Source organism: Daktulosphaira vitifoliae, unplaced genomic scaffold (genome assembly GCF_025091365.1).
Source record: "Daktulosphaira vitifoliae isolate Bord-2020 unplaced genomic scaffold, ASM2509136v1 Scaffold_3, whole genome shotgun sequence".
Lineage (NCBI taxonomy): Eukaryota > Metazoa > Arthropoda > Insecta > Hemiptera > Phylloxeridae > Daktulosphaira > Daktulosphaira vitifoliae.
In genome coordinates, this window is record NW_026099574.1 from 44,370,625 (window position 1) to 44,442,713 (window position 72,089).

Here is a 72,089-nt window from a genome sequence, read left to right on the forward strand (position 1 = left end):
GGGAATCGCTGCATGGGCAGTAATTTTCCATTTTAATCACTAACTACCGCCTACCTAAAAACAAAATATACATATACCGACCGTCGCCGTGAAAAGGAACCGAACCGTCGATTTTCACCGTAGTTTTGTCAATTGATGTCTTATAAACTTTGTTTTGTTGTTTTTTTTCTTTTGTGTTTTAAACTGGTGTGTATTTAGTATATGGTCAGGACCGACTCCAAACTTGGAATTTCACGTCAAACAACTATCAGGCCAGTTTTATTTGATTTTTTTTATTATTGTTTATTAAGTTATGAATTTCATTTGATTCTTTTTTTTTTTTTGTATATTATTTTGTTGGATTTCACATCCATTTTTATTTATCCTATTAACTTAAGCACTGGCCAGCATATAAAATGTTTTATTTTTTTAAATTATATTATTTTCAATAGCGAATTAATTAAATCAGTCGATTATACAGTCTACCACACCGAAAGAACTAACATATTTGTATAAAAAATTATGTACACAAGAACATTGGTAGCAAAAAGGTCGTTTGTAATGTATACAATCAAACGAGCTTCCAATGATTATCGTCGATGGCGGATGTGTAACAATACTTACCAATATATGTGTCAATATAGCAATGTACTTAAACATTAGAATCGGTGCTAATCCGTAGAGTAAGCTTTTCGTATAGAGATGCAGCTCATAAAATTCGTAAACTTGACGCGTGACATAAAAGAGTTAGTCTGTACCTATCCTGGAATATTAGAGTATTCGAAACTTATTCCAAAGTTCACTTGTCACCCACGTTAGAACTCTCCTTCTTATCTTTATCCTCCGCCTTAATTCCAAATACTTGGGGTCGGTTAGCCTTATTCTTAATTTTCACTTGGCCTGATTTCCTACATAATCTACGCGCACATCAGCCGTCCTCATATCACATACAATAACATCCTCCATGCCTTTTTTGATCTACAACTACCTCTTGTTCCTTCAACATTCATTTTCATAACTGTTCTTACAGCTTCCATGATGGAACTGAATTGGTAATTTTATTAAAATTTTTATTTTTACTCCCAAAAACACAAAAAATGGTGATTTTTTATAACAAAATACCAATTTTTATTCATAAGTTGCTATTTTGAATTCCCCGTTAAAAGTTTGATTTAAAATGTTTATGGTAAATAAAAGAGAGTTACCTAAGTATTGGGTAATTAAATATTACCTAGTATTTATATATAAAAAAAAATAATTCGATTTGTTTATTTTTCAAAATTAAATTTTAAGTATAGAAATTTAAAAAATGTCTATTTCTCAACAATTTTAAAATTTATAATTTTATAAGGGGATTTTTTATTTTAAGGATAATATCTTCAATTCAATAAAATTAAAAATAAATAGAACTTGTAAAGTATATTTAGAATACTCACCGAGAACTTTTTGTTCTTCTTTTTGGAGAACTGATTTTAATTGTTCACTATTAAATTTGACAATAGTAGCCAGTACTTTAACTAACACCTTCAAGAGTTACAAGTAAATTTATTAATGAAAATGTATGTTTAATTAATTTTAATTTGTTAAAAATATTTATAAAAGGTTATTAGATTAAGATAATCAATCCAATCACACTCTGTTTATTTCAATTACAAAAATTACATTCCTGTACATACGGCAGGATTTTCTATATTTAATTAATTAAAAACCTTACTAAATTTCAATTAATTATACTTGCACAAAAATACTGATAAAAATTCTATAGTTAAGAAATTAATACATTTTAAATGATTAACTTTAAATAAAACGTCCTATCTAACATTATTATTTTTTATACTATAAATAAAACTAAATTTTTAGAACCAACAAAAATTAGTTTCATACAATAATAAATTACTTAACTTTTAGTAATAAAGCAAGACATCAAGATTTATGTTAAGGATAAAAAATTCAAATAGATTTCATTATACAGAATAAAATTTTCCTGAATTTTTAAAGAAATAAACCTTTTAGTCCTACCTATTTTTATACCTCTTATTAGATAATTAATTACCATTGGATGCTTTCCCATAATATAATCGTAAAGAACATTTCTTAAATAATTCATGGTGACATCCGTTTCTTTTAGATTATTGCTATAAAACAATAAAAAATTATGACGTAAGTGTTAAATAAATACAAATCTTATTAAAATTGTATTCAATGTATAAATGTTCATACCTATATAATTTCTTCACGATTAAAAGTTTTTTATTAAGATTATAAATTTGACGTTTTAACAGAAATTTAGATTTTGATGTTGTCTTTAAATGTTCAAGATACTGGAATAAATTTTTATTTATTAAATACAAATTCAAGTTGGGAAATATGTAGATGATATAATATATATCATAATATTGATTAGCATAACCTATCAATAAACGCTTCGATACGAATTTGTTGAAATTGTGCATTATAAAATCAAAAGAATTCGTTATAAATTTATTGATCAAAGAGTGGGGCAAAAAAATATTTTTGATGTAAAACATTTAATGCGATGAATTAGACCAAATATTTTAATATGGCGACTATAATCACGTGTGGTGGACTCTTTTTTCACTCGATGATCTCTCTTTCACACTGCACTGAAATCTTATTTCCATAATGACATATTGTTAACCCAAATTACGGTGTCGGTAAGACCAACTGTGCAAAGGATTATTTGCTAACGTAATTTATTAAAAGCATACAGTCATGGCTCGCTAAAGGAAGTAGTCACTTTTGTCGGTACTACACAAGTGCCACACTCAGTTTTTTTTAGTTTAATCCATAATTTTTCCAAGTCATTTTTAATTTTTAATTTTTTTTAGGAAAATTAAAAAAAAGAGTAAATTGTATTATAATTTTTAAGATAAGAATGTCATACCTAAAGGTTGTTATATGTAAAATATGGAAGCAATTTGCAAACCAAAACAATAACAAAAAGTATTATCATAAAAAAAGGTATCATGATATTTGAAAAAGTACAATGGCCCTTACAAAATGTTTTCCTTAATACTTATGAGTATTTTTAATATCTATGTTAATTACCGACTATGGTAAAACTAGATCAACTGTTTAAATAAATACCATTTTAAAAGTTAAACTTACCACTTTCCAACTTTCATACTTGCTTTTCAAATCACTAATTATTTTAATTTGAATATTTAATTTTTCTTGCAAATCTTGAATATTATCCATATAATTTTTTATTGAAAGTTCCTGATTTTTTTTGAATTCTAAAAAAAATTTAATACATTTTAATTGATTTAAAATGAACAATTAGGAATACAAGAATACAAAAAAAAAAAAATAAATAAATTATTAAGTATTTTGACTAATTATTGAATAACCGGTAGTGATACTAACCATCAAATTCTCGTTGTTTTTTAATCAATTTTATGATTTCATTTGATTTAAATTTTGACTCAATACTAATTTTTGAATTTAAGTTATTCAACTCTTCAATTTTTTTCGATAATTTGAGAATATTCAAGTTTTCTTCTGTATTTTTACATTTATAATTATTTTCTAATTTTGAAATGGCATCTTTGAGTTCTTTGTTTTCAATAATTACCTAAAATAAAAAACAAATTGGTATTTTTATTTTTATGTTTTATAAAATTAATTTATATCATTATGTTAATATAACAATAACACGTGTGTATATTGATGTACTTAAAAATTTTGTCTGTGATAGCTATAATTTTAAACTGTACAGGTTAAATGTTTATATTAAGCCACTCAATCACTCGCAGAATAAATGTTATGTATAATTTATACAAAAATAATAATAAAGTATTATTTATTAATTTCTTAGATTTTAAAAATTCTGTCAATAAAATAGATAATTAAATTTATTGTGCAGTGTCGAATATCTATAAATATACCGTACTAATCATAATATATGAATGCACTTGTTCACCACCCAACAACTGGGTGAGTCAGCGGTTAACCGAGTATCTTTATTGATACGCCATACAAGTCAATCAGTTGGTCTCGATAGTTGGCACTAGTGATGCGAAATATCGATAGTAACTATCGAACTATTCGATAGTTGTCCACTATTCAAACTATTCGAATAGTAAAAATATTCGATAGTTACACAATATATTTGAATTGTTTTTAAAACTATACGATAGTTTTTAAATTTTTGATAGTTTATGCTAAAACTATTCGGTTTCATAAAAAAATTCGAAAAACTTTTCAAATAGATTTAAAAAAACTATCGAGTACTATATAAAAGTTTGAAATATTCGAAAAAGCCCATCACTGGTTAACACGTGTGTGAAACGAATGTGTTTCGGTTGTGCGATAAGTCCAATTATTTATTTCATAATTATCGTATACGCAGTTGATCTACTACATTCGATATAGGTGTCCCGCTGTCAGTAAAATAGTAAACTCAATTCGGTGCTATAATTGATTTAATAATTAAGTGGTTTTAATATACATTGAGCGGGAGAAGTTTGCGGACGACTGTTGTGATGCGTGACTTTGTATATCCCGACAGGTATTATACAATACATCGAATATTATTTTAAATGATATAGTAATGCATTTGAATCAAGAAAAATAAAGTTGATCGGACACATCATCCGACACAATGACTTTATAATCAACATTTTCGAAGGAAAAATAATTGGGAAGAAACCAAAAGGACTCCCAAGGAAACAATATTTTGAAAATATACTAGAACTCATGAACTGTGCACCTTTTTTTCATTGAAGAATTTGGCGTCAAACAGAGAGACGTGGCTTCAATGACAAGGCATTGCCATTAATAGATGATGATTATAGTAATGATGTCATCACATTAGCTCGGGGATTTGCTAATTGTCAAAATATAATTGATATGTGGTAATGTGATAATATAATCAATCAATGTCTTCTTGTTATCATAATAGTGTAAATCACGTGATTATCGGTGTACGACTTAGGGATGGTTTACAGCGCAATGTCATTGAACATTAACAGCTACTGTCAGGTTGGATCTAGTTGTATCTTTTCTACCATATTTGACGTGTAAAGAGTGATCGGTTTAACATAAACCATTCTATTACTCGCAAAATAAATATAATATTAAAAAAAAAAATTTATTTATTTTAGACGCATATATTTCTTGATTTATCAATTGATAATTATTTTTTAGAATCATTCTTTATAACTTGGAAGAGTCTACTATATTCTTTTAAACAGCAACATACATATTAAACTAGCTTATTATGTAGGAAATTGTGTAATTAAATAAAATACTATCGATAGTAACTTGTCGACCAATATTTTGGAAGTTATTAGCATTTAAAAAAATAGTACTGAAGGTGAAACGCAGATGCTACTATTTTTATCATTAGTCATTATCCGGCCGCACTTCTCCTGGCGTTTAGGTACAAAAATTAGAATAACTTCCGAAGCGCCGGTCTAAGAGTTGTTATCGACCAGTTATTTTTTTAATTATATAATTATATATTATAGGCTAATTAAGTATGTATATTTAACTAGCTTATATTATTTAAATATGTAAAAAAAATATTATAAATGGTCTGTACAGTCAATATCTCTTAGTAAAATATAAAAATGATAATAAACGTAAAATTTTATTAAAATTGTCCGATTTATATTTCTGGCATAAATTTCAATTCTTACAATGAAATTTTATACAAAATAAATTATTATAATTTTTTTAGAAAACAAAAATTATAAATATCCAATTTCATACGAATTAGCCATTTTTATTAAATTAAGGGAAATTACTTTTTAAAACTTTTAAATATTATTTATCATAAGAATAATGATATAATAATAATTAAAGTCATTTATTAAAAAAATAAAGTTGACATCCTTATAAGATATGTAGTATATAGAAATAGATATGTAACTAACAAAATCCAAAAAAAAATTTAAAAAAAACTTATTATTTTAAAGGTAATACATTGATTAACTTTAAAAAACATCTTGCATTGTTATAATGTAATATATTTAATTATTAAAATGATTATTTATTATAGTCATGTTTAGATTATTTATTTTTAATTAATTTATCATTTATACAGTTATAGTAGGATAGAGTAGTGAAATTATTTTATATTTTATCTAATTTATTAAGTTTATTATGTTTGTGTTATTTTGTAGAACTAATGGTACTGAGAGTTGTATAACTTACTTGAACCGATTGATTGTACTTAAAAAAGTAGACGAATATTTGGTAAATAGACGAGTATTGGAGACGGCTTATGATTAATATGAGTTAGTATAGATTTAGTTATATAATAATTAATGGGTTATTAGTCAATTAGTTGAATTAAAAAAAAAAAATTTTATTCAGTTGTTAGTTGTAAGCTGTAATATTACTTTAATAGACTGATCGTTTAAATTTAAAAGTTTCAAATCACTGTATTGTTACCAAGTAATTATAGAATTTTTATTATATTACTTATTGTTATTTATATAATGCAAAAACCATGTTCGTGAAAATACAACATTTTAGTCGGATGGCCGAATGGTAATTTTTTTTTTCGTCAGAGATGTCCACCTTGATCACCTATTAACCAACTAGACCTTTGGTCGCTCTCGCTCAAACTAGACTATTATAGGTCATAACATTATTATAGTTGTTTAAATAAAAAATAAACTGTAATTTGTAACTTTCCTTGTGTCTGCTACAAATTTTAACATATACTATGCCATAAATTGAAAATTTATTATTTTAAATAAAATTTGATAATAGATTAAAAATTATATGAATGTGAAATGATTTTATTTTTAAAATATGTTTTTATTTTATTAAATTTAGATATTGTACGAGAAAAAATAATATTAATATATTTTTTCTATTAGTAATTAAGGTATAATTACACTAAAAATTGTGCAAACTTTATCTATTTTAATACTATTATATTCTTGATGGCAAAAAATTTAAAAAAACAAAGTAATTAAAAAATATTAATGCTAACGTATATTTCAGACAAAGCATTTAGGTTAAAATTATAATTATTAAAGAAATTAGAAAATAAAATAATAATAAACGTGTAGAAATTCCATCAGGTTCATTTAAATTCTTGTTTTTTAAGGAGTTAAGGGCACATTGCACATCATCAAGATTAAATTATCAATTTGAAGGAAGCTCAAAGATAAACAAAATTCTTAAGACAATAAAAATTTGAAAAAGTAGAGGTGTTAAACAATAAATAAAAGTACTTGGAAAACAGGTTAACAGAATCAAGAGAATTATAAGCCGTCTCAGTACCTAAACATAGATTAAAAGGAAAATTGTTACGCTGTCTAAAATTTTTGATAAATTTCCAAAATAAGGACGGATCGAGATTGATTGAGCTTTCAGTTTTTTAATATAGATATATAGGAATGAACAACTGTTGTAGTAGAAATAATAGTATCATTAAAAGAACTTATCTCATCAGACGACCAGGTAACATTTGGGAGATTGTAGTTTCCAAATAAGATAACTTTATGTGGTTTATAGTGCGAAATGATTTGCTCGACAAAAGGAGCATGGGATTCCACTATATAAAAAGGTGAATGAGGGGGTAAATATAGAAAAAGAACCTTTGCTGACTTACCAATTTGATTTTAAGGCCGTGTACATTTTAAAACAATATTTTTGAATTAGAACTAAGGACCTTTTCACTAGTACTATTATTATTAAAATTAAATTTATTAATAGTTTTAGAATAAAATTGCTTAACAATAGTAAAATATGTGAAGAAAGAATTTAAAGTTTGTTTAGCTAAGTGGCAGTATATACAGAAAGTGGTTTGTGGATTATTACTATTATATACAAAGCTGAAGCGTTGATCTAATAGATTGGCGCAGGAGTATGGGTTGATTTTACTAGAGACAGAGAGTACCTGCCTAGGCAGTGGTAAGTCCTTAGGTAGGACCATTTAGTCTCGAGAACGTTGACGACCGCGGGATATGTTTTTAGAACAGATACTAGGAATATCAATTAAGTAGGTGATAGTAAGGGTGGTCTCATCCACTAATTGACGATATTCTAATTTACGATAACATATTTAAAGTAGATGGCGTTCCAAAAAATTTTAGTCACGAGCTAGGCTCCTAAGAGGCTAAAGAATTAAAGCTTGCATTTTAGCATAACGGTAGTCTGTAATTATTGAAGTAGCAGATTCATGGGAGTTGAAAATAATTTTGATAGGACGAGGACCAGTAATGGAAGATTACTAAGACATCTTTTTTGGAAATCATTTGTAATTTCATGCGAGAGTTTAGTAAAAATATAGCTAGAACGTTAGACTTAAAAATATAAACATTACAACGTAGGTCTTTAATTTCAAGAAGAAAGGCATCAAGTCAGGACATAAAAGTACTGACACCGACTTTAAGATCTTTGAGCTTTATAACTCGCCAATAACTGAGAAAGTTGCAAATGAGAATAAGCTTTGAAAATGTATGACTAAAACACAATAAGTACTAAATAACATTAAGGATAAAAATAATAAAAAGTAATTAATATGATTTTATCACATAATGTTATATAATTATTTAAATCTAACTATCAGTTATAAAATTTTTAAGCAAAACTTCAAAATTCATTACAATAACTGAATTATATCCTGAACCTTCAATATTTTCTTTGAAATTATTTATGATTTTATAATAACTATTATAATGATTTTATAATTATTATATATAATTTTATAATGATTTTTTAATAAGGAAGATGTATTATATGTCTAATTGATACACATATAGTTTATTTATTTTTGTTATGATTTCTAAACATTGACTTGTTTATAGTTGGTTAAGTGTGGTATTGTTATTTAAGAAAGAATGATCTGAATTGTCAGGGAGTCTTTCGACAATGATCGAGGGAGACAATGTTCGCAAAGATTGTATTTTATTCAATTTTTGTATATAAATATTTTATAGAATTTATAACTATACATCCAACATAAATTTTAAATATTATCAAAAAAAAAGTTTAATAAATGTATATTTACCTGATCATTTAAGTTCTTCAATTCGTCCAACTTTCTTTGATAACTATCAATTATATTTTTATTTTCTTCTTTTTCAATATCTATTTCTTTAATACGTTCCTGTAGTTCTTCATTACATTGAACATAAGAACTTATTTGTAATTTTAACTCTACTATTTCATTTTCTAGATTTGAAGATAAATTTTTTTCTATACTTAAATAACTTTTTAAGTTTTGTACTTCCTCATTTAATTTTACTATTTCATTCGATTTAAGTTTCAACTCATAATCACTTTTTGAATTTAAGAAGTCTAACTCTTCAATAATTTTAGATAATTTGAGAATTATCTGATTCGAATTTGGTAATAAATCAATCGTATTATCTACAAAATATGACATGAAGTTAATTAATAAATTAAAATTTGAAGAATCGCACCTATATAAAGTACTAAAATTAAATCAAAACATTTCAGGACAGCTGCAATTTTATTTTTATGTTGGCAGTCTTATATTGTTGACTAACTTTTTTAGGTAATTTAGTGAAAATTATATTCTACCAAACAGAAAATTAACGCAAAAGTGGCATTAAGTAAGTCATTGTGCTACTCAATAATTAATTTAACATATATAATAACAGTACATATTATTTATAAGTAATATATACATGTATTATTATATATAATTTTTTTGAGAATATTCATACAACGTGTAACAGACTTAACTAACTCTTACAACTTTTAATACAATAACCATTTTGTTATAATTTTTTTTTTTAATTCATGCATTCTTAGACAATTTTAAACTCATATTTTACACAATCGTTCAACTGGTAATCAGATTTACGGATTAAGATCAATTATTTGTGAGGTTAAGTTTTGTAGTTATAGAATAAAGATAATACAGATGGGTAAACGTATAAACTGTATAGAGAGTTTGAGAATGGTTTATATTAGTAGGATAGCAAGATAATAAATAATACAACAAATAAAAATATGTATTATTTATAAGACAAATGAATATTATAATAATGGGGACAAGGAAGTTAGTTAATAACTAATCGCCTCAAAGCATAAATACAACAAAATAATTATTAAAGAAAATCAAAATATATAATACATATTTTAGTTTTAAATTGTTAACGTATCAAATAATCTTATGAAAAAAATTATAATTATTCTTTTTATAGAATATATATTTTAATTTTTTTATACTTATTTTAAGATTGGAAGTTTATTGGATAAGTGAAAAAAGTACAAAAACTATTCTTATTGATTGAATTTTAACTCCAATACGGTACGAGAAGAGGTTCAGTTTGAAGGTTCGAATTTTCAGACAATTATTTTTTCATGATACTTAAAAAAAAAAATTTCGGAGGTACTCTTTGAATTTTTGAACTACCTTAATTTACAGGTAAAACACATTTAACTGTTAATTCTAAAAAAATTTTTTTTTAGTTTTGTATTTTTTCAATATTTCAAAAGAACAGTTTTTATCTCTATATTTACAAAAATTATTAATGTGACGATAACCATTCAACGTGGTCACATCATGACTCCAGTTTTACTACTGGATAGCTGTAACAGAGCTACTCTTTCCCATACCAAAGGTTGCACTACGTCAGCTGATGAAAACTATCAGACCGGTTAGCCAGTTATTTATGGAAACTATTCCTATACTTATGTGGCCTTTATTATTATTATAATAATTAAAAATAGCCATATTTCATAACACTAATATATCTACTCATATATTTAACTGTCGTGTTATCACTTATTTTAAGCAATCACAAGCATTTAAATAGAGAAATTGGGCTTGTAACACGGTGGGTATAGTTAGTACCGTAGAATAAAATAATAGGGGCACTTCATATTATCAGTACCGAAATATCACCCAATAGTGATGTTGTGACATGTGTTGTTACAAATTACATAAAAATAAATTTTATTTTTAAGATAAAAAAATCTTCGTTTTCCTCAAATTTTCCTTTCAATGTTATAAAACTAAAAACTAATAATTTATTTAATTTAGCTTATGATAATATTATGAACTCGGAGAGTATATATTAAACATGCTTATTTTTTTATTCTCAGTTATTTTGTTGAAGTTATCAAAAAATTTTGAAACTTTGAGCATTGAAATAGTATAATGTCCTAATTTGACACAACATTTACAACTTTTTCAATTGACTGCAGAAGGTAAATCACTAATGGCGTATTTGGAAGTGCCAAAGAATAATAATACCCTCTTGCAGAAAATTTTAAGAGTCATGTATAAAGAACAAATGACATTTCTTTTATATAAAAAAAATTATTACATGGAGAGAATCAATTATCAGTATTCAAAAAATTCTAAAATATTATTTTCGCATCACTTTTAATTGACATAGCAATTATTGCTATAAAACACGAAAAAAATTATAAAATCCTCACTAGTGTATAGTTACTCAAAAAGGTATATGGATAAAAGATGAAATGCGAAAAGGGATAAATAAGGGAGTTTCGGCGATGTTGTATTTGGGTTATCTCTACTCAGTATAACATATCCGACTTTGGTGATTGAGTTGCTAATAAAGAAAACGGGATTTATTTTTTCTTATTAGAATGGGTGTTTGAAGGTTTTAATATTCAGGATATGCTTAGAGCTCTGAAGTATATGTATAATAAAAACCTGCGGTAATCTTTAGCATATAAATTTGAAGCGTGTGTAATTATACTTAGTCATTATAAGACATTTAAGATTGACTTACTTAGTGTCTTATTTGGTGATGCAAAAGTTATAAGGAAAGCGATTAAAAAAATTAATTCGAACATAAAAATGGTATTTTACAGTAACTTGTGGGTCTTAAGTAATGGAGGTCACATTGGTTGTTTATAGAGCACGCTATTCTATAATGAAGCCAACAAACTACTAGTGTCCTTTTTTTTTTGGTCTTTCTTTCTCAAAACTATTTATTACTTGATAATTTAGTTGGGATTAATGAAATGTGGCCTTTGTGATACTATATTAACAATTGTCACAGTTCAATGTTTATCATATATTAAAACTATTAAAAATTTTAATTTAAAAAAATGAAAGGTTTTTTCAATTTTTCATAGTGGATAAGTTCATCTATGTTTAAATCGGGTTCTTTTAACATATTGTTTATTAAAGTCGAACCAGCGAGAGGCGATAATTTCCACCAACAAACGTAAAAAACACATACTATCACAAATCCAATATCTTCTCAACTTCGCATCGAAGCTAAAATATTTGAAATACTCATTTGTTCTTCTCTGTGGCTACCACAACTCTTTGATAATAGTACCACAAATCAATGCAAGTAATTAAATAACCAAATCGTGTAAAAAGTGAACGAACATTTTTGTTTCCCTCAAAATATGCCACTGTTTCGCTATATTTACTATACTTAATTGCAAAAATTATTTTGTGTGAAATTAATATAAAATGAAAACATAATATAATTTAATGGTATTATTTGGGTCTTTAATATCATTTTTAGACATGTGTACTAAGTGGAATTACCGAGTTTAACTCCCTCCTAAGCAGAAAACACTAAAAAAATTCTTAATTTTTCATATAATATGGAGACGTTAAGAATGTTTTTTTATAATGAAATGTTATTGAAATGTTTTGTCACTTGGATTGCGCAACTGTTTACATTGATAACGCACTTATCGTGTTCAGCGAACAGTTTAAACGCGAATACCACGTGCGCACCGTGTTCGAACCATTAATAATGTACGCGACTTATTATGCAAAATTTTTTTCACTGTACCGTTGCATAACTTTCTCGGTGTGGATTAAAACGGTTGCCGCCCCAATCCAGACCGCATCACTGCAATCCGCAAAAAAATTCTGTCCGAGTACCAAAAAATATGATTTCTTGGTTCAGTCAACTTTTACCGCAGATTTATTCCGAACGCGGCGCCACTAGAAGATATGCTGTAAGATTTGTTGGTCACAAACGTGTCGAACTGCTACGATGAACGGAAGATAAAAAAATTACAGTACCTACGACAGGTAGTTACTCACTGCATATCTAAGCGCGCGTCAGTATATTAACTTGATCAAGGGCCGCCAAACAACTTTGTATATTAAAACATCGCCGTACTACCCCAAATACAACGGAATGGTCGAACACTTATGAAGACGTTAACGAGCAGAAGTACGTGTATTGGAACATAAAATTGCCTATGATCTTACTTGCTGTACGAAGCATAGTCAAAGAGATCATTGGCCATAACCCGAATAAAACGAAGTGTGGCACGATACTTCGGCTGTCCGGTGAACTTTTTCATCCTGTTCCGCTCACCACCAGATGTCGTAGAGTCACTAAGTACACTACGTTTTGTTTTAGTGACAGCGTCGTTAATAAATGTTAGTCATGTTTGACGCGTTGACGACGTATAGCTACTTCTCTCATTTTAATTAATTGTTAAAAACTTTATAATTATCATATTATAAAATAATGCTTCGACACGCTAAAATTAAAAGTAATTATAATTTTTCACTGAGGCAGCGAATACACTCATTCGCTGCCTTAGTATAGTTTTCTAATTGATTTTATAGCGTCTTAATACCAGTCGTATATTTAGATGTGGCTAATGTGCTCAAGCAAAAGACACAGTTTTTATTATTATAACGCCTGAAAACGCTTGTGAAGAATAAATAAATGGTTTTGAAAAGTGATTCTATCTTCTTTGAATTTAATCCGAATTGAGTAAACTGTGTCTCACTTTTGTTAACTAAAATTAGGTCTCGCAGTTCATAAATTAATACATTTTGTACAAGTAACTTTGACACTAATATCGAAATAAATTCAATTTGTAGTATAATTCACAGCTAAGAAATGCATTAAACTAAAAATGTATTTATATTATAAAGAGGGTCTAATGTTTTTCAGAAAATTTGTTTGCGCTGTTGTAATATCTAATAATAAAGTTGATCGCACTTAGTGCTTTAAAAAATAACAAAAAAAATGTATACATACATTAACTTATAAGCTGTGATTATAAGTCTAAAAATAAGTACAAACCGTTTTTCTTCTTGTCGATAATCATGTTTTTATTTGATCGTACAGCCAAATTCAATTTTGGTGTAAGTAGAGCTTGACTATTCTTTGAATCTTCACTTATATGTTTCATATCCTTATAACTTACTGGTGAGCTGATTTCATCATTAATATCATTTATAAGGATTTTTTTTGTGTATGTAACAAACCTTTCAAATATGTTTCTACTTTCTGTCATATTTAAAAAAAACTATATCTGTTAACAAAAATACTTCACTAAAGCTAATAGGTGTAATTATTATGTATAATATTCAATATTACTTAGAAAATATTATATTTTTAGATACAAATTACAAAAAATTATGAAGAATTTAACACTTTATAAATATATTGTATATTTATTTTTCATGCAAAACAATTAAGTTATAAGTAAAAACAATTAATGTTTACACTTTAAATACCATAGAAACTAATTTATTATTTTATCAAAATATTTGAAAATAATAATACATTATTTATTTACTTATTTTTTTATTTATTATAAAATAAATTATACAAATATTATCAAGTTCCACAAATATATATATATATATATATTTACAAGAAAACATTTTTTCATAAATATCTTTATTCACACAGCACCAGTTATTTGAGGTTTTCAGTAAGTAAGGAAACAGGTTTGTATTGTTATCATTGTATATAACAACTTACCTATTTTCTTAATTACTGAACACCTTGTATATTACACCATATATGATTTTGTAAATTTAAAATAAATTAATCATTAATGATTGACAATAACAATTAATTAATCATTTTAATAAAATGTATTAAGAATAACCATATTGAATTTTTTTTAAGGATTAAATCCTCCATTATTAATGGTAATTAATGTATTTCTGTAGCAGACATGTTCCCAAATTCTATTACACCATAATTATATCTTGTGTTTTCTATTATTTATTATTTCAAAACTAAAATGTCTCAAATGAATTAATTGACGTAAGATATGATTCATACTGTATATGCAAATCTCTTTAAAAATAATATACATTGTTATAGTTATTAGCATTTTTATCATAATTAGGTTTGTTACAAAGTAAATTAATATTTTCAATGACAAAAACTTGTGTACTTTTTTTTGTCAAAAATAAAAAAACTACAGCAAAAATTAACTGAAAAAGACCGAGAAAACTCTAAAAATTTTAAAACTAAAATTTATTTCAATACTTTATAACTTGTTAATATCATCAATTAATTGTATAATAAAAAAAACTTAATGTATCTAATGCTCCTGTTACGTTTGAAAATTTATAATAGGGGTTGAAAAAATACACATAAAAACTATTAATACCATTAAAACTAGTTTCAATAACACAGATGAATGGATGTATTTTTTCTTTTTTTTTGTGTTGTCAATTTTTAATTGATGTTTAACATTTAGATCATTCGTTGAGTCACTTATTTCATAGGACTTGGAAGTTGAAACTAATAAAGCAATCATTAAATCTATAACTAAAATAATTTTGGTTTATGTAAAAAAAAATTGTACATGTTATTTTTCATTAATTTATCAATCTTATTCATTTCTATTAAATGTTTAAGTAATAATTTGATGTTTTAATCCTTTATTTTACTAAATGATCTTGATAATAAATTGATCCCAATTCATAAACAATGAATATCATTTTAAATCATATATACATGTTCAAAATCAATATCAATCTGATATTAAATTAACAAAAGAAATAGTATTATGTAATCAGTATTATTTAAATATAAACCTAATTATATCTAAGGCACACACACAAGTATATTCCATTAAATTTCAAATAATAAGTGCAGAATAATAAAATTGTAATCTAGATTATAGAAACATAAATATACTTTTCAATTACTATATTATTTGAAATATACATACAAAACTAACTACTTTAAAAATACCTAAGAAATTTTAATGAAATAAAATACTACCAAGCTGTAAACAAATGACTTACTTTAATTAAATCTCCATTATCTACAAATAAAACTCTTACTTAACCAACTATTAGTAAAAATTATTATTATTAATTATATACATAAAGTTGCACTATATATTAAAGATATTTGCTCATAGTACTATCATTAGAACTTGTTTTAACTTCTCCTTACCACAATTTGAGTGCACGAAATTTTGGCAAAGTATTATAATATTTTTGGTACTATGTTCCCTTTGATATAATTATACTTCATTAATATATCTTTATTAATATATTTTTTATTAGACAGTTATACTCATATGTTTAAAATAGTACCAATTTTTACAAAAATTTTTGATTTAAAAATCTAAAGTTATAATTTCAAATTTAAATATATTAATGATATATTATAAATATTATTAATGATTAAAAAAAACATATTTTATGCGGCATCATGTATTCAGTTATTTTTTTGTCAAATTTCCTATATCAAATGAATTTAATACTACTTATTTATTATCTTAAATTAAATAAAAACAATATTTTTATAAAATAAGAACTTTATATGTATTATTAAAATACTGTTATAAATTAATATAGGTTTTAATTATAAATTACTTGATTCTTAAAAGAAATAAGACTACTTTTATCTCATGCGTTATTTTTACTAGCACTAGTGGTACTAGATTTTTCCTATAAAAATTATCAAAAATGATGGGATTTTTAAAAAAAATTCTTTAATAATGTAAAACACCGCAAATAAATTTCCTAGAGTGTGCAAAAATTATCGACAATAGTTAAAACCATGGAAGTAAATCCCTATACTTCATAGACCAGAGAAACCTCTTCAAAATTTGTACTATAACCTAATTTTTTTACTAAAAATGTTATTTTTAGAAGGATTTTGAGCAAAGAATAAAAGGTAAAAAAAGAAATGTATTACAAATTTTTATTCGAATTTAAAATAATTGTTCGATCCTTCCCCAAAAATTTTTTTATATACAGACTTACTATATTACTAATTACGGCCTAATATTAATCAAAATATCTATTACATAAAACCTCCGATAATAAAACATTAATAACTCAGAAAAGGATTTATAATCACATACAAATTTTGTTTTAGCCACTTTGATGTATTTGGAATAACTTAACAAAATTTATAAATGTTTATAAGTCCATTTTTTATTAATAACTTTATAAATAATATTATTAAGAATAAGTTTAGAAATAAACAGACTAAACATACTTCTTATCCGCGGATCGTATAAATCCAATCTGTCTCTTTCAAATAACACTTCTAGTTTTTAAAATTGTGTTAGTCACTTTTGTCGCAGAATCTGTTCTACATTGACAAATACTTAAACTCAAGTTAAAAATTTCATAGTTAATATTATATATTTTGTGTTGTTCGTGACACGAAAAATCTCAGAACATAAAATGACACATACGAACGAAATACATTGAAATATGTTTTAAACTAAGTATTTTTTAATAAACGTAATTGATAGATACTTCTATAATAATATTAGCTCGACTAACCCGGCAAATTGTAACTTTTCACTTTTCCCAACCAACTTCTTTTAAATTAAACATGTTGAACTTCATTTGTAGATGGTCAATTATACAAAGATCATTGAATATATAAAGCTGACAACTGTATAATTAATTTTATGTACTTGAAATAAATTTTATCGATTATTTTAGAAAAATTAGTATTTTCTTCATTGCGGACATTTTTTGAAACTGTTCAATTTTCGAAAATAGCACGTTTTATTTACACGTGGCCGCCAATTAAATGAGTTATTGTATTGTACTTTCAGTCTACGTTTACAATTTTCATAAATAACATTCGGATTTTGAGATATTAACATTATTAATTTTGCCCAAGGCATTCGCTTTGCAAGGAGTTTCACTATATGTAAATAATAACAGTTATACTTTTGCGATAAAAGCGCATTAACATGACAAAAAATATATATTTTTAATTTTTCATATTAGAAAGAAGAGAAAAGTCTTACATTTTGTGTGTTAATGTGCAGTTGCATGGTTCAATGAATAAATTAAAACGATTGGTTGTTGTTATTTGAATAATCATTTTAACTACCATTGATGACACACGAGACCGTTAAAATAAATAATATCATATGTCCTGTATGTATTTATACCACAGAATTATTATAATGATCGGGTCTCATAGTTCGGAGGCTTACACAAAGATTATATTTATATTATTATTGTTGTTGATTTAAAAAAGAAGGGGCACAAATGCTGGCGTCCCATATGAGAATACAGCAAGCGGTCTGCTGCGTATAATAGGCAAATATAAGCCCGAAGTGGTCCACTTCTGAAGGGATATCGTTCATTGTTGTGCCTTTATTATTGAGTGTTATTTTATTATAACAATATTACCGTGTTTTCTTTACTTTTAGGGAACGTGCTCCTTGCTCGCATAGGATCTATTCATTTTACTGTGTATTCTCAAACGGGCCAACTTTTTTTCGAGTATCTAAATTTTTGTTAAAAAAATAATGGTCATAATACGTACAACTACAACGGTACATAATCTATAAGCGAAACCGTTTTTATGATTTACATTTCAAACACAATCATTATAACGTAGCAAAAATTTACTATTTTTAAAACAAATGATGGTCGTATAATAATAAAACCGTATGACAGTTATTTGATTGTACTTTGTGTTTCCTTTTGACTACTAGGGTAAGTTTTCCAAAAAAATGGCTTTACTTATAATCATTCTCTCATCGCAACATGCATTTTTTAAATAATTAAAAGTATGCTCGACTAAAATTTAGTCGAGTGTACATTTAATGTAGTTCAAATTAATTCACAGTGTTATTAATATGATATTTTTATAAACATTGGTAGCTAATAATTTGTAAAACGTTTCATTGATGGACAATTTTTTTTATGATATAAACATACAAATAACATATTAACATATTTTTGTGAATTTAAATCACAGCAAGTTTTTTTTAAGCACAGTTTAAATTTATCTCCTAACAGTTTTGCCATTAAAGGTATTATAAGTGTCAAAATTATTATTTCCTGTGCAAGTTTATCTAACCACATGTACATATATAATTAGTTAATAATGAACGCATCTGTAGTTTTATGACTACTGATACTGTTAAAAAATATATGTCAAGTTATAAAGTGGGTAAAACCGAAGGGTAAACTTCTCCGAGATTTTACGTCAAAGGGGTTAATATTTCAAGGGTCGTTACTTAACACTTCAGTATAGTGTCCTTATGTGCTAAATTGTGGTTAATTCGCGTGCGGTTAATTGAACAATGAATATGATGAATTTCCGTTTGTGAAAATAAATATTAGGATTAAATAATACCAAAATGGAGAGTGGATTCATTACACAACAATCTTTTTATACGAAATAAATAATGTTATAAATGTACACACGAAAGGTTTTAAGCATTCAAATTTGATCTAGTAATCCACAAATCTTTTCTTATACTTCAGCGCTGCATTGAAAAATATGATATAATTTTAAATACAGTTATATAATAATAATTATTTCAATGCAGTGATTGCATAAAGCGTTTTCCTAGGAAGCTTAATTCGGACTAATCATATTTTTTTCTGGTTGATAATATCAACTTAAAAACCGTAATAACACACCATAACTTCAATTGTTGCACACATAAGTATGAATTGGAAAAACTAAGAACAGCCATCTCGTATAGAAGTCTGTCTCATATTTCTGTCAAGTCTGCATACAGTGTACACAATTTGATAAAAAAATATTTAGCTTACTTTATTTGTCCATTGGAACTACTAATAAAAGCGTTCGATAAAAGTTTAGCTATTGAAAAGGCAACTTTTTCAAAAATCAACTGTGATTATCAAATGGTTTTATTTAAAAAGTACAAGCGGACTGTCCGCCCCGTGAGTTGCGTTTGTGACACAGATCAATACATAAAACTACTAAAATGTGTACATTCGAGTGCAAAATTAATAGATGAAGAATATGTTTATAAATGTGTTGACTCGACAGCGCATGCAAACCACCGCCGTTACACTTTTTATCGTTTCTAACCCAATGCCTACTAAGAATTAGTCTCAGGGCGTGCCGGACGGTTCTCCGCGGGTCTCTTACTCTGCAAATTAACGTTTGTGCTGTGCCGTCCACAACAATGCTGTTAAATAATAAGTCCATTCCGCCCCTCCTGAAGGTTTTTTAAATAATTACACTCTTTACTGCACGTTCAGTCCCTACTCGCGGCCGGTCCACAGTCGTTACTTTATTGTTATTATTATTATTTTTATTGCACCGATTGTCCCGAGGTATTGATCTGAATTTGATCGCATTTGAAACCGCTCTAATGCTCTCGCGACGTGCCCTGTTTTTTATACGGTTCAACATTAGCGTAACGTGTCAATAACCGCCCGTCGTTTTGCACACATACATTTTTTTCCGACGTACAAAACTTCCTAAGGCTTTGCACTGTTTGATGGACTGAATTGAAATAACACGTAACAAACATTACAAAAGTCTACATAAAAAAAAAACAGTAACACTCATTAGATTAATAAAGAGAAAATGTAGTGGTTGAAATCACTTTCATAGTATAAAATAATTGGATACAATATCTAAGATTATGAAGATGAAACAAAATTTAGTCGTCCGGCCATAGTTACATTCGCCGTTTTTTCTTAATTTTTGTGTTACTTTATTTTTTACGTGCACTTTCTTTTTTATACCACACAATATTCGATTATATGGTATAAAATGTTAACAGATTTTTACAGAATATTTATAAACACATCACAATATCATCGAATACGATTTAGTTTCTCCATTCCAATTAAATACTACCCAAACCGTTCTGGAATATACCTGACAATAAAAATGTAATTCTATACATTAAAACCAATTAAAATCTAATGCAAACAACAAATACAACTCAACAAAATCCATAATAAGACTTGTATATAAACATTTATTAATGTGTTTTTTTAATTTTCCACTTACTTACAAATGTCAATGCTTAAATATTGATATTTAATATTAATTAATTTATATTACTTATTATTTGATTGGGATTACAAGAAATTAAAATTTAATGAAGTTTCATATCAATTAGGATATACAACTTCAATTTATTTTTTATTTTAATGTTGGTTTTAACTAAGATTATTTTAGTGCTTTGCAAATTAAAGTCCTAAAACAGTTTATTAGAATTTCAACACTCAGCAAGCAAATAAATCACTATATTTTTTTAATGATTTTTCATTGGGCTACTTTTTTGTTGTTACACACACCTCATAAATAGAATTAGTATATTATAAGTGTATTTTGTATAAAAACGAGGCGTGGAATTTATAGGATTATAGCGAAAAATTTACCTTCTTTTTAAATGTATAATTCAAAACTAACATCAATGTTAAATAATCCGAAAGAAATTTTGCGAGAGATTAATTTAATTTCTCCTCTATGTAAAAAAAAAAACATTAATATAACAATTTCCAGATTGCGCTTCTGAGAAGTTAAATTATTTTACTTGTGATCATAAAAATGTTCAAATCTGAAAATTCAGTTAACACATAAACTTTGCACACTTACGTTTTTTCATTTGAATTATTTTTGATAAATATATTTAGAGAAACAATAAACTCGAATTGATTGAGTAAATTATAAAAGTAATTGCGAATTCTTTAATACTGAGGTCCTAGTAAAGAAGAGCGTATACATTTTAAATTTAACTTCTCTAGTAATCAATTTTTTTTTTTTGTTATAACACTACTAAGAAGAGCCCATCATTTATATAGCATTAGTAGGATTCTCCTATTGTTTCTGCTAAGCAGAATATATGTATTGTAGTACAGCTTAAGCTGAAGACCGCACATACTATTTTATTCATTTCGTTTTAATTATGTACTTCTCGTGTGAAAATATTAATATAGATTGTTACTTTCACAGTAAATGTACGATAATTATATTAATTTATCTCAACTTGTTTTAAGTTTCATTAAAGAACGCACTTAAAATAAATTTATACCGCCATTTTAGTAACTATGATATCATGAACCTTACGGACAAAAGATGATATGCCAAAAGAATTTTCACACACTTTCACGCAAATATATTTTTATAAAGTATATTATATATAATGATTGTACGAATATTTGCAACAACAGCTAAACAATTAGATTTATATTACTTTTATTTTACACAATATTTACATAAAACAGAAATGTATAAAATGTATTGTTTCATTTCTTTAACAATTAAAATCTAAATATATTATTTAACATAGAATAATAAATAATAACATTGAGAATTATTATTACTTTAACTTTCAAGATTTTTCGCATGTAATACAAATTTATCGAATAAAAAAATGGAATAATAATTTTCCTTGCAATTGTTTGTCACTATTAAAATCATAATTATACATTTTCGTTTTATTAGTCCGATACAACCGAAAATAGTAGAACGTTCATATCTATTTCAGTTGTTCATTTTGAAAAGACATAGTTTTTTTTCAATTGTTATCATTATAATTAATGTAAATAGTACTTTAAATTGAAATATAATAAAAATTGGTTCTTTTGTTAAAAACTAATACTTTTGTAATTTTTGAAAATTCTCAGGGTATTATTTCAGAGACAAAAAAAAAAATGAAACGTTCAACTATCTAATTAATTAATAAATCTAAAAAGTAACTTTTATTAACAGCTTACATTTGATCAAAAGTAAGAGTAACCATTTCAGTCAACTATTTCAGTTTTGATAGGATCGCTAGGCGTAGTAAACTGTTGCGGCGGAGGAGTTGGTGTCCGATTCCGATCAACGATTACACCTGACCAAGGACCTATCATCCTTTGAAGACCCAAAGTCTGCCGAAAAGCTTGTAGCCGATGAGCGGCTTGTAACTGTTGCTCATAGTACCGCTGCAATAAACTTGGTTCCCAAGTCCTCGTTTCTTCATCTTCGTCACTACTGCCGGTGGTTGTTTTTTGTTTTTTAGGAGGATCCGGCGCGAGTAAAGAGGCCACATCAAATTGTCTCTTTTGCGACCTGGCCGTGGTAGGGGCTGATTGCATCGGTTGGGGTTGAAAAAAGAAAGGTGGCGGCACTACGGGCGGCGGTGACGGCCACATGGCCGGCGACAACGCGGCTACGGAAGGTGACGGCGGTGGAGGTGGACTGGGCGAGTCGTTACCATCATCGTCCACGGACAAACCCATGTGCCGACGGACTTTGCGTTGGGCTTTCCGTCGCCTGAAGTCTCCTTTCTTGAAGTCGTCTACGTTGGCTGGATGAATGGCCCAGTAGTGGCCCTTGCCGTTAGCGCTCCTACCAGCTTTGACGAAACAGTCGTTCAACGACAAATTGTGTCTTATGGAGTTTCTCCAACCCGGTCCTCTGGTGCGGAAGTACGGGTAATTGTCTAGTATGTACTGGTAGATATCAGACAGCACGAGTTTGCCTTCGGACGATTGTAATATGGCCATGGCGATGAGCCCGATGTAACTATGTTGTGGCTTAGGCTCGTCCGGATTCTGACCGCCCGGATGGAATAGAGTTACCGGAAACCTGGGAGGATATAGTCCGGTAGCCGCGGTCGGATACACGGGGCAGACGGCACCCCATCCACTAGCAGATAGGCGAAGCCGTTCGGCTTGCAACGCGTAGTTGTACAAATGTAAACGGTAACGGTTCAGGCTGGCCTGCGAGTTAGGCTCCGAGCCGTCGTCGGTGGGCCTGCTACACATGTCGGCGGTACGAGCGCGAATGAACCGTTGATGAAATGTCCGTAGAGTAGGTACAACGGTCCCCCGGTGTACGCCTACGAGTCGCGCCCCACCACCAGTGCGCGTCCGCGGTACAACAACAAATACACAAACATTGTAGCGGCGGTGTACGTGCGTAAATACAAATTTGTTTTATTTTTATTTTCTATGTGTACCGTTTACATTTTGTTTCGATTTCTCGTACGCCTCTTCCTCTCACCGTGTTTCAATCGGTTCCCTTCCATGACTTGTCCCGTCCGGCCGGACAGGCTACGAGTATGCGCGAACAATTGTGAATGTCTATACGTGTTTGTATGTATAGAGTGCCTACATGAATTGTATGTGTGCGTGTGCAAAAGAAAACACTGGTAAACGCATTATTTGCCGGGAGACTTTTGGGCGTGACGCTATACGAGCTCTGCGATTGGGTCGGCCGAGAACCGCCCCCGGTTCCGCTGCGCTGTTCGTGCTCCGTACACCAGTGAGTACCACGCGGGTTAGCCCATTTTTCGGTTCAACACCGTTGGACGCGACAGAACGCAAGCGGTGGTAGTAACCGGGCGAGGAATTGAGGGTAAGAGGTAGTTATAGAAGGTTTTCAGACAGATTTTACATAATATTATAAGGTAAATAAACGACACCGTAACTATGATGACATCGAAGTCTGGATGAAAATTGTGTAATTATTAGGTAGAGAGTTGAAAATATTTTTAAAAAAGGGTATGAAAATCGCTTAAAAATTTAAATCGTATATGTTTTAATTGTGTCATTTTTAATATACGAATAACGATCAACGGTTATTAAGCGTATAGATCAGAGATTTCTTAATGTTATGTTCGACGTTAATATAAATCTGACCTTTCGGTGAATCGATTTGTGCGACTGATTTTGGTTTTATTTTGCCATCGTAAATATTTAAATTTGTCATGGAGTTTTATAAAAATATATATTTGCAATAAAACTGTTGACCATTTGTCATTACAATAGTACTGTAATAATTGCGATATTACTAAAATCCAAAAAAATATAGTTAACACTTAAAGTAGAGATAATATAGAATAAAAGCTACAAATATATACTAAGTAAAAAACTGCTCATATGTATCTCGTCAAATATACAATCATCACCGACGCTAAAAAATACATATTTTGTAGTGGAAAAACATCAAATAGTGTTATAATTTACTTTTAATAAATGACTTACAGTAAAATCAACATATATATATATTTAAAAAATTCATGATCATGTATTTGTTATTTATATTATAATTATGATTATATATGATTTTGAATTAGAACGCAATCACGAGTAAAGATCAAACAAAATTAAAAAATAATCATGAATTCAACTTATTAGGATTTGGCCCTTTCTTAGTTTAAAAAATCAACGTTCTACATAATAGTTATATTATTTAGAATAAATATAATAATAGCAATAAATATTCAAATAATTAAGAGACTGTAAAAATTATTTTACTATAGGAGAAGATTATAGCAAATTTGAAATAATATAAAAAAATAACTAATTTTTAAATTATAAGCTTAAAATAATATATGTATATAAATTTTATCTACTAAATAAATGAGCATATAAAATAATGGTAATAATTTATTTATTAAAATTTATCAATTGTAAAGCTTGTTTTATCATAAATTAACTCGATTTTATATACTATTATTGAAGTTTATTTTAGCTTCGAAACGAAGCTGAGAAGATATTAATTTTACTATGATGTGTTTTTTTTTTTGAGCTCTCACCTGACCGATTTCTTTCACCGATACGTTAAAAGATCACAAATCGTATCTAATTGAAGTCATTGCCCTTAAAAATTGATAAAAATTTCCCCTGTTCCCTGTAAATCCCCCCCAAAAAATTACAATTTTTAAAATCGATAAATTTTGACATATATTTCATTTGATTTTCTTAAAACTACCATAAATTTTTAAAAACGAATAAATCAAAATAATTTTCTTCTAAGATACCTTAGATATTTCTCTATCATTTTATATAAATTGTTTGATAACTTGACACTTTGCCTGCCTACAAAGGTGGATTCAAAATAGCAAATTTTTCATAAAAGTCAATTTTTCAACTTAACTTTTGAAAATGTTCCGGAAACACTGCGCCCTTTAAACATATGTTAAATTAAAGCTTATGTTACACACTATTAATTAAAAAAAAAATTGTTATGATGAATTATCTTGTACATACCTCTATTGGCTGCCGTAGTTAAAAACATACTATTTTTGTGTTAAAATTTTCGATTTTATATTTTCTACTTAAAAATGGCTATAACTATTTGAAAAATGTATGGTTCAACACAAATTTTTGTTTCTAAATACTTTATATATTTCTGTTTTATTCGACATGCATTTTTTTAAATCAGGCAAATTCCCCTTGTACAACGGGCGTCAAACCTTAAATATACCTGTAAAAAGTAGAACTGTATCGATTTAACTTTTGAAAAAGTTCATCTAATACTGCGTCTTTTAAATATATGTTAAATTAAAGCTTACATTATGTATTGAAAAAAAAAATTTGTCCTGACTACCTATTTTTTATGTGGAAATAGCCGTCGAAGTCGAATAAATTTATTAAATATTTATTCATATATTACACTTAAATATCATAAAATATGTAATCAAGATATAAATAAGAAAATAGGAGTTCATTTGGCTTATGAAATAATTCATCAATATTTTAAAATTAAACACTATCTACAGATTTGCATCGAAGCGTTTCTTGTGATAGTGACTTTATTCATTGTCAAATATCATCTGTACTTGTGCCAAATGTACCACAAACCCATTTTGCTATGGGTCTTGGTGAATAGAATCCCTATGATAAAAATAATTATATAATAGAGATGTATTTTAGAAGAGGTTACAAAAAAAAATTCTTACACATATCCTCGACAAAACTCTATGGATATCAATGAACTTATGTTCTATTTTCTTGTTACATCACAAGATTTAAGTTTTAGTATGTCTTTAACCAATACCAGACTTAAAATTGAGGGTTACTTAAAAGGAAAATGAGGTAAAAATAATTGTGAACTTCCTTAATCACTTGCCCTTTATATACTCACTGCAAGATAATTTTTGTACTGGTGTTATAACAATAATCAGCAATAATTGTCTAAATAAATTGTTATTATGAAAATTAAACTACAAATATATTAAAACATATTATACAGGGTGATTGACTAACTATGCCTCACGAATTTTCTTTAAAAATATTAGTATTATCGTATATGTAATTATTTTATTTGTTATAAATCTTTGTTGAGCTACTTGACAAGAAAAATGAAGATTCAATCTTCATCCCTCAACCCTTAAATCAATATCAACTTTAGTTTTTTTTTTATTAATCTTGTTAATAATAAAAAAAAAAAATTTCTCAAAAAAAAAAAAATCAATTTTAATAAATTCTAAGCGAGATATTACTATTTAAAGTTTAGGGGATTTAACAAATAAAACAGTAGTCGGGTAAATATAGTATCGTTATAATTTAGTGTACCGATAAGAAGTGGTAGCGCTTATCGATTTACGATCCATAACGTTCTCGTCTGTAATGATTTTTTCTTAATAAACCCTAAACTTTAGAGAGCCGTGGAGCGCTTAATATTTAATAAAATAAAATATTTTTTTTACAAAACATTTTTTTTTTATTAAACTAAATCTAATGGTATAAAAAAAAAATAGTGTTGCCATTTGAAAATATGAAGTTGACACTATTTTTAAGCAAAAGGGATGGTGGTAAAAATTTAAATTTTCTCGTGAAACAGCTCATCAAAGATCCATAATGATAAAAATTGTTTATAACTCTTATATTTTCAGAGATAATTCGTGAAGCATAGTTAGTCAATCACCCTGTATAAAATACTAACAAATTTGTAGGAATAATTTAGTCATAACTGTATGTAAAAACAATTCAATGTAATATGTAATAATGACTAATTATGAATTTCCTTTTAGGTAACTACTGCCGTAACTTTTACGTAATAGTTGTATTGTTTGTTTCTGAATTAATTGTTCATGAGCACCTAAGTGCTTACTCGCAAAACAAATATTTTTCAAGTAATATAAAAATGGAAACTCGCTTTGAATAGTTTAATTTTATAATTACCGCAGAAATATTTTTTAATCAAACAAATAAAAAGAATAATCTATTGACTAATGACATTATGTGAATAAAATACATACTCAATAGAACTATGAATGATTGACATTTATTGTTCGATTAAAAATAAAGATAATTAACCCAACATAACAAAAAGCACTTGAAAAAATTAGCGGATACACAAAATTTAAAAAACTAAGTTTTTGTCAAACAGATAATATCTGTTTGGCACTGAAACCAATCGGAGAAAGAGTTCAAAATATTTCTATTCATAACTACATTCCTAATTAACATGTTTAGTGAAAGTTATCTTTATAGAAAAATCAACGCTATTATTCCACTATTGATAAATTAATTTTTTATATAGTGTGATAACATATTGTGTACTGTATTTGAAGTGTTTTTCAAAATATTTAAAAGTTGTTCACTAACCACACCCAATACAACAAATCAACGTCTATATGTGTGTGTGTACAAAATAACAACATGCGCATTTTACGGTACAGCCAAAACGACAGACCGACAACAATAATGGTGTTCAATGTGACAATATTGAATTTGAAAGCAGAGACCGCTTTTGAACCAGGCCATATGTGATGAAAAATACATAGAAGGTCACTTTTTACATTAGGAGCTGATGACGCGAGGGAGACGGTGTATAATTTGGTTATTTTTGTGTTAACACCCAATCCTGTACTTAAAAGTTAAACCCCTTTTTGTCCTGCGGTGAGCGAATAATAAAAGAACAAAAAAAAACAAATAGACTTTGAGTTGGGTAAAATTTCTAATGGTTACAGCAACTAAAGCTGTAAAGTAATTGACTAAATGTATTTAAAATACTTTAATGAATATTTAATACATATTTAAACTCTTTCAAAAATATTCTGTATACTTCTAATTATTATCTAATACTGTTTTGAATTAAATACTTTTTAAACTTTTCTGTTTTATAAAAAATCAATTAAAATATATTAAAATAAAATGGTTGACTAGAGTAAATTTTGACACTTGCATCGAGTTTTATCATGAAATTCGGTAACTCTAATGATAAAGGCCAGGAAATGAGGTTTTGTTTTATTTCGTATAGTTTTGAGATCGTTGAATTCCAATATTGTTACCATTTTTATGTACATTCCGATTTTATTAAAGAATAAAAGTCTTAATTTGTAATTAATTAAACTGCTAGTTTGTTTTTTTTAATATTTGGACGACCTGAGATTCGGCATAATTGAATATGACTTTCATTTTTTTTAGCATACTGAAGGGTATTATGTACCTTTACATTTATACCATTAATAAAGTGTGTATTTTAAGTTATTTAGTGCAACCAATAGTCTAAAAGAAAAAGAATTTTAAAGTGATTGAGAAAAATGTTTCAATAATTTTTCAGAAAAATATTTGAGTAGTATTTTTGGCAGCTTTAAAAAGACCAACTTTAAACAAATTAGTTCTATGTTACGACAATATCAAATCTGTATATTTATGTCATTTTTGCTTCTTGAGGCATTTTTAAGTTATATATCTCTGTACTCTTTTAATTTACATTTTTCATTCCTCTGCTAATTTTTTCCAAAATAATACATTCCCCATAACAGTGGTGGTATAACAGGGTAAAAAACTATTATGATAAAATAATTTTGGGGGCACAGCCCCAGAGCTATTTTATTTGTATAACTATATATCAACATGTGATTATGAATTATTAGATTTGCATAAATGGCTTCCTGCTTTATAAGCCATTTGGTTAATAAGCCCAAACGTTTTATTTATTTTAGAATAACAGCCCGTTGAATTTACCTACATATAATTCATAATTAAGGCTTAAAATCGAACCTCTCAAATTTATGAGATTAAAAATTTGTTCATATTATACTACGCTCAATAACTTATCGTGTATAAAATTTCCAAAATATAATATATATTAAATAAAATTGTACAAAGATGTTGAAAGGGGTCTATCCCCTTAATCCCCGCCTATTTGACTGCTAGTGCCCCTTAATATTGTACAGTTAAACATTAAGCTTATCGGTCTATATTGGTGTAATTAACAGTGAAGAAGGGTCATAGGAGACAACAAGAAAAGAGAGCATCTTTCCACTTATTTTGAGCCTCTTCGACTGGTTATGTAGTTAGCATTAAATTAAATTTTAGTTTATGTTTAGTTAAAATATTAATATGTTAATTTAAGCTACCTTTAAACACATTTCTAAAAAAATGATTTCCCTAAAATTAACTGGCCCGTTGCACAAGTTGTTAGCTTTATTGACTGAAAACGAGTTTATCATGACTTGGAAACATCAAAAGAATAATTTATTATACCCTTTCCCGTATAATTATCTTTACGAGAATGAGTGGTGCTAAGTTAGGATAAACTTTAGAATAAACAATGTACAACTGGAGCGAAAATTACCTCCAATAAAAATTGAGTATAACAGTGATGCTTCGCGTTTGGAATAATAAATAATCCGACAAAGATGCTCATGAATATGCATAGAATTAGTCGGAGACGATAGAAATCTCAAGTATAAGTATTGTGCAAACCACAACTACAATCATCCCGTTTCTAAAGTTTCCCCGTTTTAAACTGTATTTATTTATGTTTAACTGTGCTGAATAATTTCACTAAACAGTTTAACAAAAACCCTTTTCATCAGAATTTGTAATTAATTACATGAGTAGGATAAAAATATAAACTAACCGGATCCTTTGGAAAAAAACCGAAAATTGCGCACAATTTTTAATAGCTATTATTTTTACCAACGATAGATAAATATGCAACCAAATAGTATCATAATTCATAATCAGAATTAGCTTTTTAGATAAAAAAATATCCGACCGTCAATATCTTAAAGTTGAATTTACTTGATACATTTCTGTATGAAGATTGGTCGCGGTTAGTTTGAATAACTGCAGAATTTATTTCCATATAACTTGTAATTTTAGACGATTATTTTGGCGAATGGTCGCGACAGCCTCGGGGGGTGTTGGCAGAGACGTTTAATAAAATCTTCTATAACAAGACCGATTTCGATCGATTTATCACAAACGAGGCGGCAAATTATTATTATTGTCAGTGGTAACACGAACCGCAGTACGTTTCGTCGTAATAACTTAATAATAAAAATCGGTAAAATCCGATCCTCACAGGGTGAAGCTGAGCCATTGTGTAGTGCTTGTATACAGTAGCATATACATCACAGTGCGCAATCGGGGAGGCTTATTTCTGTTGTCAATCGATTAAAAAAATAATAATAGCAATAAAATGAATGATTCCACATGTAAGTGGGTTCTCTGGTTACATCTTTGTCGTTCGTAGTGGTTTTAGAAGCTACTGCTAAGGTCTAATACAAAGGTGTTATTTTATTTGTACATTAAGGTCGCAGGCAGTAGACGAATCGCACCCTCTTATTATTTATCGTTTCGCAGTAATAAAATCGTGTAACTTTATATGAAACGTTTTAAGTAAAATTGTTAAACTGAGAATAAAATGCAATGTTGTGACTGATTTAACACCCTAAGATAAAATACATTATTGCGTGTTCTGTATACGATAATATACAGTCACTAACTCGCTGGAAAATTTTACTGTCTTACAACACAATTGCACTGTACAATTTTTGTTATAATCGTCTGTAATAATTGTTTTCGGCGTAATAGTCTAATCAATAAGTATTTGAAGAGTAGGAAAAACAGAGGTCTGAACTGAAGTTATATGTAAGTAAGCGTGTAACCAAAAAGGGTTTGTGTTATTTTGTATGTAACATTATTGATGGGGAGAAAGGCAGGTCAAAAGAGTATCCCCGTGGTAATGTTTATGTAGCAGTGCAGGGTTATAATATGATGATAATGATAATAACGACGTTGACTACTACATTCATAAGGGCAGTGAAAGGTTTTATTATTATTTTTTTGGTTAGCAAATCGGCTTAGCTCTTCTTGTGTGTGTGTGCGCCTCGAAAAATTAATCATTGATATCGTATTATTTTGCAACAGCGTTATGCGTATAAAAGGCTTTATTTTTACACAAAAGCTTCCTTTAGTGACAGAAAGGAAACCTTTGCGTGATTTCACATAGGATTTCAGCTTTTGCTGGTTAACTCCCAAGTTATATACACACAGCAGTACACGCAATCGAAAAGGAAGGGTAACTTCAGTAATAGGGCGGGTGTTAAGCCCCAAGTTTATCCGCATGCGCTTTAATTAATTAAAAAATATGTATAGGTATACATAAACGAGTAGTTTACGCTTTACACCTATACATATAGAAGTGTACTTTAATAGTAATGATAATAATTAAATAGAATATGTCGTAAGTAATAATCCCAGAAGCCTTACACAGAGAACGTAAATACACATAGTTTTTGTTATCTTACACAAAGTAATAAACATTGTCATAACGTACCTTTGATGGAGTACAATTATAAAATTGATAAATACATTCTATTTCAATGTGTATAGTGTTATTAGTCAATAAATAATACACGAATTCTCCGAATAAAATATAGTTTCAACTAATTGAAACTCTAAAACATAATTATGCTTATAAGTCGTCTAACTCAATATTTTTTAGTATTGCTTCTAGAAATAAAAACGTTAAAATGATAAAGTATTACGTGAAAATTTATTTCAACACAAAACATTATACTCAATGTTTACAATTTAACTTTATTTTTCATTAAGTTTACAAATAACTATTGATATCCTAATGTGGTTAATTACCACATAATGGTTATCCCATTAAAAAAATAAACACTTTTCTGTCCACAAATAAGTATTAAAAATAATTAGTACAAAAAAAAAAAACCAGACGACATCAGTTGCCGAATATCAACGAAGTATCAGCAATGAAAAACAATTTTTCAATCATACATTAAAGTACTAAGGCAATAGTAGCTGTTAAAATGATAAACAAAAAAACAGAAACAATTCAAATTAACTATCAACTATAACAAATGACAAGCAAACGGGTTAAGTTGAAAAATTTATACTTTTTATGCAAATTTTCAAAAATTCAAAAACACTTTGAAGAGGCAAAATAATCAAAATAAGTATAAACTTATAATTAATGTAAGTTAGATTTATATAAATTTTATATTTATTGATAGACTCATTACTATGGCAAACTATTATAAGGTATTTTAAAATAAATGAGAAAAGTGGTGACAGGCACAAAAAAAAATTAATAAATATACATATCATAGTAAAATTAATACCTTCTCAGTTTCGCATCGAAGCTAAAAAATATGTATAAGAGGTCTAAAGGTTTTTTTATCAAGTCTTTTGGTAGTATGGATAACGTGGGACAAAGGAGAATAGAACTGATTTATTACGTTTTTTCTGTAGTAGTAGTAATATCAAATGTTATAACATCAAAAGAAACTACATAAAGTTTAAGAACACAAATAGAAATACCAAAAGTAGATATTTTTTATACTGAATAGAAATTACAGTTGCTATTTTTTGGAAACAAGTAGAGGCTTCTATATAAAATAGCTATCTAATACTACTTTAATCATAAGTTCTCTAAATATGTCACTCCCTTTAAGATTTTGCACTAGCGGCTGTATGTTTGGAATGTCTAGATATATTTATCCAAATAAAATAATGTTATCTTTTATCACAGTTTTATAAATTTATAAGTGGTTTCCTTAACGTCACCATAATATTTTTTAGTTATTTAGATAACATGTATCTAAATATTTTATTAATTTACAAGAAATGCTTGAATAATGCTTTGAATTTAGTTAAATTTTTCAAAAATGATAAAATGTATTAAAAACTAGATATTTTATGGGTTTTATTTTAATATTTATACGTGAGCGATTCTATAACTTTTTAAATATAAATAAACCTATATTTTAATATATATACATGGTAAATAAAATAAAATATTTATAGTAAATAAAAAATTTAAGTTTGTTAAATTTTAACAAAGAATACTTAAACTCTGTATTCAGAGTTTTCTAAAAGTAAGGAAATAGGTAAATTTTTAAAAACACTGAGAACATTAGAATCCATTTCCTTACATATTGAACACGGTTATACTTCAAGGTAAGAAAAAAAACAGAATAGGAAAATCATTTTATGACACTCAAAAATAATTTTCATTTGAAAAAATTTCAGCATAAACACTACAGGTATATAATATAATTTTATAATATTACCGACCATTTAGTACTAGTTATTGTTATAGTGTTTGTCCCCTAAAAAATTTCTTTTACTATTCAATCAGTATAAGATCTAAGTCTTAAAAAAATATCGCATCTAAACAATAACAAAAAAAAACTGCATTTTTCTGATAGACTTAAAGCTGGGATAATATTTTTTAATGCTTCAAATCACGCATTAACGTGTATTACAGTTTCTTTTTAAATAAAATCAACTAATATAACGATATTCAATACTAATTTTTATATTTTTCATATAATTTATCATCTAAGACTTCATCGCAAAACAAACATTGATGTTAAAAATAAAAATCTGATCATAACCTTAGCATCTATGAAAAATGTTTACCTGCTATCTCAGCAGGAAATTTGTTAAAGACAATAAATAGAAAAATATAAATCTCCAAACACCCATTACTGAAATGTTGATGTAAAGAGAACATCAACATTTTCATTAATCTTTTTTTACATATTTAACTTTTTTTCAAACCATTTTTATTAGGATTTTTAAGTGAAAAAAACTCAATATGTTTTTCGGCTAATATTTTTTGTTTAACAACCCTGTTAATAATACTTATAAAACTTTTATAAGTAAAAAAATATATTTCATTTTATACTTTTATGTATATATCATCGGAAGACATGATAGTTTAATATTATTTTGGTTTTATGTAAAGGTTCGATTTTGGTAATATAGAAATCTGAATTCATTTTTTTGTCATAATATTTATGTTAGAAATGCGCAAAATAATGAGACGTTGAATAAATTTCAGCACAAACTGGTAAGGAGTTATTAATTTTATTTTTCAACGATATACGATAAAAACTGTAAAACTATTCAAATATCTATTGGGGTTATTATTAAATTGTGCTCAGAGTGTTATAAAATCATATCAATTGAAGTTCGGTTTAACGTTACAGATTATTATTGCACGTATATGAGCGTCTAACATACACAAAAAATCGTTTTAGGATATATGCCTTACCATTACAAACTCCCAGGTGTACGGACATTACAGCAGATATAGACGCGGTTTAACGTTAGGATATAAAGTATATTATGGTTTTGGAGAAGTTTTCTTTCAATGCAATCAAGTCCGTTGAAAGTTTCTTGTTCATCCGGTCCCAAGAGACACAGTATTATCCCTTAATAACGCGACTACAACCAGTGATGATTTACCCAGTTATTAGATTTGTAAAACCGGCTGGATACCTTTCAATTCCTATTGATAACTCGTATCGGTATATTTTGTAATATTATTCTTTTTCGATAAAACTAATATTTTAGATTTGCAACATTATGTCACTCTTCGATCGAACATAATATTACATTTTTTTTTTTTTATACGATTTTTAAAAGTAAAAATAATGTTCAAACAATTGAGAAATACGCAACTTATTATATATTTCAATAAAAATTATTACCACAGTTTTGTTTTTCCGTGTAAATGAAAGTAACAAATTTTCATTTACGCACACCGAAAAATTGTAGTAAATTAATAACAATAATAATAACGTTCATTATGGAAATATCGCTATTATATTGAGTATAGCAATCCAACTTTAGATCCACAAAATCAACACATTCATTAAGATATTTGAACATTTTCAAGTTTAAGTACTTTATTCCTAAAAATATTTTCCATATTTACCAACTCGGTATTATCCGCTAATGACACACGAGTTGATTATTCTTCTTAAAAAGTATGTCAAACAAATTTAAATGGGAGTTCTTGTTTACAATTTATACATACACTCATTGAATGTTCTTCGACAAAATAGTTGACACTAATGAAACATATAGAAACTGTAAATATCGTGTAAGGACGTTTGAATATTTGTGAATGAAAACATCTAGTTGTAGTTGGCTTGAAGAAAAATCACAATACGATATATTTCTTAGTAATTTGACGAATATTGTTCGAAATAAAAGGATAAGATGAACACTTATGGGTAGTCTGCGAGCGTTAAACAACGTTTTGACAAAACTCATAGTGGGAGTGAACTATGTGTTAGGCGTCGATTTAGTCAATGAATGAAATGTTTTGATAATACGATTTTATTCCTTTTTCGACATGGTCAATGAAAAAATCAAACTGCACTCTAAAATTTAGTGTTATTTTCTATTTACTCTTTTAGTGGTTGTGTGCTTCTTCTTTCGAAAACCATTTACAACAACAACAACAACACATCCCGTGTGCCATCAACGAACATTCATGAGAATTAGTGCCTGTTTACGGTCTCTCGAGTCCGTCAGTGACTCTTTTATACAACTCATACAGGTGACAGGTCGATCCGGAAAGGACGTTTTATGTGCCATTGTTTGTTGGGTTCGACTACTGCTCGAGGGTTCATTCGCTAAATACCAGTAGCCGCCGGTGACAGTGTCAAGTAGCTTCCTCTCTTTATCGACACCAATTAATCTGGGTACACACTTTTTTTTGAACGCTTACGTGTGGGCGGGTACGGAATGTGCATTTAAACTAATAACGGGCATTTTTATATTTTAGGATTTCTGCACTCTGCACAACAAATATACTTTATTTGGCCACTTTATTTGAGACAGTCATCAACTCCACAAAAAGAATACTGTTTTCTATTTAGTAAAATTATTACAGTTTGTACACTACTCTGAAAAAAATCCAGTAAAATTTATAAATATATTATCAAAATACGTTCCGTAAATTTATCGTTACGCGAATCATAATTTAATTGTTGTAGCAAAATATATAAATATTTTTCTAAATCGACAACAAAAAAAAAAAAATGGTTTAATTAATAAAAATAATAACATTTTATTTAGATGATTTTTTTTTTTAATTAAAAATTTCATTTAACAGAAACACAAAAATTATTGATTTTACCAAGATGCTCTTTTAGCGTACCTATCTATTAAAATCTAATAAAATGTCAAATTTTAATGTTTTGCAATAATAAGTAACAGTATTATAATACTACAGAATTTCTGACCGCGTTGATTTAAACTTAAATCTAAGAGAACTATTTTCGTATAATGATCTAAATATTACAAATTTGTGTAAATATCGTTTATCTGATTGCTTTGTTCGTATATTTCATAACATTTCGTTCTAACTATAAAACGTAACGTTTTTGGACACTGTTTTATAAGATATAATTTTCAACAAAATACTTGCCTACTTAAACAAACTTACCTAATTAATATAACGAGAGAAATTCTTTGATGCGTTATAGGAGACTGACTGAGTATTAAATTAACAAGATAAATACACTATGTAAAATCGCTTTTTCAAATTTTTTGAAGGGTGCAGTATTTTTTTGCAAGAGAAGATGAATTACGGATCTATTGTGAATATTAAGGCGAGCGCGTGTTTAGTATGTCGAATGTCAACGTACAGTTCCGGAACTGTCTCTATTTAGCAACCCGTTACGGAAATGAGATCCGGCGTGTGACGAGAACTCACTCAATTATACAATCAATTGTCATATGTGACAATATACAAATGGGGTAGATTCGTCCCTAATACATGCGATTACGACCCTCTTTAGCCTCGAAATAGTTTTTTTTAAACATATTTTCCATCGTTCATATGAGATTTTTTCTTTAGATCTTTGTGTAACCCATGAAAAAAAACTGAAATTAATTTTCTATGTCCAGGAAACGAGTGATAATTCATCGCATCCTGATTACTCTATACGGAGTTCATTGATATCTGGTACGTGATCCAAAGTAAAGTATTGAACAATGAAATAAATAATAATACTTAAATTGTTTAAAACCGTATAATATGTTTCAAGAATTTTTACAAAGTATATACATTAGAAAATCTCATTTATCCGACCAATTAAAAAATATAATTTTATAATTACAATTGTTTTTATGCAATCGGTTTGAATATGTTTGTTACTTTGACGAACAAAATATTATCTACCCTCCATTTGAACATTTTCTATAGACCGATTGTTTTTCTCTTTCGCAGATACCAATACACTCATAAGTACACCGACAAATATTTATTGGTATTATTAATCATGCAATATTGTCAAACGCTAACAAAGTAAACATTGTGAACCTGACAAAATCGTTTTCAAATTAACCGGAATCATTACTAAAATAACCATGTCAGAGAAACAAAAATATATAGAATATTATAGTACTATAGTAATATATTGCAATCAACAATGTCACTGTTAAAACGAATTACCACAATATGAAACGTTAATAACAATTACTTTGTTGGTTTCATAATTATATTATTGGTTTGATAAAATAATTTATCAATGAAACATTTTGAAACGGCGGAATTTATTCCGCCATTGATTCCGCTTTTTACTTGTAATATATTATAAGTAAATAGTAAAAATATAAAAAATCATACCTTATAAATATGATATTGGATATTAATTTTATTGATAATTCAACAAAACATGTACAACAATATACTCGTTTAATTTCTTACAATAACATTTTATTATGTTAGCTCAGAACATCTATTATTTTTAATTTGAACTAAAATACAATATGGTACAACAAATTAAATAATTTTAACTCGATTTATAAGAATTTTGATATAAAACCCATTACAGTAGAGTTACAACATCGTTGGGACAAGTATAGGTGATTTCCAATAGTAATTAACATCACTATAATAAAAACAATTCGATGCAAATCTACTCAATTTCGCAATTTTTAAATTTTTAATTTTATAATTCCTATATTTAAAGTTTACTCAAATATTAAATGCTTGTGAAATTATTTGCTTAATTAAAAATAACGTAATTTATATGGCTGATTTTTCGTAATAGAACAATCGTCAAGACCATTTTTTTATTTAAATGTTATTGTACTCTTCAAGGTATTTAATTTAAAATGAGTTAAGAGTTATCAGATGTTCCAGAACATTTTCAAAAATTGAGTTGAAAAAAAAATTTACATACTTAGGTTACTTGTTAGTTTTTCATAGAAATATTCTAAACAATAGCTAATTGTGTCTATTTTAATAAAGTATAGTAAAGAATACTGAAATTGAGAGAGTTTTTCAAATGTTTGGTGCTGATAGGTCTTACGAAATTAAAATTGATCCAATGAGAAAGGAAAATTTTCTTAGACAAACATGCAAACATTACAAAACCAATAACTTCTCGCTTCGCATCCAAGTTAAAGTTCGAACTCTAACAGAATTTATACATTCCGCTTGATTAACACCAGGACATTTTATTTTTAAATCAAATTTTGTTACTATACCGGTTAAAATATAACCTAAATAAATATCAATTGGTATAATGTTTTTACATTTTAAAAAATACTGATTGCCCTAGGCACACGTGTTTTGGCGATAGATGTGAAATTATAATAATAGGTTATTATTGTTGTACATCTGATAGATTTTGCCGACCTTTTAAAGACGATAGCAGATGTGGGGTCGATCGCAACTCGAGCTAAATACTCCGTAGTGCATAACTTAGACCAAACTGATCATTAAATTGGCCATAATTCGAAGGGTTCCACTGGATATACTAACTGTATAAATGTGCACAATGATTAAGCTATCCCTTCAGCCCATTTACACGGGCCACCGATTCATCGCGTCACCGCCCTCGCAAATTAGCAGCTTTCAACAGTCATTACTATACACAGTCGTCGCTTGCATGTTATGCCTCCGAGCATCGTCGTATCCAAACAACCGCCCCACACATCAAAAACCGAAATGGCCGACGTTGCAATGATAACAGTGTCTATCTCTAGATAATTTATTTTCAAAGCGAATTCGCACTTGACTTTTGTTTTATATTGTAAACTTTTAGGCAAAATAAATAAAATCTGAATTGTTTAAGTAAAACTGAAATAACTGCATGAGTAGTTATACTATAGTAATATAATAAAAAACAAACTTGACTAAAAAGCTAAGAAGTCCGCTGTTTAAGATATAAGCTAAAACAATGTGTGACTGCACATCGACGGATTAGTAAATCGTTGAGAAAATCTCTACGAACCCATCTAATTAGTGATTGGTTGTAAATATTTGGGTATTCAATAAAAGATTGTGGCTATTTTTGTAAAACTGATATCAACTTACATATTTTTATCGGGAGAAAAAATAAAATGTTTTCAACGAGAACATCATCAGAACGAGGCGCGAATGGGCTTTGTACGTAAAAATCTCAAAAAGCTCATAAATAAATATAAAAATACACGTGACTTTCATAATTTTTGGATAGCAAATTTTGGGTTTGGTTATATTAGATCCCTAGATTGCGTCTATGTAACCCCATGCTTGTTCATAATAAAAAATGAGACATTTTACATTAGTTCAGAGTGAAAAATATTACCGTATGGAAAACCACGAGGTTAATATTGTTGTATTTGAATTATGCGACAATTAAAAGCTCCCTAGTCCCCTCTCGCGATATATTATCTCAAAATTATTCTCATGTTCTCCCTTTTTTCAGTATATGCAGTTCTTTTTCTTTTCTCTTTTTCCGTGTCATTAATAAACGGTTACAGCACCGTTGGGGTAGTTCTAAAACGATTAACGTCACTGCACTACTAGAGGCGGTGACGAACGTAGGGTTGGTTTTCCCCAGAGAATGGAAAATACCGAAGAACAAGGCCAATTATCATATACATACACTCGAGCTTACAACTACATTTCCGCCCTTCCGTTATATCGATCGTCGTTCAGCCATATAAACGGAGAAACCCGACCCGAGCTCAAAACTTTAAACCCGTCGGTCGTTTAACGTTGTTCTAAATAATAATATATTCTCCGCGGTATGTGTTTGGTAATGAAATCAATGTGCCACCCTCCATTCGTTACAGTGTACAACTTGATCGATGACCTAGCCGAATGGAAATACATCGCTTTGGATCACTCCGTACCTAGTAAATAGAGTCTATTACTTTTGGCACACTCTGTACATACAGATTACATATTGACGCGGTACCGTTATTTTGCTTAATACCTCGTCTTCCTCGCCGACCGCCTTATTAAATCGCGAGTCCAGTCTGATTAGAGACACTCGCCGTCTATCTGAAGTGCAAATTCTATCTGCTGGACCGCAGCCATTCGTCGTCGGTGAACGCCCCAACTGTTTTTTGACTTCTTACGTGATACCAATCGCAGTTTTTATTTTTCCACTGCAAAAAGGTATGATTTATACAAATCGTGTTCCAACTTGTTTATCTTGATTGCCTCCTATTTTAATATTCTGCAATTAACTTGTTATTCGTTTTTAAATATACTTTAACCTTGCGAGGGCCCCTTTAATTGGTTTTATTTTCCCTGTATACGACCCCCTTTCTTTCGAAATAAGTAAATTATTTACGTCGCTACTGTGTCAAGATTTTCTTACTTTTGTACTGTAAGAAATTCCTAATTATTTTTCTGTATTACATATAGAAATTATAGGATTTTACTTTTGGAACAGCCTCTATATAAAAAAACACACTGACAAAAATATTTTTCTATTCTTAACAAATAGTACATAATAAATAACTTAATCATCAATTGTAAACATTTTTGCTAAACCTTAAAAATAAAAAAATTTTTATACATAAATTTTAATAGGTGATGAATCAAAGTTTTGTGATGATCTATTAAATACTTTAATCAAATTTTCGAAATATTATTGTCACAATAAAATTGACATTTTTAAATATTTAAATAGATTTGAAATATATTATTTAAAAAATTCTAATCGTCATTTCAAAGGTTTTTAATAAGAACTAATGATCATGTAATTGACTATAATATTCGAACTTTTCTAAGCGCTGCTATTAAATAAACACAAATATGCATGCTCCAATTGTCATGTTAGTTGACTAATTTGATAAACTTTTTAAAAAGTGATCAAAATAAAAATGAGTCAATTACTATTAAAAAAATTAATTATTTGTATCTGAGAAAATTAAATTTTACATGAAGTAAACACAAAAATACGATTTGATTCACTATCAAGTTAATGATTTCAAATTTTTAAATATGTATATTTATAAACCTAATTAGTCTTTAAATACATATACTCAGTAATTTAAAAATTTAATTATTTTTTAGACACGGAGATTTTATTATTATGATCCACTCAATAATTAAATTAGCATTGAGTTGTATATAATTGTCAAAATTAATAAAATATTCTCATTTCTTAAAAAAATCTTATCTTGTGGCTACTCCGGAATTATTCCATTTGTGTAGATTTTAATACTAAGCTTAAGGTTGGTTTCATATTTTCCAAAGATCATTTTTTATCTTAGTTAAAATAAAATAAAAAGAATAATGAACTCGGAAAAATAATTAATTTATAAAATATCTAACATTCCATTATATTTCTATGCCATATAAATGTTCAAATTAAAACTGTAAAAATAAAATTATTTTTTTTTCAGGAGTTGTTTATGTTGCAACTTGTAAAAATGTCTATGGATAGTTCAACTCGTCGTTTGTATAGTTTATGAGGTTTCTATACCACACAAACGAATTTCCAAATATTTGATTGAATCCGCCCGTAGGAATCCGGCGAATAAGCATATTTCCGGTCTTTTTTGTTGTAAAGGTAGCGTTTTTTTTTTTCTTTGTGCCGGTTTCGTGGATTCTAGAAAACCAAATGATGTTTACTCTGTCGAAAACTGACGAGTACGCTGTGGCTTCTGTTTGAAAATTCTCAGAAAGTTGTACTGCTGATGTTTAACATTCAATTTGCATCTGATTTTCGCGCAGCCCCTGAGGGACATGCCGCAGGGTACGTCGGTCAAATTATAGTTGTATTGTACGTCTGCAGTTTATTTATGTTGGCGTATAGGTATAATAAATACAAGCAAAGGGTTGCTACGAGAATATGTAAGAGGTGGTACTTTTCCGTATTATGTATAAAGCATTATAAACGTAGGCGGATCGGTTAGTGATCACAATCGTCCATGTGTTTAGGTTTGTTGCAAAAACATTTTTTTTTTTGCGCTGTACATATAATATACAAAACCTGTGTATAAATTATGAAATTCAGTAGTAAAAGGGTTATCCGTACTAAATCAATCATTCGCCATTGTCCAAAGTATAATAATGGGAAACCACGACCGTAAGATAACACTATAAGAGCATGTGCAGCTGAATCGTACATCTGATATTATGATCCACGAGCAACATTCGGTGGCTTTCCACGTGTAAAAATTCTTCTCTCTTTAACGTGCCAATATATCATTATAAATTGTGTACAAGAAACACAACGCGTGTCACGTGCGGAACTCGCACTCGGCCGTTCTATCAGTTGTGTTATATTGTGTGTAAACATTATAAACCCCATTTCCAATGTTCGAGAGTAAATCGTGATAACTGACAAGCATATTAAAATAATATGAATAATAATATACTGTGTGGCCAGCGCGTGTTTTCTTTAACTTACTTCGGCACTACATTACATACATGACACATTTATCAAAACGATCAAAAGAACATTTTGAGTGTTGTTCCTGATTTTAAAAACATTGTAGTGGATGGGATGTAGATCAATATAATAACAACATCACTCGTGACTCTTAAAACATCAGATCTATAGACTGTATTTACGTTATTAAAAAAACATGACTCGAATAAATAAATTAATAAAATAATATTATTTCACAGTGTATAATACGTGGGCGATGATTTTTGTAACTTTTAATAAACAATCAAATTCCTTTCTTTTACGTGTAAGGATAACGATTATTATTACAGCGAGGTGCCTAAAGAAATGATATTCCTGTTTCAAATAATAGTTTGCGTGTACAGTATTATTTTGGATGTAACTATGTTAGCGTTACAGTAATCAAGTCTCCGAGGACATTTAGCAGCTGCTTTATTCTTCCAGTAGCGCCGCTGATAAAAAATAAAAATTCACGCACTCACTGGCTTAGCTAATGTACGTGTGATCGTTGATTGTTACAGTCAATTAAAGTGCCACTAACCAAAGGAAGAGACTTCAAAGCGATGGGAAATGCATTCATGAAAAAGGTGTTGCCAAAAATGAAACGCGATCGAAATCAGATTAAAAGTATTGTCTTGGCGGCGAAATGCTACCAAAAACAATGGAAGTGTTGTCAAACTAAACGTATACTCGCCGGCCGGGGGTGGGGTCAACGGAGGTGTCGGAGATGGGAAAGGGTGTTAATATAATAGCGAAAGGAGAGTGCGGTGGTTTCCATCCATTTTGTGTTAGTGGATTTGTGCACTATCATCGTGTTATTGCTTGTGCTTTGGTATTTTGGTTTCAAAGGGAACGCCGGCACTTGGCACTTACAACATAATTACAGGCCTCCCGCGCGCCGCACCGACACTTTGTTTCAATGTACTTTTTTATTTCATACTGTGTATGTATACTGAACAGAGTATACATAATATTCATTTCTCCCCGCCCACATTTTTTTTAACAAAAATTTTCAGTGTATTATTTTATCTGCCTTACACCTTGTTTGCCTTTCAATCAAACATCCGAAATCATCAAACTCATACACACACACACAAACTCTTTCGTTATACTGAGCCGACCATGTAATATACATGTATGTGGTGAACACGTCGCGGCCATGGCGTTACCATACAAACGGCCCGTCATTTCAATAATAATAATCTATTTATATTCATAAGTCATCGTTTTTTAGTGTTTTAATGCGGCACTAACGGCGGCGCCCCAAATGTCTTTCTCTGTGTACATGTACCGCCGCACATATTGTTTTTAACTAACCAAAATTCGTCAAAAAACACATAACAGTTCTCTGTGGAAGAACAAACCAAGTTTGCCCATATGTAATTTCAACATTCCATTTTAGGACCAACAAATAATAGTAATAATGTAGAATCATTTGTAAATTGTAGACAATGTTTGGCTACACCATTCGTCCTAAATTCCAAACCATAGTAATTTTAAAACTATCACATCTCTACAATATCAATTATGAGGCATGATTCATATTAGTAAAAATTGTAAACTTATTATTTAAAACACTTTTAAGTTAAAAGTTTTTTTTCAAATTATTGTTTTTCAACTAATAAACGAGAAAAAGTACTGTGAAAAAATCCCAGGTATCAGAATTGGTTTTAAAAGGGTTTATAAAATCAACTTCATTATCTTTGAGTATATGTAATTTTTCTAGATTATATTCCATTGCTTAGTTTCGATTAAGTACTTATTAATTAAGTGCTTAGTTTCAATTTAATATTATAGTAGTTTTAATTTACAAATTACGGTTCTTGTCAGAAGTATGCACAAGATTTTTCAATGAGGTGAAGTTAAGGTCTTTTTTTATTCATCACCTACCCTAAAGTCGTATACTGTTTATGGAAAATATGTATACCACAGTCAATGGGAGTTATATCCCTAAAACCAATCTATGTACGCCACTGGTTTTCACAGCTATGACGGCACAAATTTACTGTTTTAATGATTTCAAATAACTTATAATTAAATTTTCTGTACATTTGGTTTGGACCAACATAAGAGGTATGTGCACACTACATTTTAAAACATGGAACGCTACTCGAGTAATATACTCTAGATTTAGCGTAAAATTAAGAAAATCTTTTCATTTTAAAAATTTTTCAATTTATGTGAATAAGCATTTCAAAAATAATAAAAATGTTAAAAAGATACATTTTGTTCATATTAATTTCAGTTAAAGTTGATAACTGGTAATATGCGGTCTAAATGTTAAATAGGTTTCACATGTTGAGTTACACAAATATACATTAATATTCGCTTTTCAAAAGGATGGTAGATGAGTCGATTTCTCGAGTTTTGCACTTGCACACAGTGCTCCTTGGAAGGCGATTTCCATTGATGTTTTTGACTATACCAATCTGAACAAAAGACTAACGATTATATACGGTTAGTGGGTTGCTTTTAAAAGCTTGAAAGCGCAGACGACAACAGCGATAATTGCTTCCGGTGAAGTTCTCGTATAATTATGTTTAGCAAGGAAACACATCACATGTAGAAAAGCTCTAGAAAATCTATTAGTTACACATGAATATAACGATTGAATTAAAAAAAAAAAATGCTCTAAAAACAGAAATAATACACGAAAAATCAATAAACAAATCTAAATTGTTACGCATTTATGAGTAAAAAACTATACTGCCGCAGTCATGAGTGTTAAAAATTTGTATGCAAATAAAAATTGTCTATCATTAGGTGTCAACAATTTTCTATACGTTATATTCATTCATAACTCCCACAATTATTTGATAATTTACACATTTTTTTAGAGATATTTATAATTTAGTGTATTCATTTTAATGTATTTTACGCTTCAATTTTTAGTGAAATTTACTAAAATTTTTAAAAAGCAAAACTTACATAGCCGAAACGTCTCACACAGTAATTTTTTAGTTTTTGATTAATAATTAAGCATAATTACAATTGATTTCCTTTATTACTATCAAAATAAATTTTATTTTACTTGTTTACATTATCTTATGTAAAATCATCTAAACAGATGATTTAGCACTAAGGAAACTCCTTGTTATTAGTCTTTACTTTTGTTATTAGACGTTTAAAGTTATATTTAATTAATACTTAACATTCAGTTTTTAAAATGAATATTGATGAAACGGTCAAAGATAACGACAAAAGTAATACTTTAAAGACTTTTCCCAACGGAAAATGTTTACTTGATGGAGGTTTAAATGGTTTATATGAATTAAAAATCAAGAATTTCATAGGAAAAGGCAATTTTGGTGGAATTTTTAAAGGTAATATAAATGTTTTAATTTTATTTTTGATTTATATAAATAAATCAAAATAACTACTAAAATCATCATTATATTTATATATATCATTAAGATATATATAAAAGGGTCAGAACACTTTCAAAAGTTTTCATTTTGAATCCCCCCTTGTGTGTAGGTAAAGGGTAAGATTTATAAAAATAATATACCAAATGATAGGTAAAGACATCATGCATCTATAAAAAAATTATATTGATTTGGTCATATTTAAAAAAATTATGGCAGTTTTAAGTAAAAAAAATTGAAAAAATTAGTCATTTTTAAATTGGTAATTTTTTTTTTGGATATTTCTCTCATTTAAGAAGAACGAGGAAATTTTTTCAATTTTTGAGGGTAATTTCTTCAACTAGATACAATTTGGGATCTTTTAACGTATCATTGAGAAAAATCGATCCGATGAGAGCTGAGAAAAAGTAGTGACAAACTCAAATAAAACACATTATAGTAAAATTAATACCTTCTCAGCTTTGCATCGATGCTAAAAAACACATCATAGTAATTTTAATATTTTCACAGCTTCTCATCGAAACTAAAAATCAAGATATCGGTTTTTGTTTTTCAAATAAATTTTATCTTACTAAAAAATATAGTATCTATATATCATAGTAATTTGAAATTTTTAATTGGAAGCAATGATAAGTTTAAATGTAAAATAATATATTAAATTTAAATTTGTTAAATATATTTTAGGTAGAAATATATACACAAATGAAAAAGTAGCCATTAAATTGGAACCTCTCAAGACTAAATCATTACAGTTGATTTTTGAAAACTATTTTTATAAACTTCTCGGTGTTATAGGTGATAGCTTAGACATCTATATTATTTTTACATCATCAAATTGCAAATCGATGCTTCCTACTAAAAAGTTCTATAACCTAGTGACGAATTAAAGACAAACTAATAAATATCATTAGTTGATTTTTGGATTGTGAAGTATTATTTTATATATTTTTTATATTATTCTTACTATTTTATAAAAATCAGTAAAATATGGAAGCATTGAATTAAATACATATATGGTTAAGACTTAAAACTCATTTTCTAGTAATATATTTTAAAATGTTTACTATTTAAATAAATGTATAAGAATCTCCCATTCAGGTGATGACTTAAAATAATTTTTTATTCTTTAAAGGGTAGATTGAAAATATGATATAAATCATGAAAATTGTTCAAACTTTTGTATTTTATTTTATTCTTTAAAAGTACTCTTTTAAGATAACAAAACAATTTTATAAGACTTTATTTTTTTTTATTGATATAGACTATTTTTATAAATAAATATTAATTAATGACATTGAGTTTTATTTTTGTAGTTAATAACTCCTAAATCCTTAACTCTCTTTTTTATTCATTATAATTAAATTAAAAAATTAATAAGCTTAATAAACTTAATAATTATTTTGTTATTTCGAATAAATAAACCGATCAAACAGTTATTTATTGATTTGTTCGTTGAAAAATACTCAATACTAATTGGACCTTACCCCATTGATGGCGTATGAGAACTCTTTTATTCTTCATTTTATTTCAGTTCTCATTAAATAAAGTTCAAATCTTACAATTATTTCTTAATATATATTTTTTGATAGTTTGTTTAACTAAAAAAAAATTGTTTATGACTTCTTCATACTTCAAGTTATATGCAATATCAAAAAATTGCCCACTATTGTTCCAGGTTACTGTACTATTTTTATCTAATGAAAGTACTTGATACATGTTATATTGTAAAATATTTTGATTTATTACCGATCCAGTTAAGTTATTTTATTATTTAAAAGAAATTTAGGCGTCCCTCCTTACTCAAAAAACAATTTAATTCAAAAAAATAAATAAATAATACCAGTAATAGGTCTTCTTTACCCAAAAGACGCTATTCAGAACGACTCAGATCGCGAACTGACAACTGGTCAGGATTATTACCTTCTGGACCCTTTATCAGTCCGTCATTAATTAGTTGATTTTATCATTTTATGCAATAAGTATAAATCAGATTATAAATAAATACATAATTATATATTAAATACTGTTAGTGATACTTTTGTGGCTAATTTGATAACAACATGACCTAGGTCTCAAACTGTGGGTAAATAGGTAAGGGATTAAGATTGTAAAGAGTACTAAAACGTTTAATTTTTAAGTATAAAAAAAGCATACAAATAACGATTGACTTAAAACATTAATACCTTATACCTAAAAATAAAGAAGTTTTTTATCAATATAAACTGTTAATATTCAATAGGACGTTTTCATGGAATCGAAGGATTTCCAGAAGTTTACTATTTTGGCAACGTTGGTTTGGAATTTTCAGCTTTAGTCATGGAGATGTTAGGTCCATCATTAGAAACCCTTTTTCATTCATGTGGAAAAATCTTCACTTTAAAAACCGTATTAATGATAGCTGTCCAACTAGTAAGTTAATTGAGATGCCAATTATTTTACAAACAAAAGTAATTTTCTAAGGGCCAGTTCTTTATTATACTTATCAGACAACAAATAAGCGCTATAAAATATCAAACTAATCCGATAATGTTTTTAAAATAAATTAATTACAAAAAAATAACGATGATCACTAAATATACGTTTTACAAAATATATTAGGTAAATAAAGGAATAAAAATTAATTTTCAATAAAGAAATTTTGTCTGACTTTTAGTCAGTGCTCGAATTGGGGGGGTGCGCAGGGGGACGTAGCTCCTCTACTTTTTTTTAAATTTTTTTGCGCACCCCAACTACTTTTTTTTATAAGGACAGTAGAAAATACCACCTCTTTTTTTTTTTTTTAAATATTAGTATGATAATGAAATATAATTTATTAATAAATACTAAATAAAGTAATGAGTAAAAAAAAAAAAAAGGTCTTCAAAATGCTAGGGACGCAGTTTTCAAATTGTTAAGTTGAGCTCCCCTACTTATTTTTGACCAATTCGAGCACTGCTTTTAGTGCAATAATTACAATAATTTTTTTCAAAACTGAAACTTCAGATTAAAATGAACTGTGAATAATAAACGGCATTGATGTATTTAATGGGAAGGTGTGTTTGGGTGCTAAAATAAAACCCTTGGGACTAATCAATCGAAAAACAAAAAAAAAGAGGAAAAAAACTCAATTAGATTTACTGTTGAAAAAAAAAAGTTTTTCTTAGTATCTCACAAAGAAAAATTTTAAATAGCCCTTGATAAATGAAAATTTCATTAACTTTGTAATAAAATCTATTGTAATAATATTAGAATACATTTTTTAATGATATGATTCTAATATATTATATCATATCATTAAAAAATACATTTAATTAAAGTAATACTATTATTATTTCTAGATTTCTCGAATTGAATACGTCCATAGTCGTAATTTAGTTTATAGAGATATTAAACCTGAAAATTTTTTAATTGGTCTACCAGAACAATTAGTTCCTTACAAAATATCCACAGAACAAACAATATACCTGATTGACTTTGGTTTAGCTAACGAATACATCAATTCAGATACAAGATCACATATTTCTTGTAATGATAATGTTGGACTTATAGGAACGGCAAAGTTTATGAGTATTAACGCACATAGACAAATAGGTGATCATTTGTAAAATCAATTCTTTCCTTTTTTTATACTAAGTGATTAAGTATAAAACACGTTTTGTCTCAGAAACTGTTGATAATTTATAATTTTGTAAAGGAAAAAATTGTTTAATTCAAAAGACTACAATAATGTGTAATATCTTTTTTCATCCCTTCAAGAATATAATTCTTAAAATTTATTTTTTTTTAATGAGAACCCCATTTTTAGTTTTAAGATTATAATAGAAGACAAATTTTCAAAAATGTTCTTATGATATTTTTTATCTGATCAATCGTTTGTACTTCAAAATTGTTTAGAGTTTTGTATTTAAAATAGAAATTCATCTAAAATTTAGCTATTATAATACTTAAAACAACAATAAAATGTCAAAAGTGATTCAGAAATTCCCATGAATTAGTATGATATCTTTAGTAAATATGTTAGTTTTATACTCATTTATAATTATATAGAATTTTTATTACTATTTATCCAAAATTTCCCTTATATTGTATATTTTAACAACTTCCAATAAATGTACGCAAAATCGGGACATTTTTTTAAGAGTGAATGTTTAAATAGGCTATAAATTATTATCTTTATTTATTCTTAATATAACAGATATTTTAACAAGAATTCTCAAAATAAACTTGTTAACGTAGCAGGGTGAAGAAATGACGACTAATATATGTTAAACTGAATATTATCAATAGAAAATTGATCAAAAGTCACTTAACTAAGCAATAAAAGAAGAATAGTCAATCGGAAAAAAATTTATAAAAATAAAATTTGTTAAATTTTTTTTCTATTAAACTAAAAATCTGTATTTCCATTAAAGAAAAGTTTAACTTTTTTATCTTTGAAAGAATGAAAAAAACTTAGTTCAACTACATATTAAACACAATACTGTGTGAAACTAGCATACACAAAGACGTACTACTAAGTGGGGCATGTACATCTTTGCGTTGAAAATATTGAGGGTGGGGTTCTGACGTGTAGCTTTTAAATAAAAAAATAAAGTTACCATAGATATTCTTTATTTTTTTACAAATTACACACTTGTAACAATCACGTGAATGTATTTTTATGTGTAATTAAAATCATAAAGCAATTGTACGTTGTAGAACAAAGCCGCAGAGATGATTTAGAATCTATTGGGTACATGCTACTATATTTTATTAAAGGAAAGTTACCTTGGTCGGAATATGAAAGTGACGATTTAGATAAAGTGGAGAAAATGAAAGTAAGTATTTCTGAAGAAAATCTTTGCAGAGGTTTACCAGGTAAATTTTAATCGGATTCAAGGCCTACCAAAATATTAACAAAAACATTGTTCAGGTGAGTTTTGTGAATATTTTCGGATTGTACGGAAATTAGAATTTGTTGAAGAACCTAATTACGATTTGTTGAAAAATCTATTTATTGATATCTACAAATTCAACAGATTTCCTGACGATGGATTATTTGATTGGTCTAATAAAATAAAATAATTATTTTTAATTGTATTATTTTTTTATATAATATACAATAATTTCACACTACGCTATTATTAATGACTACTACTTTAAATAATAAATTAAAAACACAATTAGCTTTCTCAATAAACTTAATCTAGAAGACACCTACGGGCCTTACAGAAAAAAAATTATAAATAAAAGATTTTTTAGTAATTATATACATTAATTATAAAATTAAGCGTCTATAAATTTAATAAATAACCAAATTTAAATGTCATTAATATATAAAAATAATATTCATAATACGGCATTCGCAATATAAATTAATAAAAATAAAAAAATAAATTTCATACGCATGATTATGATTTTAAAAATTCACCAAACAAATTTTAAGGGGGAAAACTGTCCATTTATGTCCTATCTCTATGGACACCAATATTACACGTCACAGTGTGATACCTGGTGGTCGAATTTCGAGAGAGAACTCTTATCGATTGAAATCTTTTAGCCATTAAAATCATAAAACGCATATAGAAATTTTTTACAGAAATTTGGTTTTAAAAACTGTAAAGCAATTTTAAAATATAGACAAATTGTGATATAGGCGCAATTTAACTAAAATGTTCTAACTCATTACTATCTTTCTTATTAATATTTCTACAATAATTTAGATGTAATTTTCATAAATTTTTTTAAGAGGGGCTGCTACAGTATTAGGGGAGACTTAAAATTCGGCAGCTGTTATTGACGACTGCTATATTATTCTACATTTTCAAATTGAGATTTAGTTTTACAGTTTTTGAATGCGATGTCTTTAATTTGGGTTCTTTTGAATTATAGATCAGACTGGTGAGAGATAAGACTTTTTTTTTTAGAGAGAAACAAAGAAAAATGATCCTTATGGTAAAACATTTTCTGCTTTACATCGAGACTAAATCGACATTTTTTTTGTTTTGTTAAAAAAATGACATTTTTAGTACGTATATATGCGGTATTTTTATATCCTTTATTTAATGTTACTATCTAAACAAAATGTTATGAGTAATAAAAAATGTTGTTTAAATTTTATGGTACCTTATTATAAAAACATTTTTTTTTTCCAATTATAAATTTCCAAATACAACACTGGATACCATATACATTTTTTTCCTCAAAATACAGCGATTTATTGATATATTGCGCACTCCTTTTCTCTATTTAATATTTTTGACTTGTACAATTTAAAATAATTTTCACATTAATAGATAACCATAATATTATTTATAAAATTAATTTAAACAACACATTTTGTAATTCATTTGAATGTATCATTTAAATTATTATTTTGACTAATAATAATTATATCATATGAACGTTTATCAAACGGTTTGAACTATGAATTTTGTAGTATTAAAGTAGACCTAAATAATTTAATAAAAAATTTAAATTAACAATTAGTACATTATAGTTTTTCAAATAGGGAAACAGAATGCACAGAACACCACTGCTACACTTATCTACAATTACTGGATTATTAACATATACAGATTTACCAATAGGTAATGACATCCTTAAACATTTTGATACAGGTACTTTATGTTGCTTTTTATTTTTCATAATTTTTACAATTATGATTTACTAAAAAGCATATTATTCATTATGAATGTATTAAAGCTTTCATGGATTGTTACAATTCAACTGTAAACATGAATACATCTTTAAGCTCTTCAAGCAATATTTTTCATTATTTGGTTTTAATAAAAAAATTTTTTTTTATTTTTAAATGGCTATATTTAACACTTATCTTCCAAAAAATATTAATGGGTTTGAGTTATTTTAGGATAAGTACTTATTGAGTTATAAGAATTTTAATATATAAACTTTCTTACGTTTTCAATGATGATATAGAAATTATTAAAAAAAAAAAATAGGTTATAAACTTTTATAAAGAGCCACCAGAAATAGGTATCACCAAGGCCCTACAATTTCCTGTGCTAGATGATATGTTTTTCCAAGGAATAGCATACAAAATATTATAGCTCTAAAAACATCTCATCTGAGCTTAAAATGGAAGACATAAGTTCAATCAATTTTTTTCTAATTATGTTAATTATTTATAAAAATATTTATATAAATTAATCAGAAGTTACACATTAAAAAATTACTAAGTTGTATTCTAAAAGAGGATGTTTTTCAAATTGATTTTTTCATAGGAGTTGTTGTATTTTTGAACTTGGTGACGATATATGATGTCAAGAACTTTTATTCAGATGTTCAAAAGTTTTTATCATTAACGAAATTATACGAAAACATTTATAATGTAGTCATAAATATTATCATAAAACAAAATTAAATTTTGCATTAAATATTAAATATACTACATTACCATAACTTATTTTTTCTGTTAAACATTCTTCAAACAGTGTTTACTTAAATTTTACATAGAATAGGAAAAGTTATATTAATTGGGATTTTGCTAATCACAAGTTTAACTAAATTAAACAAAAAAGAATGTTAACATTTATCATTTTATACTTATTTATTATCAAAGACAAAATGTTATTAAATTTATTCTTCACTTCCATCAACATTTTCTGTACCTAACTTTTTAAATGTTGGTACATTAACCCACGTAACAAGAGTATACAATTTATGAGGTGAATCTTCATCATCATTTCGTCTCCTTGCTAATTGTACACGAATACGGAATGGCACACTCCTAAAATGACATCAAATAATTTTTATATTTGTTGGAGATTTAAATATTGAAGTATTTTTTATTTATAAATTTATATATACATTATAATCAGAATTATATGTAACATGTTATAATCAAAACATTTTCGACCCAAAATCAAAAATTTAATTGTAATAACGCTGTTATATAAAAAAATTATCTAATTAAATTTGTAAATTCTATTTTATTATTCTTATTTTTTACATCAAACTTTTTAATAATTTAATAAAAACATTAATAGTTCGTAACCTAAAACTTATTATAATTTAATAAAAATTTATAATAATCATTTAAAACTACTAACTTATAATGATTAATCAAATATAGAAATTGCAAAACTAGTGCATTTGAAAAGCATCTTTACATTCAAGAGTTAATATATATATATATATATTAATGAAGTAATTATATTACTTTGAACATACTAACTTATTTTCCTCATAATATCTTATTGTAGTATGATGTAAATGGCGAAAATAATTAAATTAACTTAGAAAAATGTAGTCCTACTTAATGTGTCATATTATTCTATCAATTTCAAAAATAAACTTAATAATTTGAAGCAATGAATATTTAATGATAACTAAATTGTGTTGAAAATGAAATATCCATAATACTATAAGATATTATATCTTTGAGAAGGCAATGTTTTTTAAATTTAACTTTTATTGATTGCATTGTTGTTAATGTGACCATAAAACTTTCTTTGATTATTTCTCATTTAATATGAATGATAAAAATATTGAATGAAATCAATTGATAAATAATTGTATTGTTTAAAATATTATGCCGAAAATTTTATTTTGAAAATCATGTCACTTATAACAATTTGTCTTCAAACCATAAATATTATACATACCTTATACCCTTAGACCAGACAAATTTATTCAGCCTAGTATCTATACGGACATCTTGAGTACCCATTTGTTGCGATGCAAACTTTCTGATTTCTTTAATAGCACGAGGCGCTCTCTTTTTATAACCAATATTTAACAATCTCTTGTGCATATTAATGGTGTACACACGGGTTACCACTTCGTTAATCGCCGATTTGCGTTTACGTTCTCTATTTAACTTGGCCATCGTAATGTTTGTCTGCAAGACTATTACAAATTTAATTCAATAAATAAAATTATTCTAAAAAATAAAGAAACATATATATTAAAATTACAATAAAATATAAAGGAAAATTTTTTTATGATAAAATTTAGTTTATTTTAAATCAAAACAAAATATTTTAATTTATCAAATAACTTTAATAATTAAGACAATACCTTTGACAGTTAAAAGAAGGGTATTAAGATCAGTATTAATTAAATAATTAGATTGAATTGGATAAAAATAAGACTTACCTCAGTCTAACAAAACACTCCGATGGATAAACACCTAAAAAGAAATTTGAGATAAGTTTACCAATGTTTGTATAATAACCTCAATTGATGATTATACATTTGACAAGGAAGTGAACTCGTTGCTTTTTTTCATTGGTAACACTGTCTAATTTTGATAAGAAAATATCAATTATCAAGTATACCAAAACACACCGGTTTATTTAAATTTAATTACTCTTTTGTTTTTTAGTAGAGCAATTCAAATACTGATATTTAATGTAATGTTGTGAATTTTATAAGTTTCATTGAGTTTTTATCGACTTTTAAATACTATAATTTTTATGATCGTTTTTCCAAAATGTTGAATAATATTTAAAAAAAAATAAAATTTTGCTTTTATTATAGATGTACTTAGATAATCATGGACTCTGAAGAAACTGAAAAATTCTTGTTGGTTGCTAAAGCAGATAATGTTAAGCATATATCTTCACTTCTAAAGGCAGTCAATTTTAAAGATGTAAGCTGTAACATTAATATTATTATAGATATAGTTTTTCTTTGCATTACAAAAATAGCCGTTATAATCATTTATTCGTTAATTAATTTAAAAAAGATGTTAAATCTTTTTTATTTGGTAAATTGTTTTGAAAAAACAAGTACATTATTACAAACAATTATTTTCTTAAATAAGTAAAGAGTAAGAATTTAGTCAATATTTCAAAACTTTTTTTGCGGCTTAATTTAAATTTTAACCACAACTGATCTTCAATAATTCTTTTCCCAATTTTGGATCCTATTATTTGTCTGAAGAAAGAGCTCAAAAATACTCTTAGTTAACTTTGTTTAATAATACTTTCATAAATTTAGGAAAGGTTTACCTATGTTTCAAGAAAATATACAGAGTATTACTGTATAGATAAACACATGTTATAGTTTAAGATGCTTTTATTTAGGTGGGTGTATTTTTTGCAACTGAACATGGTTTAAAGATAGTTGTTGAAGATTCAAAGTGTGTACAAGCAAACGCATTTATTGGCAGTGAGATTTTCCAAGTAGTTTTTTAAATTAATCATTTTTTCATACTCACATATTTTAAATATTATAGGACTATCAATTAAGTGATGATACAGTGGCATTTCGTGTAGATTTGAACACATTCATTGAATGTCTCACAATATTTGATGGTTGTTCGTTAAATCCTGGAGTAACAACTGCTTTAAAATTGACTTATAAAGAATATGGTTCGCCTATAAAATTGTTGTAAATATGTTTATTTATTGTTTAATTATTAAATGTATAGTATTTATACTCTTTAACAGATTAGAAGAAGGTGGTATTATAACAGATTGTTCATTGAGGACTATGGAAGTATTTGATATTTTGGATTTTAGTATTCCTGCAGAATCAGCAACTAGTAAAATAATTTTAAGATCTTCAGATTTTAAAGATATATTGAATGATATTGATAATTCATCTGATTATGTTGAATTTACATTTTCTCAGGAACCAGAATTTTTTAAGATTTTGACTTCTGGAATTGCTGGAAAATGTAGTGTGAGTATTCCTTAGTTTAATAAACTTATATATTCTTAGTATCATTTTTTACTATTTCAATTGAATTAGGTTGAAATTCCTTCAAAAAGTGAAATTATCGAGCAATTTGTTTGCAATGCAACCATAAGTGTAAAATATAAATATAGACAAGTGAAACCATTTTTGAAATGTATGAATATATCTCAAAAAACATTAATTAGAACAAATGAAGAAGGTTTATTATGTTGTCAATTTATGGTTCAAGTTGATAGCCATACTTGTTACATGGAATATTTTGTAAGTTGTACTTCTATTTATTTAGAGATTACAAAATGAACATCAATTAATTTATTTACTTGAGAGTATTTAAAGATTTTCTAAAATGATTGACTAACACTACAGTTATTAGTATTATTAAATTATTGAAAGTCTGCTTATTTAATTCTGTAAATAAAGATTACTTAAATTTTGTTGTATTTGAAATACTATAGAATTAATTAAGTTAATTTTATTTTTAGTGTACACCAATAGTTGATGATGAGTAAGACACATTTCCAATGATTTTTTTTTCTAATTGCCATCCAATATAATTAAAAGTTACTTAAATTTGCAGTCAATAATTTCACATATGTATGAATTGCCTACAAATTTTAAACTATTTTGTAAAATTAATAAAGACAAATTAGTAATTGTTATATTTTATTTCAATGTGAGTTAAATCACATTATTAAGAATAATCAAAACATTATACATAAGGCAACAAATTTATCAAACAGTATCAAATAAATTTCATTTAATTTCACGCTTTTTTTGGATGTATCAGTCTAATTTGCTATGATTGTAGTAAATTAACCTAATAATTGAAAAATAAAGGTTAATATTGAATTAAAATTTTTAATTTTAATAAGTAGTTAATAACATTTTTGTATTAATATTAATAAATTAATGTCCAAACTTGATAGTTATAAAACTAAATTATATATTCAATGTTAAGTACCTATTTATTACAAAATAAAATCTCGTTAACATACTTATTAAATTGAATAAGTTATTATGTATATATTAAATAATGCAGTAAGTGTAGAATCTTCATAACATTTGAAAACAAATTCTTTCTAAAATATTTATCTAATTACTTTTAATGAGGCATGTAAAAAAAAAAAAAAATACAAAGAATAATATAAAATAATACATGAAACAGCAATACATTTAGGGTCAATTTTAATAATAGGTTTCAGTCTTAGCAGAAATTAAGGGTTTTTAACAATCAATAAAATATTTTGTTATTTTACAAAAATTGCTTGGAAAATATTTACTATAATTGTACGAATGGAATTTTTATTTATTTAAGAGATGAACGGCTTGTGTTGAGCGTGGGAAGATCATCATCTTGAAAATTGTCTCTTGATCTATCATTTCCATTAAATTCTAAATTTGCAGCTTCATTTCTTTCATCTCTAGCAGCTTTCATTTTCAATACTTGTAACCGTTTCATGAATCCATCAGCTTCAGTGAATACACTTGAGTCAGTCTTACGCGTTGGAGTAGAAGTTATAGGAGTAGATCTATCATTATTATCTTTAAAAATGAAAAATCATTAAGATTATAAAATGTCTTAGAATTAAAAATGTACATTACCTTTTGGTTCAACTAAACAACTTTTTAAATTATCCTCAATAGCAGACAATTTGCGATGAATGTAATCTTGGAAATATTTAGTAGTCTTAGAAATGTATGGGTCAATATCAATGTTAGGGTGTTTTATTTTAAATCTATGCAATTGTTGAATGCCCTAATTTAGTAAAAATAATATTAAAATAAATATTAAAAAAAATTATGAATTTAATTTAAATGTTCATACTTCGTCAGTATTTTCAGGTTGCCCAATAATATAAAATATATCTGTAAGTTCATCATGAGGTGTTCGATGTCTACGTTTACTACTTTCTGGTCTAGGTTCGTTACTTAAGTGCTATATTAAAATTTGTTTTAGATTAGAAACTAAGCTTATTGATTTTATAGAATATATTATTCTTATATATTCTATATTAATATATATATTCTTATTTAGAATATATTCATTACAGTGGTTCACAATATTTTGGAAGATCTAATATTTTTTGATCTAAAAATTTAGTTACTTTTTTTTTAAATTATTATATTTAAACACTAAAAACATATCAGAAATAATTTTATTTTTAATTTATTAAAGAAAAACATTTTTTTGTTAATTGGTGAAAAATGCAAAAAACAAGGCAGTAGCCATTATGTGAAGTAGATTTTAAGAAAAAATTAATAAAAAAATATCATATTAACATTCAGTAATAATTTTACGATAGCTTTTTAATGTTTGTAAGAATTTGAATTTTCATATAATTATTTTACAGTATTAAATATTTAAATATATATTGAAGAAAGAACAAGATAAAATGCTACTTTTACAAATATTGTGTGAGTCATAGTAATCAATTGCATTGTATATTGTTCTAAAGATAAATCTTCAACAAGGTCAAAACATCAGAAAAAATCTTTTTCGTTCCCTTTATTCAAACTCTTTGGGGTCAATCCTTATCCTAAACTTCTACTTGACACAATCTCCCACATAATTTAAGCACGCACACATCAGCTGTCCTTATATCACATTCAATAACATTTCTACAACTCTTTTTTAGTCTTATTCTACCTCTTCTTTCTTCAACATTCATTTCCACAACTGTTCCTATAGTTTCCTATTCCTATCTCCTAATAACATGATCAAACTATCTAAGTCTATTTTCTCTGATCTTATCCACAATTGGACGCTACACCTTTCTCCCTCTTATATGTTTGTTGCTTGTCCTGTCTTCTTTAGTCACTCCACTCATCCATCAAGCATTCCCATTTCTACTATACTCATTCCTTGCCCAACACTTTGAACTGAACATCATAGCTGGTGTCACTACAATCTTATAGAACTTACCTTTCGGTCTCATTTGAATTTTTTTATTGCATAACACACCAGACGCTTCCCTCTACTTCAACAACTTACATTAAAATCTATGTTTTACATCCTTGTTATTACCACTGTTCTTTTGCACAACTGATCCTAAATACTTAAAAATTTCACCTCTCCTATTGCATATTCACTTATTGTCACTTTTCTCCTCTTGTTACCTACCTAGAGTTCTCTTTAGTTAAATTTGTACTTTGTATACATTGTCTTACTACTACTTATTCTAAATCCTTTTCCTTCAAGAACTGATCATCACATCTCTATCCTTTGACTAATTTCCTCTCTTTATTTTTACTATTAATACTATATTATTAGTGAATATCATGTACAACAGTACATCTCCTTGTATTTCTCTAGAAATTTCATCCATTACCACTATATAGAATAAGGAATATACAGATGTACATAATACATCTGAAAGTAATCTAAATAATAGAAGAATTTATAAAAGCTTCAACCCTTTCATATGAAATGTATTGTACCAATTCTTAAAATTCATGTCGTGAAATGAAATGACTACTACTATAATTATATTATATTATTATATTGTATAATTAAAACTTATATGGTATAAAAAAAATTCCAAAGTTTATCACTTAGACTTATGATCTGAAAGTTTTAAATAATAATAATTTATTTACTTGTTTTATAAAATTTAAATAACTNGATCTGAAAGTTTTAAATAATAATAATTTATTTACTTGTTTTATAAAATTTAAATAACTAACTATGAATTATTAAGTAAAATAAATGAACAAATTTGTAAGAAATAGTAAATAAGATTATTCAAATTGAAAAAATAAATAAAAATTATTGAGGACAATTTTCTTTGCTTTTATATAACATTTAAAAAGTTTAATTTAACTAACAAAAATTATAAAATAAATTATTTTTAGTAAGACTTCTCTTTTTACGTTTATTTTTTTAATAGACAATAAATTAAAATTACTATGTATAGCTAAAACTTTAATTTAAATGCATTACCCTTAAAAGTTTATGAATATAAGTAACCATTTCAGACTCATTAGGAAATTCTGGACTTTGTAAACATTCAAGAACCTTATTACTACGAGTCTTAACCATTGTATGAAGAACAGTTTTACAAGTCCTTAATGGTGTATCAGATTGTTGTTTCTTCCAATATTTTGAATCAAATTCCTAAATATTATAAATAAGAGATAAGAAATATTCATTTATTTTATATAACATTATACTTTAAGAAATTTATGTATATGAGTTAAAACTCTATCATAACATAATTCATCTCCCCATTCTTGGAAATCTTTAACTATTTTCCATATACATTTCATTACTAATTCTTTATAATGAGTAGTTGAATTTTGAGGAAACTTTACAGTGTCATACAACATTGCCATTAATGCACTATATACATAAAAATTTTTTTTTAAATACATCAGGTATATAGTTAAAAAATAAAATTATTACCAAGTAACAGGAGTATGAGCTGATTTTTCTAAGACACTCATAATAAGACTATTCACACATCTTCCAAAAAGGTGAGTATCTGCATTATTTTCTGAGCTTTTAATGCTCAAAAGATATAGTAATTTAGAAAGTAAATCACGTACTATTTGTTCATTCAAAATTAGGGTAAACTCTTGGTATTTAAATAACTACATTTCACACAAAAAATATATGAAATACTACAATTGCTTATATTAAAATTTTAAGTAAATATGAGAAAAAAACTTACATTTAGACACAAGTTGAAAATATTTCTGTAACCAACAGTAATGTCTACATCATGAGATTCAGAAAGATTATCAAATTGTTTGATGATGGCATAAAAAAGGGATAGAACTTTTCCACCTTCTAAAAATTTTGATCTAGTCTAAACATCATTAAAAAAACAATAATATTTTAAAGATTAAATAATAAGTTTTATGTCTAATTTATAAATATATACAAATAATTTTTACATCAGATCTCAAAAGCATTTTATCAAGATTTTGCATAGCACTTTTAGCATATTCTATATCAGATGATGAAACTTGTTGAATAAGCTTATTAATAGGGTCAGTTGACGATAATGTTGTTAATCTTGGACTTTTAGTAATGGTAGCAGTACTGTAAGGACTAACATTTACAGATGGTTTGGTTGGGGACTCATTATCAGAAGTTCTATAGTAGAAAACATATACTATTATACTATTATATTTCAAATACTTAATCAAATTCGAAAATAAATTTATTACTGAGATTGAGTAGCAAGTGTCTTTTTATAAAAGTCATCTTCATTAGAATTTGAATTCCAATTATAAGATTTTAATTTCAATTCTGGTTTAGTGATTTTTTCAGCTTCTAATTCTTGAAGGAATTTTTCATCTAAAGCGTAACGAGTTACTGGAGCATCTTCAGAGTCATTTTGAGGTCGTCTAAATAAAAAAAAAAATGTATAAATAGTTTTAGATATTTTAACTACAAAACCTTAAATCATAACATTATTGATATATAATTATTAACTGTATATACTAACTGTGAAATTAGAACAACATAGAATATGCTGTTGCAATGACTTTTATAATGCTGAAACAAACAATTAGAGTGCTCAAGCAAAGGCGTAGCAAAATTATTTTCACATACAATTTCACGCAAACAAGTTTCTTTAATAATTGGACTAATCACATCAACAATAACAGTTATACTGATGTTAGAAACAGTAGAATGCATTTTATAAGATTTGGATTCTATTATATTGAAATTTGATTTGGGAGAAAGAAAAATTTAGGAATTTTTTACAATTAAGAAGAATTGATGTATCTTTGTAAAAATTAAGTGGTTTTGAAACAACTCTAGCTTTCCTTCATCATTATGATGAAAAAAGCAACATGCAAAAAGCCAAAATAAGCATTCTAAAATCTAGCAATGAAATATTTTAATGTAAAAATAAAATTATTATAAATTATAAATTATAACAATTATAAAAAATAAAAATAAAAGTAAGTAATCATATAATGTAATTAGTAATAGCCTTAACAAGCTCAAGCTACTTCTTAGAAAAATTATAAAAATAAATAATTTTATTTGAAAAAAATTAATTATTTTTTATATCTTAGACTTATAAAAGATAAATTAATGCCTTATTCATTAATAGCTAAGTCACTCATCCACTTACCTTAAACAAATATAAATTAAAAGCAATAGTATTTCATTTATACCCATTTTTATATCACTAAATTATATTATATTGAATATATAACATTATTTTTTTATTGTAAGCCAAAATCAATTCTGTATAATATACAGTTTCTTTAAGAAATGGAAAATTTACACTGGTATATATTATATTAACTAGTTAAAATAATAGTTAAGAATACTATTATAAAAATTATTAAAGATTAAAATTGATAATATACCAGTTTAAAAAGCAATTATCTAACTAAAACAAGAAATAATTAAACAAATATTGTTTGTCAAACTACGTACATGACAGTTTTAATTACATGCAGGAAGTAAGTTTTAAAATTAATGTTGTAATTTATAGTTACCTAAATTCCATTCGTAGTGATGAAGAATTGTCCAATGCAGCTATATTGCTAGATCTATATGAAACACTATTTCCTGGCCTCAAGGGAGAGTTATTCGAATATCTGAGAGGACTTTGATTATGATTAGATTCATGGGAAACATTAAATGTAGCATTGTGCTCTTCATCAGCTGAATTATAATCATCATCTACATTCTCATTTATTTGTGGTACTTGCTGAACAGGTGGTGCAACTTGTTTAATTGTTGGTTGAACAGTAGCTACAGGAACAACTCTATTTTTAGAAGCTCTTTTAAGACGTTCCCTTAAGAGTCCCATGTCTTTCTCAGATATCTAATATAATTTAGAATTATTAGTTATAAAATAGTTGCAAAAGTGATAAATTAATAAATAAATGTTATAATTTGTAGTATAAAAAGATAAGTCACTTCAATGTGATAAAAATTATAGAATATTAAAATTTTTTATTTATTTTACTCGTATACTGAATTGATAAGTTTTAAAATTAGATAATGGTTAATGAAGTTATATATTTATACTCAAATTTAAATAAATAAAAATTGTTTAAATAAAGAGATTTAATAATAAGATTAAAAAAAATCAATAATAACCGGTCAATAATTACATTTTTTTACTTACATTGCCCACAAATTTGAATAAAGCATCTCCATGTAAAAAGAAAGCTGCAACAAAGCAATTTAAAGCAGCTGTACGAACAGCATTGTCACGGTCACCAATGCTTTTCGCTATTTCTTTACAGGCAACTGCAACACTTGGTTGACAAATAGAAGTCCCATAATCTTCAATCATTGATGCTAAATGTTCCAAGCATTCTGTACAGATTAATATATATAAATACATTGTAAAATTACAGTAATTTCAAATTAAATATTAAATTTTACGCTAAATAGATTTTTTTAATTCTTATATTTCAATAGTAAAAAAAGTATTCTATGGTAATTTAATATTCTAATATACTTTTTAAATATTATACCAGAACGTTGTCTTGAATTTTTTGATTTTACACCATCCATAATATATTGAAACATTTTTGTATTAGGGAAAATAAAAGCTATCTGTTTTAGAATTGCTCTAACTTTTTCCCTTACAGTATCTTTAGAATCTCCTAACTAAAAAATTAAATAAGTATTTTAAACATAATGAAAATTGAAAAAAAAAACTAATAAAATTACTTAATACATTAATTTAAATAAACAACTATAACTGAAAACAATAATTGACAACTAAATATTTAAAAATTATGTTTTTAGTTAATTATAAGTAAGATCAAAAATAACTTGTGCTTTCAGCTATTTCTCTTAAAATAATACTTTTTTGAAATTTTTTTTAGATATATGTATATCCATTTATACTTTATAAAATAATTTCTAGATACATTCCTAATATTTTAAAGGAGTGTTAACTTTATTTTGTTTAATAAAAAATACATATTAAACTATTTGAAATTAAATTATGTTCAAAACTAAAAAATTTTACTCAAAAGGCCACAAAAAATACTAAAAAATCGTGGATACGTATTTTAACAACAATGTTACTATTATCAACATTTAACACAGATGGATATATTAAACCAGCTTATAAAATAGAAAATTATTTAATTAAAAAAATGAATGATAGATAATAACTTTTGAACCAGTGCTTCAGAAAAGACATTCATACTTGTATACATAGGCAGGAGGAGTGTTACTGAGAAATGACTTATGATAAAAATAGCAGCATCTGCACTTCAACACCAGTCTTTATTTTAAAATGTTAATAACTTCCACTATAGAAGTTATTAACAGTTGTATACTATATACAAATGAAACTAAAAATCAAATAACTTATTGTTTTAAGAAATATTGGGTGGCTAGTGTCAAAATATACTGATAGTCATAGACTGTTACTATGTGTATTATACTCTGCATAACTAAATAGTAGTTTTAGGTATTTATAGTAACTTAGAGTAATTTTGGTTATACATTTATTTTTTTAAGTTATAAGAATCCATGTAAGCGTTTTTCACAAAAATTAAAAAATGACCCTTAAAATCACATAATATGCTTTTTTAATAAATTTTATTTATGTATGTTTAGTTTTGTGTAATTTAAAAAAATTACTCAAGCTTGTATAACTCTACAAAATTGTAATCAAGGTAGAGAAAAAAGCACTAAGTTGAACTTTACAAAAGTTTGAGAGGGAAATTTTGTTCAGTTAAGTTGTGTTAAACCATAGAGCGTTTTTTTTTTAGATAAAATAATAAAATGTTCTTTTAGGCCCTCCTATATTTTTTAATTATTAACAAAAGTAATCAAGTGGGTAATACTAAAAGAATCCCCCTGTATACTAAAACTAAATTTAAAATTATAATACTAAATTATAAAATATAAATTTGATACTAAATTTAATTATTATAATAAATATTTATTCATGTATAATACTTATAAATCATAAAACTTGTAATCAGGATATGAATAAGAAAATAGGAGTTCATATTGTTTTTGAAATAATTCAATAATTCCTTCTAAAAATTAATCACCATCTATAAATTTGCACCAAAGCACTTCTTAAGATGGTGACTTTAATTCTTGTAAGATATCATTTTTACTTGCCATCACTGTACGATGACCCCCCATCACTTTACTGGTTTTTTAAAATTATTTTTGAGGCATACATATATACTTTATTATTAGTTTTTAAAGTACATACTTTAGTAACTAGATATGGTACAAAACTGGAAGCTTCTGTGTCATGAAGAGTGTAATTTTGAGCCATTAATATCACAAATATATTTTGTAAATAATCAAGACCTTTCAAAAGTACAGATGGATTTGTATCAAAAAATCTTAATGTCATCCATTTAAGAATTAGATCAAGATTATTCATTAAGGCCTGGTTATTGTCATCAGTTGTTGTTAAATCCTAAAAAATTATGAAATTATTATTACATAACTTTTATCATGTTATAATAATCAGCTTAAGTGTATCTTAGTAAAAATAAATTACTTCAGTAAGAGCTTCAATTGCTTTCAAATGATATCTGAAATCTGAATGAAACATATTTGTAATTAACACTTTATTAATACCAGCAGTTACCATTTGATCACGAAGTTGTTCTACAAATTCTTCACGAGGTGCAGTGAAATTCCATTTTAAAGACTAAAGAATAATAAATATTGATCAAAAATGTTTACTTTAATTACCTTAATTAAAAAAAGTTATACTATATATACTAATATTATAAGATTGATATTTTTGAAATATTAAATAATAACAATGAAAAATATGATTTAAAAATATTAAAGTACAACTTTATTTTTAACTACTTTTAATTTATGTTCATCAATATCTCGCTGGTGTTTTAAATTATTTTGAAGGAATAATGGTCCATTATCAACTTCTTCTTTTTTTCTATTTGAAGCCGTATTAACACGAATTATATTTTCCTATAATAATAAAATATACAATATTAATTTGAAAAATCTGATGAAAATTCAACATATAATTCACAATATTTACTTTGTTAACTTTAGTAGCTGCTTTTGGAGGTGGAATTTTCGATCCTCCTGATTTTACTGAAGGTCCGCTTGGAATACCTGATTTAACTTTTGGTTTTTCAATAGGTGTTACAGGTAAATTTGGCCTTTCTTTATCTAACTTTTCTCTAACAAATTTAACTGACATAGGCTACAAAAAATTATAAGCATAAATACAGAATTCCCCACGCATTATTGATTGCCGCACTATGTTCAATAACTTTTGATCCAGAAAATATTTTGCGTTACTTTTTTTAAAAATAATTTGTACAAATTTGGACTGCATTAAAACATATTTTTTATTATTTGTTTCTAATAAGAAAAATAAAATATTTTTACTTTTTTCAAAATTTAAAAGCAGCCATTTTTTAGCTTGTAAGCTAAACTTATATTTAAAACCAATTTAACTTAACAAGAACCCAAAAGAGCTAACAAAGCAAGCCAAAAGCCACACTAAAGCAACATTGATGTAGTANCATTTATACTCCGGCACAGGTGGTTAGTCTGTCGCCGGAGAAAGGGATGACGATTCTAATTCTGAACTGATCTTTTATTTAGCAAATTAAGCCATCTGTGACCGAAATTTTGAATCAGAGGCAGTGCGTGTCGAATAATGCCGCATTATTGATTGCCGCACTATGTTCAATAACTTTTGATCCAGAAAATATTTTGCGTTACTTTTTTTAAAAATAATTTGTACAAATTTGGACTGCATTAAAACATATTTTTTATTATTTGTTTCTAATAAGAAAAATAAAATATTTTTACTTTTTTCAAAATTTAAAAGCAGCCATTTTTTAGCTTGTAAGCTAAACTTATATTTAAAACCAATTTAACTTAACAAGAACCCAAAAGAGCTAACAAAGCAAGCCAAAAGCCACACTAAAGCAACATTGATGTAGTACCTTTATGTTCACTGTGGCTATATCTGTAGACCTGTCAGCTTATGGAGAGTGGAAGAAGAAATAGAAGATTATAAGGAATGATCACTAACATCAATAAAAAATATAGTTGAAATGTCATTATCTAGTCATTAAGTCTAGTCCAAAATCATAAAAATTATTTAAAAACAAAAAAAAAAAAAGCAAATATTGGCTGTATCAAAAGTTTTTAAAGATCTCAAAACCTGGTAAGATACCTTGAATATTTAATAAGTTAATTTTTAAAAATATCATTAAAATACCTTTAATTTATCACAAGCTCCAAACATAGTAGCATAACCTAAATGCATCATAAATCCAATAACAGCTTTTTCAGAAGCACTTCGAACATTGGCATTTCTATCTTCTAAACTAATATACATAGGTAATAATAATACTTTTAACTCATCAGCAGGAATTGTTTTAGAAGGAACTAAAATTAAATGATTTAAATAAATAGATATTTTTTTTGTACAAATATATACAAAAAAATAACTTACTTATTGGTAGTTTTTCTCCAAGCCATGTCAATAATTCTGAACGTAATGTTACAGAGCTATTTTTTAAAGCATCCAAAAGAATCTCTCCGCCAAAAAATTCTCGATATCCACAAATATCTGCTATGGTGTTCATACATTGTTTTGCACTTTGGCATTTAAATGTCTATATAATTATTAATAATAATTAATTATTTTAACTTAAGAAGAATAAATATTAATAACAATAAAATATGAAAAAAGCTCACTTTTGGATCTCCTAAAGCCAATAATATACCTGGTAAATATCCTTTAATATAATTTTTAAAAGATGAACCCATTGCTTTAGCAATTGTTTCAACCAAGTTTATAGCATTGGAAGCAAGACGAGCATTTGAATCAGTTATTCTATTAAAAATATGACGTTATTATTAAATTATTAACAGGTATATTAAAACTATAATACCTATCTTGTAATGCTTTTCTTACTTCACCTAATTCACTTGTTATAAATCTAGCTTCTGTAACAATAGTCTGCAGTTTGTTTAAAGCATCCGAACGAACCTAAACAACCACATTTCAAAATAAAATAAAATAGAATATGAAACAAAAAACACTGATAAATTACCTTCCAATCTTTGTCTGATAATTCACTGATTAATGAATCGGTTATTTGTGGTGTTATATCTACTCTAGGTACTATGTCACGTAAATTGATCTCATATGTAGGTTTTTCATCATCATTTCCAACATTAAGAGATTCTGTCGATCCTTCAATTTTTTTTCCTCTGATTGGTTTAGGAGGAACCTCACCTTGATGCTTAAAATATCAACCAAAAAAAAATATAATTAAAATTAAATATATACATTTTAACATAATACAGAAGGTTTAAAATTTAAGGAAAAAAGCTTCTATTATATGTAGCAATTTAAAAGTTTTCTTACTAATTGAACCTCTGTAAAATAAACATACAAACATACTTTTTCAAATTCTGCATTTATTTGTTGAACTAAAGTAGGTTTTTCATTTTCAAAAAAAAGACTTAATTGAGGACCCATATATAAATACATAACACCTAAAAGTGAAATAACAGCCAATCGAACTTGTGGGTTTGATGCACTAACAGCCTTTTTAACATTTTGCATGACAGATTTAGGTTCTATACTATAAACAATAAATATATTTTTACAAAATAAATAGTTTCAAAAACATGTTTATAGATAATAAGTAATAAATTAAGAAAAATTAATTACAATATATTAAATTAATTATTGAATTTAACAAAATAGAATTATGGATAANGAAAAATTAATTACAATATATTAAATTAATTATTGAATTTAACAAAATAGAATTATGGATAAAAACAAAATAATTGGTGAACCAGCATGTTCTAACTAGTCAAATAATTATTATATTATCACATATAATTCTTTGCTCTTGCGAGTGATTAATTTACTTTACACCATAACTGCAAGAAATTAAGCCTTACAATAGTTATATTATTTAGTAGTTCACAGACACAATTGGGGAGGCTTTAGGGAGGCAAAGTCTATTAAATTATGACAATAACAATTGAAGTTTTTAATTTAAAAACTCTTCTTACATTTTAATATTAAAAAAGTACTTATTTCTTCAAAACAATAAATTTTAAGAAAGTTTTATCAAATTGTAAAATATGATACTCAAATTAATCTAACAAAGTAGTTACATATCAAACTAATATATACAATAGTAATTAAAATTATTTTTCTGACATTAAATAAAATACCTATAAAACTACTTTAATTTACAGTTAAATTATTAAATCACTTACCAAATTTCCGACCTGAATTGCATGAAAATTACATCAAACAAATATACATTTAACATTAAATGTAATAAAATTTGAATTTAAGTTACAAGAAATTGTAGTAAGTATACATATATATTGAATACAAAACAAACTATTTTTTAAAAAGTAATAAGTCTAGCTTTTAATTTAAAATAATTTCAAAGCTAACTAACATATATTTAAATAGTTTATTATATACTAAAATCAATTATTTTTAAAATAACTTAGATTAACTATAATTAAAGGATTCAGTGCAATGACTGAGCGCAAGTTCAATTTTTTTCAGAAAATCATTATATTTTAGTTTTGGACAAATATTAGTATTGCTGTACAAAAAGAGTTTTTATATTCACATAATTTGGGGAGATTTTCAATCTATAAAAATATAGGTTTAATAAGATAGAATGACGAAGGATCCATAAAAATAAATAATACCACTATAATGTATAGAAAATGTAATGAAAGACGACAGTTTGAGTAGGCTTTGCAATACACAAAGTCTAATGCATAAGATAAAGGAGTTCAAAGTAATTAACCACAGAATAGCTACTCTTATAGCAATGGCCAAACTTTTTGACATAGTATTTTTAAATATACATGCGCACCAATGGAAGAAGAGTCACAAGAGAAAAAAAACCCAGCACAGTGGGGTTGTGACACAGACTTTGATGTCCGTTTTCACCATGAAAACAAAATAAAGTTCGACATTTTCTTTTCATATCAAAGTATATTGCATAAGCTTTAATTTAATACATGTTTAAAAATGTCAGTGTTTCCGGAACATTTTCAAAAATTAAGTTGAAAAAGTTCATTTTTCTATATGCATTTTTAAGTTTTGAACCCCCCTGTATAAAGGGAAATGGTCAGATTTAAAAAAAATATATGTTGAATGAAAGAGCTACATAAATAGTATTTCTCATAAAAAAATTGTATTGATCCATATATTTTTCAAAAAGTTATAGAAATATAAAGTTAAAAATATAAAATATGAATCGAGAATTTTAACACAAAAATAGCATACAGTAGCCATTTTCACCATAAAGACCAAATTAAGTCCGAAATTTTTTTTTCCCACAATAAATTATATAACATTAGCTTTAATTTAAGATATATATTAAAGTGTCAGTATTTTCTGGAACATTTTCAAAAGTTAAGTTGAAAAGTTTAGGTGATACAAATGCTAAGATAGGGTGGAACAAACCTTTAAAACAAAAAAAGGGAGCCATAGCTTACGCAAAATCTGGAGGTCACTAGATGGACAATATGTTAATCAAAATTACCATATACTAGTCAACAACAAATTTGCAAATAATATTAATGATGTAAGAGTATACAGAGGGGCAGACTTTGACTCAGACCACTACTTGGTAGTTGGAAAGCTTAATACCAAATTAAAGGCGAGACAACATTTTGATAACTGCAGCCAAATTACAAATGAAATAACAAAGCTTAAGAGTGAAGAGACATGTAGTTTTTTAATACGAAGAAGAAAGACTAACACAACT

General features: G+C 26.8%; 5 protein-coding genes across 11 annotated transcripts in view; 2 read left to right on the top strand and 3 right to left on the bottom strand.

The window, feature by feature from the left end:
• Positions 1-22,105: 22,105 nt before the first annotated feature.
• Positions 22,106-23,912, bottom strand: LOC126901787 (forkhead box protein E3). The gene has a single exon (XM_050678533.1). It carries the CDS (start codon positions 23,678-23,680, stop codon positions 22,673-22,675), a length of 1,008 nt encoding a protein of 335 aa, XP_050534490.1. The 5' UTR covers positions 23,681-23,912; the 3' UTR covers positions 22,106-22,672.
• A 22,616-nt stretch (positions 23,913-46,528) lies between these two features.
• Positions 46,529-54,346, top strand: LOC126902188 (casein kinase I-like). The gene is made up of 7 exons (XM_050679215.1): positions 46,529-46,685; positions 47,412-47,513; positions 48,967-49,136; positions 50,045-50,297; positions 51,405-51,523; positions 53,197-53,275; positions 53,930-54,346. Exons 1-7 carry the CDS (start codon positions 46,529-46,531, stop codon positions 54,067-54,069), a joined length of 1,020 nt encoding a protein of 339 aa, XP_050535172.1. The 3' UTR covers positions 54,070-54,346.
• Positions 54,237-55,944, bottom strand: LOC126902297 (60S ribosomal protein L31). Of its 4 annotated transcripts, none has more exons than XM_050679407.1 (3): positions 55,806-55,944; positions 55,313-55,556; positions 54,237-54,435 (listed from the first exon to the last, which is right to left on the bottom strand). In XM_050679407.1, the coding sequence occupies exons 2-3, from the start codon at positions 55,534-55,536 to the stop codon at positions 54,285-54,287; spliced, it is 375 nt and encodes a 124-aa protein (XP_050535364.1). In that variant the 5' UTR covers positions 55,537-55,556; positions 55,806-55,944; the 3' UTR covers positions 54,237-54,284. The 4 variants fall into 4 exon arrangements, with proteins under 4 accessions (XP_050535364.1, XP_050535366.1, XP_050535365.1 ...); XM_050679409.1 differs by having other exon boundaries at positions 55,313-55,548; positions 55,806-55,910; XM_050679408.1 differs by having other exon boundaries at positions 55,728-55,839.
• A 61-nt stretch (positions 55,945-56,005) lies between these two features.
• LOC126902292 (cell cycle checkpoint protein RAD1-like) lies at positions 56,006-58,813 on the top strand. Of its 4 annotated transcripts, XM_050679400.1 has the most exons (7): positions 56,038-56,062; positions 56,190-56,301; positions 56,738-56,836; positions 56,890-57,044; positions 57,104-57,338; positions 57,408-57,614; positions 57,836-58,012. In XM_050679400.1, the coding sequence occupies exons 2-7, from the start codon at positions 56,206-56,208 to the stop codon at positions 57,860-57,862; spliced, it is 819 nt and encodes a 272-aa protein (XP_050535357.1). In that variant the 5' UTR covers positions 56,038-56,062; positions 56,190-56,205; the 3' UTR covers positions 57,863-58,012. The 4 variants fall into 4 exon arrangements, with proteins under 4 accessions (XP_050535358.1, XP_050535359.1, XP_050535356.1 ...); XM_050679401.1 differs by having other exon boundaries at positions 56,006-56,301; positions 56,890-57,025; positions 57,085-57,338; XM_050679402.1 differs by lacking the exon at positions 57,836-58,012 and adding an exon at positions 58,669-58,813 and having other exon boundaries at positions 56,008-56,301.
• LOC126902287 (protein mini spindles-like) overlaps positions 58,441-72,089 on the bottom strand; it is a 27,224-nt gene continuing 13,575 nt past the window's right edge. Inside the window, exons 15-36 of the mRNA XM_050679389.1 lie at positions 69,731-69,914; positions 69,378-69,569; positions 69,216-69,313; positions 69,019-69,157; positions 68,774-68,936; positions 68,537-68,706; positions 67,337-67,504; positions 67,144-67,263; positions 66,824-66,976; positions 66,527-66,739; positions 64,812-64,947; positions 64,457-64,650; positions 63,819-64,150; positions 62,526-62,705; positions 62,250-62,451; positions 62,024-62,161; positions 61,756-61,943; positions 61,524-61,692; positions 61,294-61,467; positions 59,179-59,289; positions 58,956-59,109; positions 58,441-58,895 (exon numbers count right to left, since the gene is read on the bottom strand). Coding sequence (XP_050535346.1) covers positions 58,660-58,895; positions 58,956-59,109; positions 59,179-59,289; positions 61,294-61,467; positions 61,524-61,692; positions 61,756-61,943; positions 62,024-62,161; positions 62,250-62,451; positions 62,526-62,705; positions 63,819-64,150; positions 64,457-64,650; positions 64,812-64,947; positions 66,527-66,739; positions 66,824-66,976; positions 67,144-67,263; positions 67,337-67,504; positions 68,537-68,706; positions 68,774-68,936; positions 69,019-69,157; positions 69,216-69,313; positions 69,378-69,569; positions 69,731-69,914 — 3,814 coding nt within the window. The 3' untranslated portion in view covers positions 58,441-58,659. The remainder of the gene's footprint in view (positions 58,896-58,955; positions 59,110-59,178; positions 59,290-61,293; positions 61,468-61,523; positions 61,693-61,755; positions 61,944-62,023; positions 62,162-62,249; positions 62,452-62,525; positions 62,706-63,818; positions 64,151-64,456; positions 64,651-64,811; positions 64,948-66,526; positions 66,740-66,823; positions 66,977-67,143; positions 67,264-67,336; positions 67,505-68,536; positions 68,707-68,773; positions 68,937-69,018; positions 69,158-69,215; positions 69,314-69,377; positions 69,570-69,730; positions 69,915-72,089) is intronic.

Excerpts from the sequence above, each read along its gene's own strand:
- LOC126901787 (XM_050678533.1), bottom strand. The coding sequence starts at position 23,680 with ATGTGTAGCAGGCCCACCGACGACGGCTCGGAGCCTAACTCGCAGGCC.
- LOC126902292 (XM_050679401.1), top strand. The coding sequence starts at position 56,206 with ATGGACTCTGAAGAAACTGAAAAATTCTTGTTGGTTGCTAAAGCAGAT. Across the intron at positions 56,302-56,737 it reads AGGCAGTCAATTTTAAAGAT|GTGGGTGTATTTTTTGCAAC; the intron begins GTAAGCTGTAAC and ends GCTTTTATTTAG. Across the intron at positions 56,837-56,889 it reads TTGGCAGTGAGATTTTCCAA|GACTATCAATTAAGTGATGA; the intron begins GTAGTTTTTTAA and ends TAAATATTATAG.
- LOC126902297 (XM_050679407.1), bottom strand. The coding sequence starts at position 55,536 with ATGGCCAAGTTAAATAGAGAACGTAAACGCAAATCGGCGATTAACGAA. Across the intron at positions 54,436-55,312 it reads GTCTGGTCTAAGGGTATAAG|GAGTGTGCCATTCCGTATTC; the intron begins GTATGTATAATA and ends ATGTCATTTTAG.
- LOC126902188 (XM_050679215.1), top strand. The coding sequence starts at position 46,529 with ATGAATATTGATGAAACGGTCAAAGATAACGACAAAAGTAATACTTTA. Across the intron at positions 46,686-47,411 it reads TTTTGGTGGAATTTTTAAAG|GTAGAAATATATACACAAAT; the intron begins GTAATATAAATG and ends AATATATTTTAG. Across the intron at positions 49,137-50,044 it reads TAATGATAGCTGTCCAACTA|ATTTCTCGAATTGAATACGT; the intron begins GTAAGTTAATTG and ends TATTATTTCTAG.